This window comes from Cibotium barometz, chromosome 12, assembly GCF_041138505.1.
Source record: "Cibotium barometz isolate CiBa-2024 chromosome 12, ASM4113850v1, whole genome shotgun sequence".
Classification (NCBI taxonomy): Eukaryota; Viridiplantae; Streptophyta; class Polypodiopsida; order Cyatheales; family Cibotiaceae; genus Cibotium; species Cibotium barometz.
Genome location: NC_141057.1, coordinates 24,297,876 through 24,369,964, shown reverse-complemented (window position 1 = coordinate 24,369,964; position 72,089 = coordinate 24,297,876). Strand labels below are relative to the sequence as shown.

At 42.3% G+C, this 72,089-nt stretch overlaps 1 protein-coding gene across 1 annotated transcript; it reads left to right on the top strand.

The window, feature by feature from the left end:
• The first annotated feature begins 14,678 nt into the window (after nucleotides 1–14,678).
• Nucleotides 14,679–70,758, top strand: LOC147633202 (subtilisin-like protease SBT2.5). Its single transcript, XM_086806232.1, has 10 exons — nucleotides 14,679–15,085; nucleotides 15,257–15,413; nucleotides 55,519–55,919; nucleotides 56,162–56,257; nucleotides 56,339–56,408; nucleotides 56,781–57,063; nucleotides 58,976–59,307; nucleotides 59,424–59,667; nucleotides 69,324–69,590; nucleotides 70,257–70,758. The coding sequence occupies exons 1-10, from the start codon at nucleotides 14,931–14,933 to the stop codon at nucleotides 70,697–70,699; spliced, it is 2,448 nt and encodes an 815-aa protein (XP_086662358.1). The 5' UTR covers nucleotides 14,679–14,930; the 3' UTR covers nucleotides 70,700–70,758.
• The last annotated feature ends 1,331 nt before the right edge of the window (nucleotides 70,759–72,089 follow it).

The window sequence follows — 72,089 nt, the reverse complement described above, 5'->3', positions numbered from 1 at the left end:
TCACATGATTAAGCTTGGACGTTCATAATGTATTTATTGACAATCCAAGGTATTATCACATGATGGTAATTATGCCTTTCTTTTCGATCGACTGATGTTATGTATATGGATTTTGTTCATCCTGCCATGGTTTTATTTTGTGATGCTCATTATGATGATTTCTTTATATTCGTTGATGACGTTTCCATGGACTTTATCCATGATGTCATGGTTTTGGCTTGCTATCCTTTTGGTGTACGTCTGCTTGATATTACTTACATATCTGATGTTGGATCTTACTTTTTGAATGGTTACTCCTTCTCTAAATATCAATTCGTAGCCCTGTGCGTAGCAAAAATCCTGCATACCAAACCAAAGGTGTGCATTAGTTTGTTTGAAATAGGTTGGTTCTAATTTGTGCCCATGAAATGCTTGTGGTAAATTCAATGATCCTGACTTTAGAATCGTTACAGTTTCTTGCTCGTGGTCATCTCGGTGATGATCTGATTGTTTTATCTCATGACTTCAGAATCATTACAGTTACTTGGTCATGGTCATCTTGGTGATGATCTCATTATCCTTTTATCTCGGCGGTGATGTTGATCTCTCGTTTGATTGTTCTCACAAGGAAGTTGTGTATTTGTTCTTTCTATGGCTTCGAGGAAGTTTGTCTTGTGTGTAAAGAGGACTTTATTGATGCTTAGCATGCTGTTACTACTCGAGAGGCTTTGTAAGCATGCAACTATTTCTCGAGAGCCTTTGCAAGAAATAGTTAAAGGTGCCATGTGTTCTACCTTTGCTTGTTATATTACAACCAGCCTCACGGACTTGACAATTATTATTTTAAGCATGCAAGCCTCGGTGATTCTGACAGGTTTGGTGAGTTTGTAATTTTGGTGCCTTGGTATGATGCCATGGTGGTGATGGTTACACATTTTATTGATATATGTATATGTGTTCATTACATTGATGTAATTCACTTACTACAATCCATGATGCCATGGTGTTGTTCCATGACGATGGTTACATGTTTCGTCAATGATGGTTGACTACGTTTCCATGGATTGTATCCATGATGCCATGGTGTTGTTCCATGATGATGGTTACATGTTTCGTCAATGATGGTTGACTACGTTTCCAATGATGATGGTTACATGTTTCGTCAATAATGGTTGACTACGTTTCCATGGATTGTATCCATGATGCCATGGTGTTGTTCCATGATGATGGTTATATGTTTCGTTGATGTTGGTCATTCCAAGCTATATGTTTTGTTGATGTTGGTCATTCCAAGCTACATTTTTCGTTGATGTTGGTCATTCCAAGCTACATGTTTCGTTGATGTTGGTTCACTTGGCTAATCTATATTGGTTAATTATGTTTCCATGGATTTTATCCATGATGCCATGGTGTTGTTCCATGATGATGGTTACACGTTTCGTGAATGATGGTTGACTACGTTTCCATGGATTGTATCCATGATGCCATGGTGTTGTTCCATGATGATGGTTACATGTTTCGTCAATGATGGTTGACTACGTTTCCATGGATTGTATCCATGATGCCATGGTGTTGTTCCATGATGATGGTTACATGTTTCGTAGATGATGATTGATTACGTTTCCATGGATGCACCGTGCCTTGGCTTTGGCTCATCAGATTGACTAGGTTTATTTAAGTCTATCAATGTCTTTTGTGGTCGACAATGCAACCATGCAGGTCTAAATGGCTATAATGGTGGTCAAGTCTTGGAATTCAATCTATGGCAACTAACAAGAAATTCCGTCGAGCATATTTCCCGAGAGGTTTGATTTCTCGTTCCGTCAGCTTATGAGGTTTATGTTCACGTCATGTCATCTTGACTACATGATAGAGGTTTGATTTCTTGTCCCGTCACCTTACGAGGTTGGTTTACGTTCACGTCATGTCATCCCCTGACTACATGTCAGAGGTTTGATTTCTCTTCCTGTCAGAGGTTTGATTTCTCGTCCTATCAGCTTATGAGCTTTATGTTCACATCATGTCATCCTGGCTACATGCTGCTTGTGGATGTCAAAGGTTTGATTTCTTGTTCCGTCATCTTATGAGGTTTACTATCCTGATTGTGAATGTCACACGTTTGATTTCTCGGCCTATCATCTTATGAGGTTTACTTTCAAGTACGTCATGTCAGAGGTTTGCTTTTTCATCCTGTCAGAGGTGTCTATATCCTAATTATTGTTTCATGTCAGAGGTTCGCTTTTTCATCCTGTCTGGTTATCCTACCTATGGACGTAAGAGGTTTGATTTCTCGTCTTGTCATCTTATGAGGTTTACTTTCATATCATGCCATCTTGGAGGTTTGATCCAAGTTATAGTTGTCTCATTATCTTGACTCATAATATTGGAGGTTTGATCTTATGTCATAGATTTTTCCCATGGCAAAGATATGATTCTAGCTTTCCATGATATCCTTACTAACTAGAATGAGTGTCATTTTCTATTTTAGTGACAGGTCAATCTTCCAAGTCAACTTCTCCAAGTAACCAGATTCCCTTACCAAATCTAGTTCATTTGCCATTGATTGGATGATCTTCCACAAGTTGACATTGCCATGCATATCCTTGCGGATGGACTATATTCCTAAGCAACCATATAATAGATACCTTTATGTCTATTTCTTTATGTACATCTTTTCGTGTACATCTCATATTTCTATAACAAAATTATGGTTTTCCATTTGTTATGGAGACTTCTTCCATATTACAGGGTTTATGGATCAGGATTGTATTTGGATATTGCTGAGCTTCAATATAGAGAAGAGACTACAAAAATATTATTTGGCATCGTCACCCCACGAAGATAGACTCGCACCCAACCTACATGAATGGATCAAGACAACATGAAAATGGATGACCTTCAAAGCCTTCGTTTGGCTATTGTACACATAAGAGTGATGAAGTATATATGGGAGTGATGTAGCTCCTTCATGGCTATTGTATATATGGGAGTGATGTAGCTCCTTCATGGATATTGTATATATGGGAGTGATGTAGCTCCTTCGTAGCCTTCATGGCTATTGTATATATGGGAGTGATGTAGCTCCTTTGAATAATACTTTGTAACTATAAAATAATTTAATATAGCGGTAGGTGTATATAGAGCTGTGGGTTTTTCCCTTGAGCCCCCAAGGGTTTTTTCATCCACAGTTAGAGACCCTTCTTTGAGCGGGGGGTGTTGGCTATATATAGAATGTCTCTATATATATAGCCCTAGGATCTCCTCTATATATACTCATCTATTGTGTGTATTCCACACACCTTTGGGGATGCATATGACGTGTCTCTCTCTCTCTCTCACGTTGGTTCAACATTCCACACACCTTTGGGGATGCATATGACGTGTCTCTCTCTCTCTCTCACGTTGGTTCAACAGCCCCTAACTCAATAGACTTTAGATGCTCATTCACAATTTCTTTTCTTCAACAATTTCAATCAAAACAACATATCCACCCTAACTAAAACACCATATTACAAAACTGTATCATCCACTTACAAACAAATTCAAACCCAAGCACTTTGTCTTTTGCATATAGATAAAACCAAACCAGTCTCAACAACCATGAAACCTTGGGCTCAAATAAGAGAAAACAAACATAAAAATTGAGAGATCCTCCATAGATTCAAACCTCTTTGATGAATTTTGCAGCCACCTCTGCAGATCTTCTTCCTTAAACACAAACCTATAGTTGAGTAAAATCCTGGGTAGCACCAAGTTCCAATGTAATCAGACATCCTAGGGCTTCCCTCAACAACCCTCAACTGATCTACTGACTCACAAGCACCCCCTCTCTTTGGTCTTAAACCCAAACCTACTTGCTTTGTTTCCCTCTTGCTTTCACCAAAACGCCTCCACTCTATCATGTCCTTCCTCTCTAATGGGTTCTCCCAAAGCTTTTCTACTCTTGTGACCTTCAGCCAAAGACCCCTTTCATATTTAAACAAACACACTGCTTTTCCTACCTTCCCCCCTATTTTCTTCAAACTTCCCATGCGCATCTTTTTCATCATCTAGATCTTCTGAATCTCCCCATATCTTCATGCATAGTTTCCCTTTCTAGCTGTTACACAACCTTTCTATTTATCCTTTTCATAACGTTATGTTGACTATACACTATGTTTTAGACTAGCATATGTGCATCATATCTTCCTGTAGCCTGTCTTTTCCTCCTCTAATCTTGTCCATGTCCTGACTTAATTGGTCTCAAAAAACCACATATTTTTCCCAACCCCATTGTGAAACACTTTCCAGTGTTTCATCCTGTCTCCTTTTCTCTACATGACTCTGATGTGGTATGGCTTCAACCTCAAGCCATTCACTCTGATTGGGTGCATCCTACCATCAAGATCCTTTAACTAGTATCTTCCATTAGAAGACATTTCATGCATAACATAAGGACCTTACCACTTCACTCTAAAGTTGGTCTAGAAAGTGGTATCAAGATCACTATTATATCTCAACACAAGCATACCTTTTTCCAAATCCTTGTTGTTGCCCAGCTTCTCATTGAATTTTTCAGTCTTTTCATACCACTTGCTGGATCCATCCCTATCCAAAAGAAGAGAATGCAGGCTGGTCCATCTCTTTCTCTCTTGTTCCTTCTATGCTAAATCATGCTACAAGATAAAATCAAGTAAAGGGAGCATGATATTGATAGGCAACAAACACTCATTCACCATAGACCAGATGATAGGGAGTGAATCCTATAGCACTCTTTTCTGAAACCCTGTATGCCCATAAAGCCCTATCCAAATACATATCCCAATCCCTTGGATGTTCTTCCACAAGGTTGAATAATAACTTCTCCAAGAAACCATTAAAACTCTCCACAAGCCCATTGAGTGTGGGATGATAATGAGTACTAATCCTATGCTTCATGTTCAACATCTTGGCAAGATTCTTCATCACATCAGTCATGTCATAAACTCTCTTCCTTGATCGGTAACTAGATTTGAAGGGATTCCAAAACAACAAGAAATCATCTCATAAAGGAACTTACACACCTATTTTGTTGTAGCACTGTTAGTTGCCTTCACTTCTTGCCACCTAGTTAGATAATCTGCACCCAGTATTTGTCTCTTGTGTGGTGATGCTCTTTCTACTCTATCTCTTGTTGTTATTTATTTTCATGCACAATTTAGTTAATTTGAATTCAATTGTATGGTTATAACCTTAAAGTATTTGTGAGTTTTGATTATTTCTTCAAGAGTATTTCAAGATCTTATGTCAGTGTGGTATCAAAGCTTAGGATACTTTGATTTGGAGAATAGGGAGAAACTCACTAAAACCCAAAGGGTAAAGTAGTGAAAGAGTGAAGAACCCATGGACAAAAGCATGGGAATTCTCTAAGCCCTTTGATGGAAATTGCAATCAAGGGATAGGGTTGAATGTCACCAAACCACCTCTGTGAAACAAAAACCACTCTTCTTCTTCACAAAACCACCTTCAAGAATATTAATCCTCTCTCTAATCCATCTATATGGATGGAATTGTCAAGAGAAGGAGATTAAAACCCTATTCTCAAAATTGTTCAGCAAATCGGTGAGCTCAAACTCCATAATTGACAGTGGAGAATTTCTCACCTATAGGGAAATTGAGGTAAAGACCAAGTCTGTCAAGGATTTCGAGAAGCAAATTGTACCTAGTCCTAACTTGCATTGAGGAGTTGCCGGACATCGATGGTGTATTATTTTTTGATGGAGATTCTAAGAAAAATGTCAGCAAAGCAGGAACAAGATTTGTTTTTGTGGATGAACAAGGGAAAGAGCTATGGTATGGATGTCAAGAAATAGAGGTAAAGAGCAACAATGAGGCTAAATATTTCAGCCTATGTTTGGGTCTTGATGAATTCAAAAGAAGAGAAGTGAAAAGGTTGATCATCAAAGGTGATGCCATGATAAGGAAAGAACAACGCACTTGGAAGGTCAACAAAGATGAGATGAAAGTCTAGCTGTTGAAGGTAAGAAGGCTTCTTAACAATTTTCAAGCTTTTCAAATATGAAAAGATGACAACAAGAGGATCAATGAATTGGCAAAACAAGTCTTTACCAAAGATGTGCATGATATAAAGTTCCAGGAGCTTTTGTATCAAGGTAGAGAGTCATTTCATGAGAAAGAGCAAGTTCTTCTTATAGGTTTTGCAAGAAAGAACTTGGATGCTTCAAAGAGGACAGCAATTGTCAAGAGAGCCATGAGGTATGTTCTAATTGGTGATTACCTTTATCACAAAGGGACTGATGGTGTTGTGCGAAGAGTTTTATGTCATGATGAGATTCAACATTTCTTAAAGGATTGTCACATGAGGAGGGATGTGGAGGCCATTATGGATTTAACATCACAAAGAGGAAGGCTTTGACAGCCAATCTTATGTGGCCAAGCATGAACTGGGATATTAATGATTGGCATAGGATTTGTCATGAGTACCAGGCATTCCAAAAACAGGTGTTGATTTGAGAGCCTATGCATCATATCTTGAGTTATGGAGCTTTTGAAAAGTGGGGTATGGATGTTATAGGACCTCTTCCAAGGACCAAAAACAAGAAACACTATATTATCTACAATTCTCCCCCCTTAATCAAAACTCACAAATACTTTAAGTTTATAACCATACAATTGAATTCAAATTAACTATATTGTGCATGAAATTAAATAACAACAAGAGATAGAGTAGAAAGAACATCACCACACAAGAGACAAACACTGGGTGCAATCTCCCCCCTTAAGCATGTATCTCCACTTCCACGACTTGAGTATTGAAATAGCCCAAGGAGCTAATAATAGTTGTGCATACAATTTTGGGCTTGCTTTTCCACTTTTGGGTTTTGCTCTATATACTAATAATTATATCAAGGTTTCTAAGGTTTCTACATATCAAAACCTTTGCCCAATGATAAATACTAATGGGCCTTTACACATTAAATAATGGGCCTTTGCCCAATGATAAATACTAATGGGCCTTTACACATTAAATAATCTTCTGCACACTCGCACATAAAATAACTTAGCCACATGAAAGGCTATACATGATTAATGAAATTCTAATACATGGTTGGAAAATAATATCGATCTTCTCACTACTACTCAATCCACCAATTCATATGACACCTCAATTGCTACCCTCATATAGTGTAACACCTCAATTAGTACCCTCACACATCTCATGTCATACGACACCTCAATTGGTATGCTCGTATAGTGCGGCATCTAAATCGATACCCTCGTACATCTTGGTACCTATAATCATGAACACAATCCACATTAGTTAAACAATTAAATGAACACATCAATTAATCCCAACGTCGTCATGAGAATATAGGCAACCATAATATCAAATTACACGTACCAATAGGCATGGCACAGACGGGCATCCTTAATATAAAATAAGAAATATAAATCCCAATAAAGAAGAGTAATTCTCATAACAAATGATCTCCCACATGCATACTAGTTTCATTTTGTCGAGATTTGTCTTATTGCAAAAACACCACAACCAACTCATCAAATGTAATACACTTTATATCATATGAGCCAAAATATGGATGCAAAACCCTGGTTGCAAAAAGGAACCATGGTGAACCTTTTTAAGTTTTTGTCAAAAACCCTTCCTATGACATGCCATTGGAAAAATCATAAAGAGTAGATTCTAAATGCACATTCTCCGACAACTTTTGAGTTCGTATGCTTGAGACACACCAAAAAGTAGATTGAAAGAAAATTCCCAAAGGCTTGCGATTTTTCCAAATTCTTCAATATGGTAATTTGGAATAAATTTTATAAATCTATGAGAACAATAGAAACCAATGAAAATTTTCCAGATAGGCCTTATCAAGACATGCAAGTTGCTCTCTGAGATCTTTGATCCTTATGAGAAACATAACCATTAAGTCCCCCTCATTCATATGCTTAAACTCACTGCTTGTATAAGTAGGCTACCCATGTCTCGATATGCTTGAACTCACTGCTTGTGTAAGTAGGCTACTCATGTCTCGATATGCTTGAACTCACTGCTTGTATAAGTAGGCTACCCATGTCTCGATATGCACCTATTAAAGCGTAGCAAGCACATCTAAAGCCTACTTGGGAGTTTTACATGACTGAATATGAGGAATAATGCTCCTTTTTAGAAAGTGCCACCAATGCATGTGTACCTGTCATCCCACTTGGCTTGTTGCATTATGGGAGGTAGAGACACGTATGGCACAACTACTCAGTATCCAATGTACTTGTACTATCGTGAACTGGAGAGATAGGGGATGCCTCAATAATAATAAAAACATTCCAAAACCATTTGAAAAGAAATACATGATGCATCATGTGGAGTATAGAAATTTTACTCGTCTCGCAGCACATCGAATGAAAAAGTCAATAACTCAATGATGAAGATGCTAATGAGGCTCATGCTTATGAGCTCAAGGATGTAATGTCAATGATGACAAAGAAGAGACAATGACAACACTATCTATACACCAAATATTTTCTACTATAGTGCAAAAAACCTAAAATCAACCAAAGAGTTTGAATTGACACTCCCATGTATATATGTTGTGGGTGGGAACCTTATGTATCATGCAAATTAGCCCTGAAATGCACTTGAGAAGTCCTAGAAAATGTAAAAATATGGTTAACATAGTTAGTAATACACTTTAGGGTATACATTCTCCACCTAAGAGAAGGTATATCTTATCCCAAAATACAATTAGTTAACATAATTTAACAACACACTATAGGGTATACCTTCTCCACCTAAGAAAGAATAGATTGATTTGAGACAACTAGAAGAGTATCTCGGAGGAGGTGAGGGGGTGAGTGCAAAGAGAACCTGCTCTAATACCAATTATTGGAGTGGAGACAAAGGTAGCAACACACACACAAATGTAGTAAGCAAGAAGAGATAGAGAGACGCACAACCCTCAAAGTAGATTGATGATGAGCCCCAAGACAGACTTGGGGATCTGCTGACGGGGAAAGATGTGAACAAAAAATGATAACTTTATTTTAAGAATAAAAATATGATGCAAACTTGTGGGAGAATCTTGCAAGGCCCACAATGTGATGGAAAAGCTAGCCATGGATACATGGGAAACGAGAAGCGTGATGGAGAAGCTGGCGGCAGGAGATGGCTTTTGGCGGTTAATCTCCTTGTGTGGCTTGTCAATCATTTAATGACTACTTTATCTCATGTAATAACAAATATGGGCTTGATACTAATTAGAATAATTAGTAGAATGATTGAGGAAGTTCTACTAATTAGAATAATTAGTAGAATGATTGAGGAAGTTCACGAGTATGAGTGGAGTGAATCATTGTAAATACCAGTGTATGAGTTATAAATACCTTGGTATGGGGATAGAGTGGTTTGAGAGGGAAATATTATTGGATTGTATTGGGAAGATAGAAATGAGTCATGTATTTAGGGTGGGCCAAGTGTCTACATGGACTCAATAAGATACTTAAGTAATATGGAAACCACATGACAAGCACATGAAGGGCATGTGGAGGAGTGTGGGATCAAGAGGAATCCTTCTAGAAATCCTAAGTGGAATATCCATGGAGGATGTTGACATGTGGAAAAGAGAGGGTCCCTATAGGAGGCTGCATGTGAGAGGACTCTTTACTTTTTCAATTTTAAAAGATTCATGAGCATATTTAGATGGGACACTTGTCAAAATATACCCAAAAGGACAATTGATGGTGACCCATATCCTTATGTCACCAGGGGTGAAGGCATTTACTAGCTAGAAATGTAACAGGGTAAGAGCTCTATAAAAGAGGCCTCTCTCCTCCCTCTCAAGCACCTCATTTTTTCTCCTTGTGACTATGCCATAGCCTTGTATCCAGATTCTTCTATGCTTTTACATCTTCCCTTGAGCATTAGGCTCTCCTACTCTTGTAGTCCTCTCTAGTTGCAAGTCTTTGTTTTTGCTTCATGAATCAAGCTTTTGGTTCCTTTCTCTATCTTTTGCCTCTTTGCTTGAAAGCTTAGTGTGTCCACATGAGTAGCTTGCTTCTAGATCTGTTATAAGAGGATCCTCTACTCCGTTGGGTGACCTCAACCCACCATGCATCTTGGAAGTTACTTCTCTAGTGAGGGAAATCGTTGCCTCTCTTCATAGCTGCAGAGGCGGGTATAGGCAATTTTAGTACTGTTCACTAAAACAGTCATAACTTTGTGTCCCTTCTCTGTTTTTTATGAAACTTATATCAAAATCATCATTTTTTCAAGATCTATCCACCATTGATGTTTTCAGTTATCTATTCTAAGCAGCACATAAAAAGTTATGGTGGTCTGATGAGAGAAGCCTGTGTATTTGGGACAGTTTTGACACCTCTCACTAAAACAATCATAACTTTGTGCTCGCTTCTCTGTTTTTAATGAAACTTAAAAAAAAAATCAAGCTCTATTCATTGATGTTTTCAATGCTTTGTTTTATTGAGTAGCGCTGAAAAAGTTATGGCTATCTAATCAGAGTAGACTGTGTATTTGGAACAGTTTTGACACTTTTTCACTAAAACAATCATAACTTTGTGCTCGCTTCTCCGATTTTCATGAAACTTATATAAAAATCTTTGTTTTTTTCAAGCTCTATCCATTTATTGTTTTGGGACTTTGTTTGGAGACTTTGTTTTAAGTACCACATAAAAAGTTATAGCTGTATGATCAAAGCAGAGTTTTCACTTTGGGAAGTTTTATTGGTTTCTTTCTCTTTTTTTTTGAAAATGATGCTGCCCAAACTTTCCGATCCATCCAAATCAGCCGTATCAATATACCCCTTTCACTTCAATTCACATCGTATATTGAGACGAAAGATTTTCTTCCATCAAAGACTTGCCCTCACTTTTGGAGCTGATCGCTTGGCTCAAATTAATGCTTCCCTAGAGCCTTTCCTATTTCCTCTTCTAGACTACAATCTCACATTCAATGTCTATGTATTTATTTTGATCTACGGAGATAGAGGGTGAGAGTTTGTTCATGTTGCTTTCTTTGGCACTTGATCGCCTCCCCTTCTTCAACCTTTGGGTTTGAGACCTCGATGTGTGTGATCAAGGATGAAATAAGTCCTGCACTTTGTTCATAGAAGCCAATACCTTTTTCTTTGGCATGGTCATTGGTGTAGTCCCTTGAAATGGAACTTGTTTGGGGCCCTACTTTTACTATGGATCATAATAAATAAATATGTTCGAAAGTTACTCGACTCATCGGGTCCACCCATCCATAGGATGGCACCATCAAGGCATAAATCCACCCACTTTTCCATGCACTCAATTAATTTTTATTATCTAAATTAAATCCTACCACACTGTGAAATACATAAAAATAGATTCCTTAATTAAAGAAGTTCTAGAATGTTCTCTAAAACTACTTTTAGTGCAGAAAATTGAAAGCAACAATATTTACGTTGTGTGGTAGTTGGGTGATGGCCTCTACAACAACACCATCACACAAACAAGAGGAATGTAAGATTCCTCCTCAGCCTGAATAATGAATAAGCTTTTACCTCAATCCCCTATAGTCATTTCCTATTTCAAAATGCAAGAAAATAATGTTTTTCCTTGTTTTTACCTAGAGAGAAGAAAAATTCTAGAGAGAGGTAATTCATTATAGAGATATTTTTTGATATAAAAATTCTCCTAATATCTAAAATATATTTCCTTGAAAATAGAAGTTCAAAATAAATTCTCCAATGTGCATTAGGAATCAATTAAAAATGATATAAGGGACCTTAACCTAAGGTCTAGATTTTCAAAAATTTATAGATTATGGTCCAATTAAGGTTCTCATGGGCCAATAGGATTAATCCAATTGTTGGGATGAGACAAAGAATAAAAGAAAATACCCAAAAATGAGTACACATAAGATGAAGAGTTGACTAAGTACAAGGTTTATTAGTTAAAAATTAAGAGATATTACTAAAAAATGAGATATTTTAGAGAAATGATTAATTTTTAACACCTTGGTAAGGAGAGGGCGACCTTTGAGGTAGGTCCCTTTTTCACATGTGTAATAGGGTTTTTTAATTCAAAAATTTGTGTTATTTTTATCTCTCCTCTCTCCTGGATCAAACTAGATCAAAAAGGGAGCCAAACTGGTCCAAATCTTGTCTAAATTGAGTCAAATTGAAGCTGGAAAATTCTAGAACTCAGTTGGACTTAGTTAGTGGCCTCCCTCGCCTATAAATAGACCCTCATTCCTTTGTATGCTCATCTTTGAGCTATACCATGCCAGTATTACATTAAAATAATCACATTTTCTATTATCCCTCTACTTTTGGGGAGCTTGGAGCTTCTCTCTCTCTTCAACAACTCTTGGAGTTCTCTTCTCCTCTTTGTTAAAATGCAAGCAAAGTGATGAGCTATGGTGGATCAAATGCAAGAGTCAACATCATTAACAAAGTGATTAGATGATGATTAAGACAAGATTAGTGAGCAATTAACTGATATCTTAATGTAGGCATGGATACTCAAAAACTAGAAAATTCTCATTAGGCCAATGCCTCTATTTATAGAGTTTATATCCACAAGATGCCAAGCATCTAATCCCACCGATCTCCCCTTGATTCACTCCACCTCTTTTGCTTGATTCTCTCCACCTCTTCACTTTTTCCAAAATATCTCCACACATCCTAAATCTTCAACATCATTAATAAAATGATTAGACGATGATTAAGACAAGATTAGTGAGCAATTAACTGACAACTTTATGCAGGCATGGATACTCAAAAACCAGTAAATTCTCATTAGGCCAATGCCTCAATTTTTAGAGTTTACATCCACAAGATGCCAAGCATCTAATCCCACTAATCTCTCCTTGATTCACTCCACCTCTTTTACTTTGATCTCTCTACCTCTTCACTTTTCCCAGAATATCTCCACACATCCTAAATCTTCTCATGCTACCCTTTATTCTCTCTCCCAGTAGATTCCACTCACCTTTTCACTCTGCTACTCACTCATTTACAAACTCTTTTTTACAGCCTCTTGCTAAGGGCTTATACCCGCACACACCCATTCACTTGTATATTTCAACACTCTTGCTAACCAATTGATTGGTTGGGGGCTTCTCTACTAGAGAAAGAATCAAGCCAATCCTAGAGGTAAGAATGGATTTTTATGATTTTTAGTTAATTTCCTCAAATAACTTCTCTTCTCAACCCCTCTCAAGCTTGAGAAGTTTTCTAGATGGTTGTTTTAATTCAAATCAAGCTTTCCCTAAGAATCTTAATGTTTAATTAAGAGAAAATTAATCATTATGCTTATTTAGAATACTTTCTTATGTATATCTCTCTCTCAAAAAAATAGTCATCTCTATGGCTAATTCTTTAGCAAAAGAATGCTTCTCATTGATAAGTTAGTAGTTAAAAACTACTTTAATTGATTCTAAATGAGAAATAGATTATCCTATCAAATTACGAAAAGAGGAATAATGGAATTAGCTTAATCTAGTGGGATAATTATAATTAAGTTTATGATTATGGTTAAAATTATGATTTAAATTCATAGTTTAGATTTAAGCTTAAAAGTAGATCTTCTATCATATTTTCATTACAAGGTTTTATTATTTTAGGAAAATTAAAAATTAGCCCTAAGGTGTTCAGCCTGTTCACTTTTTAAATTGGACAACACTTTACACACATAGTCATGGCACAATGGCATTTACCTTATTACAAGTTCCAACATTAGTAACAGCACTATATTTTTAGTTCTAAAATATGCTTTGATGATGTTGATTATTTGTAACATTCATCGAACATGAAAATCATTGTTTTGTAACAAAATAATTGAGCAAGAAAAATTTAAAAACTATTTTGTTGTCTTTTAATAATCTCGTCTTGTCTTAACCACTTGAAATACGTACCAAAGAAAACTTAACTTTTTCTTGCCTATATATTGTAGCAATGATGTTGGTTTATTAAATTTTGGATACTATTTTGAAATCTAGTCCTGTAGATAGAGAGAATCATAACACCAAAGAGATAAGGATTTAGATCCCTTATGCCTAAGTTGTATCAGTTCTTTTGCTTGCTTCTAATATAACTTTCTTCCTATGAGTCAGATGCCTAGGGGGCCATATTTTCTTGCATGAACAATGGGTTGTTTTTTATACTTCCATATATACTTTATTGGAGTTTTCTTGTTTGTGGATGGTCGGGATGGTTCATCTTCTCTCTCATAAAATTTAGAATTTTGAGTTGTAATGGTTATTAACTTGTTACTAAAACATTGCATTTACAATAATCGTTTTTTATGGGTTCTTGATAGTGAAGTATTTTTAAGCGACCAAAAGATAAATGCAAGAATTTTCTTAGGAGGCTCTATTGAGGACCTCCTAGGCCCCCTAATGGTTTCTATTAGGTTTGTGCCTAAGGATTGATTGGCACACGGTCTTCCTCAAACCCATCAACCAAGAACCTCAAACCCATCAACCAAGAACAGTGTTAAGAAATATCAGTTTCAACAATATAGGATAGAATTAACGACTCGCCTACTGAATCATCTCGGGCTCTGGCGCTATTATCTGCATAGTTTATTCCGTTATTTAACATGTCGATAGCTTCTAGGCTCATTGATTTAACAATAATGTGAACGACGACACCCAAAAAACCATAGTTATCATCGCTTTCCATATCGTTAGTTTTTCAAACGGCACGGATGATTCAGTAGGACAGCTGCTGCGCCTTCAGTCGATCTTTAATTTGTGCATGCGAGACACTTTCTGTTCTTCTAAGGACAAAACTTTAATTAGTGCTGTCCATAAGCTAGCCCTGAGGTCCTCTCATGATATCACATGAATTGATGGTGCTCCACACTGTGTTGGCAGAGGATAGCTTAATTAATAGTCAGGGTTGAGGTTTGAATCATTGTTAGTTAATTAAGCTAGACCCAATAGTAGCTGGTTTGGCTATTAGTTAGCGAAAATGGGGCGCACGCTCATGGTGTTAATCATGCTAGAGCTAGTAGGGATAATCATGTGCCGATCAGAACTTTACATAGTGGTAATGGAAGATGAGCCTGTTGTGACCAAATTCGCCGCCGCTGATGGGGGAGACAGAAAGATGGTGGAGAAGTTCCGGTAAAATCGACTATGCACGAGCTTGATAATCTTGCAGTTTAAATGCAGCAGGGTAGCTTAATTAGGGTTAGAGTAGGTTAATTGAGATGGATGGAAGAGTTTTCAAATCCTGTTTAGATATACAGAAATAGGTTATAATTCATTTTCTTTGTTTTTTACGATATATTGCAGTGGGCTGGAAGCGCAACGTTATGTGGAGTACTTGACGGAGAAACACGACTCACTGCTTGCACGAACTAATTCGGAGACGACCGGGAGCTCTATTGAGAAGCTATACTCCTACACGCATGTCCTAAACGGCTTCGCTGTGAAGCTCGCCTCTGAACAGGTGTGGAAGCAATAGCATATCATCGCTTGAATGGCAGATCGATATTTTTTTTTAATTGATTTTTTTTTAAAAGTTTCGATTTCCTCTCATAGGACTTAGTCATGAATTTTCGAAGCTCCTCCATGAGTTTTGTCAAGTTTTAGTTATAATAAGCTTAAAGTTTGAAAACAAATGTTAGGTTTCAAAATTTACAAATTACCCTCTTGAATCCATGGTGAAAAGGATTGATGTGAAAGCCTTTCATGGGATGCCCCAACTGGCATCCGACTCACAGGGCTACCATTCCCCTTGGGTCTTGTGTTGCTCTTGTTGGATTTTGCACCTTCATCTAGGACATTGTCAATGTTTAGATTGCTGAACGTCAAGCTCTGATACCAATGTCACATACATAGAAGCTTTGTGTCATCCTTCAGCCCTAAACACCTTTCATAGGAACACATAGATGCAAAACGCAAAGAAGAGATGAAGAGTGAGAGAGATAGCCCTATTTTCAATATATTCATATAGTACAAAAGGGTGCATGTTCCTGGTAGCCATAGGCATGCCCTAAAAAGGTAGTCTTGGACTCCAAAAGTCCTAATCTATGATCCAATCCCAAAAGGAATGAGATGAATCAAACAATTCTTTGTTGAGCCTTTATATAGGTCTAGGGACTCCAATTCATGCTAGGGCCAACTACTCTCGACCCAGCATCTATGGACATAAGATCCATAGATGCTACAGAATGAGCCTAGTGTGGTCTTTGCACCTGGTCGACCAAGTCTTGATCCAAAAGAACCCTTCCTGGTGTCTTTCAATGCCTTGCTCGTGCCTTAAATCTTCTATTCTTCTATTTATTTGCTACCTTCTTGAGGTCAGCCGCCCTAGGATAAGCATGTCCATGTGCAGGCACATGACATTCTACTATCTACATGATGACATAAGCCCAAAAGACGAAATAGATGATTTCTACAAATGAAGCCTAAAGCTTATATAGGCCTGAATATGCTGGTCTTAAAAACTATCGGTCTGTTTATACGTCCATAACTTTATAAATTAAGCATTAAAGTTTCACACATGTGACCTTGATATTGTTCATGCCAATAGTGCCCATGATGTTGGAGACCATCATAAGACCATATCCTAGCCTTGCTAATGTCCTAAATGTTGTCTAACCCAAGGAATATGCTGAATATTATGAGATTTATACCATGGCAACACAGTCATGCATGTGACATCACAGGGCAAATACTTTGTCATCCTTCCGTCCTCCCTCGACTCCTAACTTTGACTTACTACTCTGACTGAACACCATCCACTTCTAGACTTCACCTTCAAGTCTTGATGAAGAAATGTGTATCTCTTCCATTGTTGTCCCCATTTATGGTCTCCCTTCAAGTCTTGATCCAAAGGGACCCTTCTTGGTGTCTTCTAGTGCCCCACTCATGACCTAATTATTCTATGTATCTGCTATCTTTCAAAGATTAGCCCTAGGATAAACATGTCCATGTGCATGCACATGACATCTTGATGCTATTCTACTACCTACATGATGACCTAAGCCCAAAAGAGGGAATAGATGATTTCTAAAAATGAAGCCTAAAGGCTTGAATATGCTTGGTCGGCTAGATGTAGGGGCTATCAGCATGTTTACATGTCCATGACCTGATAAATTGAGCATCAAATGTTCACACGTGTGACCTTGGTATTATTCATGTTGCGGACAATGCCCATGATGTTGCCGATTGCTCATCATACCATATCCTAGCCTTGTTAATGCCCTAAATGTTGTCTAAACTAAGGAATATGTTGAATATGCTATAAGACCATGTCTTAGCCTTGTTAATTCTGTAAATGTTATCTAAACCAAGGAATATGCTGAATATCCTAAGATTTATGCCATGGAAGGAGCACATGTGTGCATATGACATTCCTCCTGGTAAACTTAATGACGGGACAGATACTCTGTCATCCTTTTGTCCTCCGTGGACTTTTGACTTTGACTTACTACTCTAACCAAATACTATCCACTTATAAACTCCAGTTTAAGTCTTGATGAAAGAACTGAGCAACTCTTCCACAATTGTCCCCATGCTTGCTATCCCTTTCCCTTAACACAACAAGTAGCGAGTCACCTATATTAGGAATTGATCATGGCTATTTGCTAGGCTGAGAGAGCTAATTGATATACTAGTTTTGAGTATATACTCCCAGAGAATGTTTTCCTCTAGAATCACCTATTTCTAGCCTGCTGCATCTACTACCTTGGTTGCATTCTCTTGATGGATTTGTACACGTTTTTAGGACAATGTGCTTAGTGATGGTGGCTAAGCCTAATGATCTGACACCAATGCTCCATTCATGGAAGCCTTCTTCTTTCATCCCTAAACACCTCTCATAGGAACACATAGATGCAAAATGCAAAGAAGAGATGTAGAAAAGAGAAAGAGATAGCTGTATTTTTTGTATATTCATATAGTATAAAAAGGGTACATGTTCTTGGTAGCCATAGGCATGTTAAAAAAGTAGTCTTGCACTTTAAAAGTCATATTCTATTATCCAATCCCAAAAGGAATGACATGAATCAAACAATTCTCGGATGAGAGTTTATGTAGGCCTTGAGACACTAATATATGATGGCTGATTGTTGTTGATGTCAGTTAGCATCTATGGAAATAAAATTCATAAATTCTACCAGCCAACCAACAGTGCTCCTCACACCTAGGTGACGAAGTCTTATCCAAAAGGAACCTTCCTAGTGTCTTCTAGTGTCCTAATAATGCCCTAAATCTTATGTTTATCTGTTGCCTTTCAAAGATTAGACTTGGGAGGATGAGCACATCCATGTGCATGCACATGGCATCTGCTTATGCTCAACTCAAGGATGAGATTCCTAGTTTTGACCTTGCATGACTATCATCATCCCCTGTCTCCACTTGACATCTACTTTTGCTAAACTTGATGATGATGACCATGGATGATTGGTATTATCCCTTGTCTCCTATAGCTACATCCTTCCCTTATTGGGAACTTTTTCATCACTAAAAACCTTGCCCTATCTCCAATTCCACTCCAAATCAGATGAGATTTGTGCATCTATTCCACTTTATCCCCTTAGAGCCTTCATGCCTTGTCCTTGAACACTTTCTTTGGTATTCTTTTCCTGAGTATTAAGTGTGGCATCCTCACTCCACCCCTTACATGCCTTTTTTGGTATGATCCAAGTGGCATCTGACTCACAAGGCTACCATTCCCCTGGGGTCTCGTGGAACACCACCAACCAACCACTTGGGAACTTCTTCCATGTCTTGTGTTTGTTGGATTGTTTGCCTTCGTCTAGGACACCATAAGTGTTTAGCATTACTGAACCTAAAGCTCTGATACCAATGTTACATACACACAAGCTCTGTGTCTTCTTTCATCCCTAAACACCATTCATAGCAACACATAGATGCAAATTGCAAATAAGAGATGGAGAGAAGAGAGAGATATAACTGTATTCTCAGTTTATTCATATAGCACAAAAAGGGTACATGTTCTTCGTAGCCATAAGCATGCTATGAAAAGGTAGTCTTGGGCTTAAAAAGTTCTAATCTATGATCCAATCCAAAAAAGAATAAGATGAATCAAACAATTCTTGGTTCAGCCTTTCTATAGGCCTAGGGACACCAATATATTTTGATCGCCTACTACTATCGGTCTAGCATCTATCCCTAGCCACAGTAGTCCTCACACCTGGCCAACCAAGTCTTGCTTTAAAGGGATCCTTCTTGGTGTCTTTCAGTGCCCTACTCATTCCCTAGATCTTCTATTTATCTGTTAGCTTTCAGAGATTAGCCCTATGATAAGCATGCCCATGTTCATGAACATGACATCCTGATGCACTTCTACTACATACATGATGACCTAAGACCAAAAGAGGGAATAGATCATTTCTACAATTGAAGCCTAAAGCTTATATAGGCTTGAATATGCTGGTCGGGTAGATGTAGGGGCTATCAACCTTTTTATATGTCCATGACCTGATAAATTCAACATTAAATGTTCACATTTGGGACCTTAATACTGTTCATGCTGCCATAGTGACTGCATGATGCTACTGAATGCTCACGTAAGACCATATCATAGTCTCGCTAATACGCTAAATGTTATCTAAACCAAGGAATATGCTGAGATTTATGCCATGGCAGTATGGGCATGCATGTGACATCCCCTCCTACTAAACTTGATGACGGGGCAAGTACTCTATCCTCCTTTCATCCTCCCTGGAATACTCACTTTGACTTACTACTCTAATTGAACACCGTCCACTTTAAAACTCCACTTTAAGTCTTGATGAAGAACCGAGCATCTCTTCCATTGTTGTCCCTATTCCTATTATCCCTTTCCCTTAATGTAGCCGATGGTGGGTCACCTATGCTGGAACTTGTCATGCCTGTTTGCTAGGCTTTTGGAACTGATATGAGAGAAAAATAATGTACTAGTTTTGAGTACATACTCCCAGAGAATGCTTTCCTCCAACATTGCCTTGCAAACCACTCCATCTGCTACCTTGGTTGCATTTTGTTGATGCATTTGTATATCTTCTTCGGGCAATGTGCTTAGTGCTGGCTGAGCCTAATGCTCTAATACCAATGTTACATGCACAAAATCCTTCTTTGTTTAGCCCTAAACACCTTTCATATGAACACATAGATACAAAATGCAAAGAAGAGATGGAGAGAAGATAGAGAGATAGTTGTATTTTTAGTATATTCATATAGTACAAAAAGGGTAAATGTTCTTGGTAGCCATAGGAATGCCTTGAAAAGGTAGTCTTGGACTCTAAAAGTCCTAATTGTAAAACGCAAAGAAGATATGCAGAGAAGAGAGAGAGATAGCTGTACTGTTAGTATATTCATAGAGTACAAAAAGGCTACATGTTCTGGTAGCAATATGCATGCATGCCTTGAAAAGGTAGTCTTGGAATTTAAAAGTCCTACTCTATGATCTAGATGCATCAAATAATTATTAGCTAAGTCCATATATAGGCTTTGGGACACCAATATAGTTGAAAGGAATGGATGGGCATCATGGAAAGAAAAACAAGATAAGGTTACATGGAGAGAGGGAGAGCCAAGTAGCAAAAAATTATGAACTGCTTAAGCTAAAATAAGACTTACAAAGTGCCTTTCTCCTCTCACACAAGATGAGAGAGAGCTTCTAGGCTAGGGTTTGATACACACAAACCTTATCTCAACATGAGATGGTTTGCTACACACACACACACACACACCTTATCTCAACATGGGCATACAACAATTTCAACACCCCCCCCCTTAATTCTAATGATGGGACATGGCCACATGGGACATGGGAAGGCCTTGGACATACTCATACACCAAAAACAAGGGGAAAAGCCTTTAGAACATAGGCTTGTGCAAGAATTGGCTTGTGAGTTACAATGTGTGCTTATTACAAAACTCCTTTATCATAGGATTCCCTCATTAGGAATAGAGGTATTGGATACAAAGTTCTCTGCCTCTTGTTTAGAAGCACCTTGAAGTAGTGTTCCCTTTCTCTCCACACTTTCTACATTTAAGCTTATGGGGATACCTTTTGAAACATTGATCGGCTATATGCCCTTTTTGTTACAATAAGAGAATTTAAGGTTATGCTTCATGACAAGAGCCTCATTTTATATAGTAGGAGAATTCAATGTAGATCCTCCATTCTTCACACGTAGTCATTAATATTCTTCAAGGAGAGCCTCCTCTATGCATTCGAAGGTAGGGCTGGGAAGGTGCTTTATGGTGGTGATGGGAGAACTCATCGAGCATTTCCTTAAGAAGAACCGCCATGGTATCCTCCTTTTCGATTCTTGCATCAATGCTTGCAAGTTGTCCCATTATCCTCTTCATGTTACTTATGAAGCCTCAAAGGGACTCTCCACACTTCATTTTAAGGCCAAAAAAATTCACCTTGAGAGAGATACGGGAGTGCTTGCCCTATGCTCCATACAACTTGCCATCTCATCCCATATTTCCTTAGTGGTCTTCGTGTCGGCCACATGATGGATGGGATTTTTGTCCATATTTAGAGCTATAATGGACTAAGTTCATTCATCATCTTCCACAACTTTGAATCATTAAAATCCACCACGTTCGTGCCTTTCACCAAAGGGCCACAAACCCTTTCCCATGAGAGTATACCACACTTGGACTTGCCAAGTGTGAAACCCTTGTCCATTTTGAACTTGTCAATGACATATGTGTCTTTTGACATGATGATGATGGGGAGGTAGGAGAGGTCTTACTACTTTCCTTATAGAATAGCAAGAGCACTGTCTAGATTCTTTACAAACTAGATGCCTCAATACGAAAGAAGAAAAGCAAGCTTAATGATTGTAAACACTATAAAGAAATTGCATATGAACACACTCTATTTGGGGATATGTTACACCATTTGAAAAAATGAGGCTAATGGTTGACCCTTAGATGGTGGTGGAGCTCGGGAGGGTCACTATATGTAAATCCTCTATATCACGTGCGTTCAAGGCCTATTTATACGAGTGACCCCCCCCGAGTGGTGGAGGTGGCATGTAGCATGCAAAGGCGTGTGTCCTTAGCTAGGCGGAGGATAGCCTTACAATCATCACGAGAGCTGTGTTGGAGAGAGGAGGCGACAGTTGGGAGGTGGAGATGATGACATTGACGAGAAAGGGCAGTGTGGATAAAGCAAGGAGACATCAATATGCTACACAAAAGTGGACGATCCTGCAATTGAAGTTTAAGGCTTGTTTAATACTTCTAACAAGTATTATAAGCCTTATATTAAGGCTTTAGCTACCTACTTCCACGTGGAGAACGAGTGCTGGAACCCAGTGTGATGCGTGGTGTGCAATAAAACTTTGCCCTGAATGCCCTGGCAAGTGTACAGGCTGAGTGGTTTTGTTGTCAGCTGGTTTATGCACATTTTTTTTGGGAGAAACTACTGGAGATCTGGAAGTTTATTGCAACATATGGTGAGCGGGTGCTTACTAAATCCATGGCACCGAGACTGAATGGCAACTCATGATTGGTAAGATAATATTGCTGATGACGAGGCTGTGGGCAGAGCTCTCACATTTCTTTAGAAAAAGTTATGGGCTGGGTGTGATAACCCGAAGTACAAGGAAAAGAAGAGAGGAGTAGCATGGCTAACCATCATTTTAATGTTCAAAAAAAATTAATTAAAATGTAATACAAGTGGCCAATAAAACCAATGGCCACTTGGAAGCTTTTTTGAGCCGCCACCTCGACGTCTAGAAGGGAGGAGAGAACGTGAGGATGGCCGCTTCGGAGAAAAGGGTCGCCAAGTAAGAGACGAGAGGACCTTGTAAAAAAGTCGGGAGAGGGAAGACAAAAGGAGGATGTGCGGTGGAGTTGCTGCAGAGGCCAACGTTGGTGAGGCTACCGTGTGTACGCACTGGAGTGATCGAAAAGTGGCGATTGCTGAGGAGCTGCAGATATCTTGTGGTAGCTCTGTAGGTGTGGCCGCCTTGCTGTTTGTTGAGGGGCTCTTTGGGCACAGCTGAAAGACAAGTGGTGAAGCGCAGTGTGGAGAGTAAAGACGTGAAGGATGCCTGGTAGAGCAGAGGCTGGCGACGGCTGGACAAAGAGCTGCATAGAGGGTGGCTTTGGTGCGTGGAGTGCAGCTGCTATGTAGCGACGGGGGTCTTCTCAGGTGAGAGCGCATGTCAAGGGTGTGGCAGGCAAAGACAGCCGATGGTGAGTACCCGCCTTACAGAGGCGCTGTGGTTCCAGAGGAAGTTGAGGCCTCGTTGATGAGGGTGATTACCTAGTCATGGTAAAAGAGCTCTGGTGAGCTGCAGATAGAAACAAAGGGTGAGTATAGTCGCCGTGTACAGAGGGAGGAGTGAAAGCAGGTTATTGCCACCTTGGGTCCAAGAGGGGGTCGCCCCTGGTGATTCAGCGAAGAACCGAAGGTGAGGAGCCGCCTTGTACATGAGGAGTGGGCTAGTGATAGCATAGGAGAGGCAGTGATTGGCGAGAGTGGAAGGAATATTGTGAAAGGTGGTGAGGCTGGTTTGGTTGCAGAAGTGGGCAACAGCTGAAGACTGGTTGCCTTGTGAAAAAGGCGGATCGAGTGATCGGGTGAAGGCAGAGAAGCTGCCAAAGGGTTGACAGTCGCAAGGAAAGCTGCTTGGGGTGCTACCTCAGAGGTGACTAGTGTTGGTGCAGCTTTCTACTGGGAGAGGGCTATTTTGTTCGAGGCCTCTTTTGTGAGACCAAGATAAGCTTGGGCAGTGTGTGTGTGAGTTGTTTGCTGTGAGTGTGTGATAAAAGGAGAGTGTGAGGAAGAGTGGGTTGAAGTTTGTCAATTAATAAAATCTATGGTGATGGATCACCCCTTGTAAATGGACAAACAGGGTTTGTGTTGATGATATGTGAGTGGCTTAGCCTTGCTGACAGATAAAAGGCTTTTATAATGAGATATGTGTGCTGTTAAAACTGCCTTTCTTTGGGTATCTCTGGGTGGTAGAGAGAGAGAGAGAGATTTTTTCTTTCCAGCTAGAGAAGCTGGTGATGCCCTTTGTGCTTGTGAGTGTTTTGAAGGTGGTGAGTCGGTGAGCTATAGTGGCCTTCTTGTGTTCCTGAGCTGCCTCACATCTTTCTTGTGCCCCCACTGAGGAGTTGCTCAGGCATTGTTTTCAGTTTATCAGGGTGTGTGTCCTAGGAGTTGAGAGTTTTAGGTAAGGAGTTTTCTTGGATCTGAGGTGAAGTTTGGGGGTTAAAATGATATCTTATCCAGAGTTTTATGGTAGTCCTAATGAGGATGTGGCAGACTTCTTGGAAAGAATGGAGGTTGCATGCATAAGCAACCATATTAATGAGTCGGTACAGGTGTTGCGACTACTACTTGAAAGGGGATGCAAGGACGTGGTACAGGACTTATGAGGAGTCATTGAGGGTTGCTGTTCCACATCTTGATAAAGAAGGTAGAAGACCACGACAAGGTTTGGCATGAGGTGCAAGCTCTGACACAAGGTGAGTTTGAATCATTAGATGATTATATGAAGAAATTTTCTTTGCTATGGGAGACTCTATGCAGGGCTTTAGGGGAAGACCGGGTACCCCCTGACATGATGAAGAAAAACAAGTTTGTAGCCGGGCTTAAGAGGAGTATTCGCTGGGAAGTGGAATTGAAGAAGCCCAGGTCTTATGAGGATGCGGTAGAAATTGCTAAATCAAAAGACTGGAAGCTGCAGCGGATGAATCAGCTGGGGATGATTCTAGTTGTAGCACAGCCTGAGATTCGTAGAGTGGAGGCTACACCCATGAATGCAGTGATAGAGAGGATGAAGCCCACTGAAGCCCAAGCTATGCAGATGGTACCACAAGCTAGTCAAGGAGTACATATGGTTCCTGCAGGTTCTGATGAGGGATTGCGACATGATATGAAACAGATGGTTGATCTTATGAAGAATTTGAGCTTAAATTTAATGGGAAGTACAGGTGGTGGACGTGGTAGAGGCCGAGGCAATATTCCTGAAGGGGGAGATGGACAAGCAGGGTATGGACGTGGTCGCAGTAGGGGCCGTCGTTTCATCCCTACATGCTGGAACTGTGGTGAGCTTGGTCATCTGAGTACAGATTGTGATAAGCCTCAGCGTATGGGTGGTGATATGTACCCACTACCTTCACAGTTACCTGACAGGTCAAATGATTATGGTATTGATATCAGGGATCAAGCAGGCCCCAGTGGAATCACAACTGAAGAGAAGGGGAAGGCAAAGGTCATGAATGTTGTTACTCTAGAGAATGTTCAGGTGAGAGAAGAAGGGGATGTGATGCCAGCGCACAACAGATGAAAGAGAAGGAAAAGGGGTGGCTGGACCCAGCCGTAAGAAGGGGAAGCAGCAGGAAGGAGAAGATGTGAAAGCCAAAAGGAAACGGAAGCCTCATAGAAGGTTCCAGGTGTAAGACTTCCCACTGGGATGGGCAAACCAGCTATGACTTGAATCCGATTTGGTGAACAGGAAGGCCAACATCACCTTTGGGCAGTTGGTGGAGATGGTGCCAAAATTGACAAGGCAATGGAAGGGACTTGTGAATCCAATAGAAAAGGAGTCAGAGAAGAGGTAGTCAAAGTACTATCTTTAGAAAAGCTTCCAGATATTTGCCCTATTGTGGAGGTGTGGAGTAAAGGTAGGAATCTTGGTCAGGCCTATATAGATGGAGGAGCTCAAATCTGTGTAATTACCCAATCATGTGTGGAGCAGCAGGCTTGAGGGTGTCTGGGGTTTCTGGTTTTCGAATCAGGATGGCTAATCATCAAAAGGTAAAATATCTTGGTATGATAAAGGAATTGGAAATTGAAGCTTTTAATGTCAAAGCTACTGTAGATTTTCATGTGATGTCTGCGAGTCTTGGTGCTTTTCCAATTATTCTTTGACGACCCTGGTTGCGAGTGGTGGGTGCAGTATAGGACTGGAGGTATGGGACCATTTCTTTGCATAATAAGCAAGGTAATAAAAAATCTTTTGAGATGCATAGTAGGAGATCTTTGAATGATGTGTGGGAGAGGCCACAGGATTCAAGTGAAGAGGAAACTACCACCACTACTTCTGAATCAGAGATGGATTCATCGACCACTGCTTCTAGTGGAGAAGAGGCAGATGTGGCTTTCCTAATATCAGAGCAACAAGGTAATGAAGATAAAGAAGTGCATGAAGTGGGTACTGAGGGAGAAGATACTATGGGGTCGTATGAAGTGATCGAGGAATTACTGCAGCCAAAGATAGAAGTGAAGAGCTGATTGAAGGAATGCTGAGTCCGGATCTCTCGAGTGGAGAAAAGGTTAGATATGTTAATATGCTGTCTCATTTTCCAGAATTGTTCATTACTTCTTATAGGGAGATTCGAGGATTTAAAGGGCAAGACTTGAGGATTGAATTGAAAGAAGGTGTAAAAACAGTTAGGCAGAAGCTTCGCAGGATGGGACGAGAACAAATGCAGGCCCTGAGAGAGGAAGTTGATAAGCTGTTGAGTGTAGGTTTTATTACACCAGTGGATACAGCTGAGTGGGTAAGTCCTACAGTGGTGAGTCCAAAGAAGGATGGCAGGTGGCGTATATGTGTGGATTTCAAGCCTTTGAATGCTGCTACAAAGAAGGATTCTTACCCCCTACCTTTTTTGGACGAGATCTTGGATATTGTAGCTGGATATGAAAGGTATAGTGTTTGTGATGGGTATTTTGGTTATTTCCAGTTGAAGATTGCAGAAGAAGATCAGCGCAAAATGACTTTCATTACACCGTGGGGGTGTTTCTGCTACAAAGTTCTTCCTTTTGGATTGATGAATGGACCAGCCTACTATCAGAGAAGGGCAAATTGGGTATTATCTCCTTTTTTGAACAAGTTTGTCAAAGATTTTATTGATGATTTTTGTATATACAGCTCCAGGCAAGAGCATTGTGATAAGCTGGCTACAGTTTTTCAGCGTTATGATGAGTGTGGTGGTCAATTAAATCCAAAAAAGTGTTTTTTAGCTCAACCGAGGGTGAAGCTCTTGGGCCATGTTATTTCGGAGAATGGTATTGATCCGGATCCTGATAAAGTCAAGTCTCTTCTTCTTCTTCCTACACTGAAGAATACAAGGCAACTGGCTACTTTTGTGCAAAAGGTGAAGTATATGGCTCGATTCATTTCTCTGTCTTCACAGTTGTTATATCCTTTGCAGGAAGCAGCAAAGCATGATCCTTTGCATTGGACGGAGGAGTGTGAGGTTGTTTTCCAAAAAGTGAAAGAGGTGTTGGGAGTTATTCCTACAATGCAGGCACCTAACTGGGAACATGTATTTTATGTCAATCCTTCAGTAGGTGAAGATGCTATTGGAGCTATGTTGTTACAAAAGGGGAAAGAATCACATTATATGCAACCAGTCTACTGTGCTAGCAGGGTAAAACTTGCTAGAGAAAGGTTGTTATCAGAGGTGGAACTTGTTATGGTTAGTGTACTTTATGCATGTAGGCAGTTCTGCCATTACTTGTTGCCTTGCCCCTTTGTGTTTTTGACGAGCTACACTTTTTTGCCTCAGTCGATAAATGGCACAAATTTATCTAAAGCTATGATGAAGTGGGTGATTGAGTTGCAGGAATTTACTTTCTCATTCTTGGTGGAGGAGAGAGTACCAGGGCTACCTTAGCTGATCTACTAACATATAAGGAGAGTCCTCTTCTTATAAAGGAGGAGACCATCAAGAAGCCAGTTGAGGATGCGGCTGAATTGGTGAATGCACACTTATTATATTTTGATGGTTCTTACAGGAAAAGCCATGATGCAGCCTCAGGAGGTTTGGTGCTTTATGATCCACAAGGTTGCCTTGTTTTTAAGAAGGGTGTTAAGGTGGATGCACATAGCAATAATGAAGCAGAGTATCTGACTCTAGAAGTTGGATTGCAAATATGTTTAAAGCATGGTGTACACAGGATTCACATTGGCCGAGGAGATGCATTGCTTGTGGTAAAACAGGTATTGGGAGTTTGGAAGTCAAAGAATATGTTACTCAAAGAAATGTGTTTCAAGATTAAAGGTCTGTTGAAGGAATTTGAAGCTTGGAGTCTTAAGCATGTGGATCAAGGCCATAATGAGGAGACTCATGAAGCAGCCCAGGGAATGATTGGTGAAGTTTTTGTTCTTAAAGCTCATGCATCATTTTATTGTGGCAGGGAGAATTTACAGGATGTTGAAGAGTTTTTGTTGACAAGGATGATTCCTAATGGTATTGAAAGATCAAAAAAATATGGTTTCATTAGGAAAGCTGCAAGGTATGTGATGGTGGTTGGTGATGCTTTGTATTTGAAGGGAATTGATTTGATAATGCGACGGGTACCTTGGAAGGAAGAAATCTACAAAATTCTTAAGGAAAACCATGAAGGAGCATGCGGTGGACATTTTGCCTCAAAGATTACCTTGCATAAGGTATTGCAGGAAGGTTATGTATGGCGGCCAAGTGTACATAAGGATGTTAATCATTGGTGCAGGTCATGCAAACAATGCCAAGCTCATAGTAGACGGATATTAAAGCCTGAGATGAGGAAGAAAATTCTTGCTTATGATGTTTTTGAAAAATGGGGAATTGATGTTGTGGGACCATTGCCTATTACTAGCCGAGGGAAGTGCTACATCTTGACTGCAGTTGATTACCTTTCTAGATGGGCATAAGCAAAGGCAGTGAAACAAATTACTGCTAAGGAGGTAGCAAAGTTTGTATATCAAGATATCTGTTGTAAGTTTGGTGTGCCATTGGAATTGCTTTCTGATCAGGGTCTACGTTTCAGAGCACATCTTATGGACTATTTGTGTACAAAGATGAAAATCAGTTGCAGTTTTACCACACCTTACTATCCACAGTGTAATGGCCTGAATGAGCGTTTCAATGGTGAATTGATCAAGATTTTATCTAAAGTGACAGAGCAACAAGGCAAGAATTGGGATCTGGAGTTGCCTGCTGCCTTGTGGGCATACATGACAGCAATTAAGACTGGTACGGGTTTCACTCCATTTTATCTGGTTTATGGAAAAGAAGCCTTATTGCCTATTGAGGTGGAGATACCAGCTGTGAAAATGTTGGAAAAGCTTTTGGAAGAGCCTAAAGATGCCCTTAAAGAGCGGCTATTATATTTACAAGAAGCACAGCTGAACACGGATAATGCTTTGAAGCATTATGAAGATATGCAGGCAAGGACGCTGGAGAAGCTCAACAAGAAGATTAAAAGTAAAGGAATTATGAAGGATGATTTGGTATTACGTTATAATAGCAGGCTGGATAATGCCTTTCATAAAAAGTTCCAAATTCAATGGGAAGTACCTTTCTTGGTGATGCAAGGATTTGCAAATGGTACCTATCAATTGGCAGATTTAGATGGGACTTTACATGCTTCCAGGGTAAATGGATACAGGTTCAAGAAGTATTATGCACGTTTGATGGTGATTGTGCAGGATGCAGCGTCTGAAGATGTGATTTCAGATGAAGGGCAGTTTTTGGATATGGATTTAAGTCTTGAAATGCTTTTTACTACTGATCATGAATGATTCAGTAGGCTGGGGGTTGGGCAAAGTATGACAGCCATTTTTCTGTAAAGATTTTTTGAGTCCGTGTACATATGGGATGCGTGGTGTGCAATAAAACATTGCCCTGAATGCCCTGGCAAGTGTACAGGCTGAGTGGTTTTGTTGTGAGCTGGTTTATGCACGTTTTTTTGGGAGAAGATGCTGGAGATCTGGAAGTTTATTGCAACATATGGTGAGCGGGTGCTTACTAAATGCATGGCACCGAGACTGAATGGCAACTCATGATTGGTAAGATAATATTGCTGATGACGAGGCTGTGGGCAGCTCTCGCATTTATTTAGAAAAAGTTATGGGCTGGGTGTGATAACCCAAAGTACAAGGAAAAGAAGAGAGGAGTAGTATGGCTAACCATCATTTTAATGTTCAAAAAAATAATAATTAAAATGTAATACAAGTGGCCAATAAAACCACTGGCCACTTGGAAGCTTTTTTGAGCCGCCACCTTGACATCTAGAAGGGAGGAGAGAACGTGAGGATGGCCGCTTCGGAGAAAAGGGTCGCCGAGTAAGAGACGGGAGGACCTTGTATAAAAAAGTCGGGAGAGGGAAGACAAAAGGAGGACGTGCGGTGGAGTTGCTGCAGAGGCCAACGTTGGTGAAGCTGCCGTGTGTACGCACTGGAGTGATCGAAAAGTGGCGATTGCTGAGGAGCTGCAGATATCTTGTGGCAGCTCTGTAGGTGTGGCCGCCCTGCTGTTTGTTGAGGGGCTCTCTGGGGCGCAGCTGAAAGACAAGTGGTGAAGCGCAGTGTGGAGAGTAAAGACATGAAGGATGCCTGGTAGAGCAGAGGCTGGCGACGGGTGGACAAAGAGCTGCATAGAGGGCGGCTTTGGTGCGTGGAGTGCAGCTGCTATGTAGCGACAGGGGGCTTCTCAGGTGAGAGCGCACGTCAAGGGTGTGACAGGCGAAGACAGCCGATGGTGAGTACCCGCCTTACAGAGGCGCTGTGGTTCCAGAGGAAGTTGAGGCCTCGTTGATGAGGGTGATCGCCTAGTCATGGTAAAAGAGTTCTGGTGAGCTGCAGATAGAAACAAAGGGCGAGTATAGTCGCCGTGTACAGAGGGAGGAGTGAAAGCAGGTTATTGCCGCCTTGGGTCCAGGAGGGGGTCACCCCTGGTGATTCAGCGAAGAACCGAAGGTGAGGAGCCGCCTTGTACATGAGGAGCGGGCTGGTGATAGCATAGGAGAGGCAGTGATGATTGGCGAGAGTGGAAGGAATATTGTGAAAGGTGGTGAGGCTGGTTTGGTTGCAGAAGTCGGCACAATAGCTGAAGAGTGGCTGCCTTGTGAAAAAGGCGGATCGAGTGATCGGGCGAAGGCAGAGAAGCTGCCAAAGGGTTGACAGTCGCAAGGAAAGCTGCTTGGGGTGCTGCCTCAGAGGTGACTAGTGTTGGTGCAGCTGCTGGCTTTCTACTGGGAGAGGGCTGTTTTGTTCGAGGCCTCTGGTGTGAGACCAAGAGAAGCTTGGGTAGTGTGTGTGTGAGTTGTTTGTTGTGAGTGTGTGATGAAAGGAGAGTGTGAGGAAGAGTGGGTTGAAGTTTGTCAATTAATAAAATCTATGGTGATGGATCACCCCTTGTAAATGGACAAACAGGGTTTGTGTTGATGATATGTGAGTGGCTTAGCCTTGCTGACAGATAAAAGGCTTTTATAATGAGATATGTGAGCTGTTAAAACTTCCTTTCTTTGGGTATCTCTGGGTGGTGGAGAGAGAGAGAGAGATTTTTTCTTTCCAGCTAGAGAAGCTGGTGGTGCCCTTTGTGCTTGTGAGTGTTCCGAAGGTGGTGAGTCGGCGAGCTATAGTGGCCTTCTTGTGTTCTTGAGCTCATCCATTAAGGTCTCCATCTAGGGTGACCATTAGGGAAATTATGAACTCATTTTGAAGCCCTCTAAGGAGTTTCATGCTCTTTCTCTCTCTAAAAAATGGGTCCATGTTGAACCCTATCAATCTTATGTCAGAACCCCTCCATGTGACATATCATTGAGAAGCTTATGATGAGTAGATCAATCAAGTAGTAATGCTCAAGATACACCACAAACAAGATTTAAGATGCCAAAATGTAATGTTACATGCCACATCATCACTTTTAAAACCACTTTTTGGGAAGCTTCACTATCCTATGTTAGAACCCCATCATGTTATATACCATTAGAAAGATCTTGAAGTGTACATTCTAAATTTACCAACTCCAAAAAATTTAGAAATGATGTGCTCAAATTTCACCGTGGCCCCATTTTTTAGAGAGAGAGAGAGAGAGAGAGAGAGAGAGAGAGAGAGAGAGCATGAAACTCCTTAGAGGGCCCAAAATGAGCTCATACTTTCCCTAATGCAAAGTAGTGTACTCCCATGGCTCGGTGCAACCCAGATGCCATCTGCCACCACCACCGGCTTGCATCTAGTCCCTTGCACGATTTAGAGTCTCGATGCCATCCCCCCTCCCCCCAAAATCTGGTGTCATCCCCCCACCCTGAAGCCATGCCCTCCAGTGGTAGCATGCCAAGGTTAGCCACAAGGCCTTTTAGGGATGGAGATTCATGTCTTAGGCTTGTGACCTATTACTAGTGAGGTCCCATTCAAGCTACAATGTGAGCAAGTGTGTGTCTTGTACTAATATAGTTCAGGTCTCTCGACGTCCCTAGACGAAAACTAGGCAATGGTCACCTTGACGAGGTGTGGTCCTAACAGGGATGCACCTGTGATCGCCGATCGGTCTGATACATTGGTGTTGGCAGTCACCCTGTGCCTCACCCCAGATCGGTTGACCACCACCCCTCTCCCCCACCAAGAGTCGGTGCCATCCCCTCCCACCCCTCATGCTATGCTCCCTACCCTGTTCCCCCACTATTGCCATTAGCATGTCCCTCACACCCCTCCCATAGTGGCCCCCCTCCATGATTTTTTGAGTGGCAATGCAAGAGAGGAAGAGAAAAACTTTACGCTTCATTTATAGAAATCATCTATTCCCTCTTTTTGGGCTTAGGTCATCGTGTAGGTAGTAGCCACCTTTTGGGTAGGCCAAATTCCTCATAAAGTTGTAAAGTCATACATCTTTTTGTAACATAGTAATATACCAAATACCAACAACCAATTCTCTCTCTCTCTTCTTAGTCTAATAATTTTATTAAGCATCTACAAGTGTTCCATAATCAGGCTTAGGGCTAGATCATTAGAAGAGGACTTTCGTGCATGTAACATTGGTATCAGAGCATTAGGCTTGGCCACTAAGAACATTGTCCCAAGAAGGTGTACATATCCATCAGGAGAATGTAGCCATGGTAGCAGATGAGTGGTTTGCAAACTGGTGAAGCTAGAGGAAAGCATTCTTTGGGAGTATGTATAACTCAGAAATAGTACATCAGTCAGCTCTTCAATTAGTTCCAAAGGCCTAGAAATAGGCATGATTAGTTCTGGTAGGTGACCTACCATGTTAAGGGAAAGGGATGGCAAGCATGGGGACAACAGTAGAAGAGATGCCTAGTTCTTTATCAAGAGTTGAAGTGAAGTGTAGAATTGGATGGTGTTCAATCATAGTAGTAAGTTAAAGTCAATAGTCTAGGGAGGATTGAAGGATGATAGAGTATCCAACTCATCATCAAGTTTCATAGGAGGGGATGTCATATGCATGCATGCACACCCATGTCATGGTAGAAATCTCAACATATTCCTTGGTTTAGACAACATTTAGGGCATTACAAGGCTAGGATATGTTTTTATGAGCAGTCGACAGCATCATGGACACTGTTAGCATGAACAATATGAAGCTCACACATGTGAACTGAACAATATGAACAGCATGAATAGTATGAAGCTCACACATGTGAACTGAATTTATCAAGTCAGGGACATATAAACAAGCTGACAACCCGACCAGCATATTCAAGCCTACATAAATTTTAGGCTTAATTTTTAGAAATCATGTATTCCCTCTTTTGGGCTTAGGTCATCATGTAGGTAGTAGAAGTGCATCAAGATGTCATGTGCATACACATGGACATGCTTATCCCAAGGCTTAGGTCATCATGTAGGTAGTAGAAGTGCATCAAGATGTCATGTGCATACACATGGACATGTTCATGTGCATACACATGGACATGCTTATCCCAGGGCTAATCTTTGAAAGGCAATAGATAAATAGAAGATTCAGGCCAAGTACAGCACTCGAAAGCACTAAGAAAGGTCCCTTTGGATCAAGACTTGGTCAACCAAGTGTGAGGACACCTCTAGGCTGGTCAGCAAGATTTTATGTCCATAGATGATGGGCCAAAAGTAGTCGCCCAGCACATATTGGCATCCCTATGCCTATATAAAGGCTCAACCAATAATTTAATGTTGAATTTTTTATGTCATGGACATATAAATGGGCCGACAGCCCCTACATCTGGTTGACCAACATATTCAAGCCTATATCAAGGTCACATATGTGAACATTTAATGCTAAATCTATTAGGTGGTCTTGGATATATAAAGAGACCGACAGCCTCTACATCTAGTCGACCAACATACCCAAGCCTCTATAAGCTTTAGGATTCATTTGTAGAAATCATATATTCCCTCTTTTGGGATTAGGTCATCATGTAGGTAGTAGAAGTGCATCAAGATGTCATATGCATGCACATGGACATGCTTATCCCCCAGGGTTGATCTCTAAAAGGTAGCACATAAATAGAAGATTTAGGGTATGAGCATGGAAATTGAAGAAACCAAGAAGGGCCAATTTGGATCAAGCCTTGGCCAGGTGTGAGGACCACTCTGGGCTAGTTGTCAGTAGCATATATCATTTATGGATTTTATGTCCATGATAGATGTTGGGCTGACAGGTAGTCGGCCAGCATTATCGGTGTCCCTAGGCCTATATAAAGGCTCAACAAACAATTGTTTGATTCATCTCATTCCTTTTTGGATTGGATCAGATATTAGGACTTTTGGAGTTGAAGACTACCTTTTCAGGGCATGCCAATGGCTGCAAGAACATGTACCGTTTTGTACTATATGAATATACAAAAAATATAGCTATCTCTCTCTCTTCTCTCCACAAAGAAAGTGTTTAGGGATAGCGCAACAAGGGCTAGGGGGCAAAGTGGAACAGATGCATAGATCTTCATCTTATTTGGAGTGGAATTGGAGAAATAGGGCAAGGCTTTCAGTGAGAAGGTTGTAAAAGTAAGGGAAGGATTACGGGCATGGGAGACCGTATGTGGAGAGGTAGGGGATGATGATAGTAATCTAGGTCCATAAGTTGGAATCTTGTCATCAAGTTTAGCAAAAGTGGTTGTCATGTGCATGCACATGACATCCACAATCAAAAGTTGGAATCCCATCATCAAATTTAGCAGAAATGGATGTCATGTGCAAGCACATGGACTTGGTCATCACATAGGTAGTAGAAGTGCATCAAGATGTCATGTGAATGCACATGGACATGCTTATCCTAGGGTAATCTCTCAAAGGTAGCTAATAAATAGAAGATTTAGGGAATAAGTAGGGCACTAGGAGGCACCAGAAATGGTCCCTTTGGATAAAGACTTGGTCGACGAGGGGTGAGCACCACACTAGCTAGTCTATAGTACTTATGGATTTCATGTGCATGGATGTTAGGCCGGTAGTCGACTAGCATATATTGGTTTCCCTATGCCTACATAAATGCTCAACCAAGAGTTCTTTGATTCATCTCATTCCTTTTGGGATTGGACCAAAGATTAGGACTTTTGGAGTCCAAGATTGCCTTTTCAGGGCATGCCTATGGGTACAAAGACCATGTGACCTATGCCTATGCCTATGCCTTTTGGGATTGGACAAAAGATTAGGACTTTTGGAGTCCAAGATTGCCTTTTCAGGGCATGCCTATGCCTATGGCTACAGAAGACCATGTACCCTTTTGTACTATATGAATATTCTACAAATCTAGCTATTTCTCACTCTTCTCTCCATCTCTTCTTTGTGTTTTGCATCTATGTGTTTCTATGAAAGGTGTTTAGGGCTCAAATAACACACAATGATTATGTACATGTGACATTCGTATCAGATCTTCAGGTTTAGTAATGCTAAACACTCATGGTGTCCTAGATGAAGGTGCAACGGTAGCCTTATGAGTCGAATGCCACTTGGAGTATACTAGGAAAGACTTTCAAGAAAATTATTTCAAGGGATCATCTAAGGGGTGGAGTGAGGATGCCAAACTTAATATTGAGGAAAAAAGACCAAAGAAAATGTTTAGGGATAGGCTGCAGGTGACTTGGTAAAACAGAGCTTAAGCATTCAATGTTTGGTCAAATCTTCTGTTTCTTGGCTTTATCCTCTACTAGACTAACTGCTATTGATGGACTTAAAAGGGGTTGAGCTCATTTGAACTCTAAGGCCCCATATCTGGACTCCCCGCATACTCTATTTTCTGCACACAAAACAGAGGATTATTTTGCTAGTCAGTGATTAATCAATACTAATCACTGTATTTTGGTGCAATTGAGGGTTCAAATCAACCTTTGGGTATCTGATACAGATCTGTATAACTTCAGATTGCAATTCAGAGATGGTTTGATACTCCAACCATTCAGTACAGATTTGTTACCCTTGGCTTAATGTAATTTTTGGTGAATTTATGCTGATAAACCTGTGTTGTAATCATCAGTTAAACACCAGATTGAGTTGTAAAAGGGTAGACACTGCCCTTGAATCTTGAAATTGGATCGAGGTAAGACCCCCTTCACATCATCATAAGCACGGCACAAGAGAAAGCCAAATTTAATGGGGAGCAGTTTTCTACAAGGCAAACAAAAACCATGTATCTACTCATGAGGAAAAGTCTGTGGGGGCTAGTTGAGGGAAGAGATGAATGCCCAGAGGTGAGTGGGAAATTGAGTGGAAGAGCAGGAATGAGAAAGCATTAGGACTTATCGCACTCAGTCTAAATGATGAAATCATTCATCACATCACAGGGATACAATGGGCAAAAGATGCATGAGATGAACTCAATAAATTATTTGGCACTCAAGCAAAAATCTCAAAGATAAATCTGTTAATGCAATTATACAAAGTGGATATGCAGGAAAGTGAACCTTTAATCACACACTTGAATAAATATAAAAGCATTAAGTAACAACTCGCAGCCATTGGCAAGAAGGTAGAAGATGATGAGGCACTAGTAGTGCTTTTGAAGAGTGTGGATAAAGGTGAATATGAAAACATTGCAGCAACATTAAAGAATGTACTTGAATTGAAGCTGCACGAGATAGAAGGAGCTCTACTAGAGCAAGAGACCAAGGTCAAAGAGACTATGAGTTTAGGGACTCGAGGCACTAGTGGTGCACTACCAATTAAGAGGGAAACTTGGTATAGGGTCCAAGTGTGCTAGGATTATTCACTTGAGGGGAGGTGTTGAAATATACAAGTGAATAGGGTGTGTGTGCGGGAACAAGCCCTTAGCAAGAGGCTATAAAAGAGAATCATGAAGGGCTAGGGGACAAAGTGGAATAGATGCACAGATTCTCATCTGATTTGGAGTGGAATAGAAGACATGGGAATGTTTTTAGTGAAAAGGTTTCTAGGAAGGGAAGGATGATAGGTATGGGAGACCATATGTGGAGACAAGGAATGATGATAGTCATCTAGGGCTTGGGGGGTGCACTTCTAAAAAATCATATGTATCACATGCGTTCAAGGGGCATTTAAAAAACCCCTTAACTAAAAATTTTTCCCCAATAAAACCACTCCTCTAACGGATTTTTTTTTTTGAAGTTGAATTAAAATACCCCTCTTGTTATTGTAACCCTGCTAAAATTTTTCCAAAATTTGAATTAAAATACCCCTGCTCTTGATCACTGGTGGTACACTAAATTTTTTTGAGGTGAACCCCCGAGATCTAGGGTTAGGAGATCTAGGGTTAGAAGTTGGAATCTCATCATCAAGTTTAGCCGAAGCGAATGTCATGTGCATGCACATGGACATGCTCATCCCAATGTTAATGTCTAAAAGAAAGAAGATAAAGAGAAGATTTAGGGCATGAGCAGTGCAATGGAAGACTCCAGGAAGGGTCCCTTTGGATCAAGACTGGCCGGGTGTGAGGACCACTCTCGCAGCTAGTCGGTGGCATTTATGAATTCTATGTCCATAGCTGCTAGCCCTGCTAGTAGCAACAACAGCCAACCACCGTATATTGGTATATCCAAAGGCCTGTATAAAGGCTCAACCAAGAATTATTTGATTCATCTCATTTCTTTTGGGATTGGATCATAGATTAGGACTTTTAGAGTCCAAGACTACCTTTTCAAGGTATGTGTATGGCTTCCAAGAACATGTACCCTTTTTATACTATAGTTTAAGGCTTAAAGAAGAAGTATTGTGTGCTTGCAACATTTGTATTAGAGCACCAGGCCTAGCTTCTAAGCACATTATCCCAAGAAGGTGTATAGATCCATTAGTAAAATGGAGCTAGGGTAGCAAATGGAGCCAGGGTAAGAGCCAAGGTAACAAATGGAACCAGGGTAGAAAATGGAACCAGGGTAGCAAATGGAGCTAGGGTAGCAAGCTCAACCACTAAGCACATCATCTCAAGAAGGTGTACAAATCCATCAGTAGAATGGAGCCAGGGTAGCAAATGGAGTGGTCTGCCAATACGCAATGTTACAGGAAAGCATTCTTTGTGACTGTGTACTCAGAACTAGTGCATCATTTAGCTCTCAAAGGCCTAGCAATAGGCATGATCACTTCTAGTAGGTGACCCTCTACAACCATTGTGTGTAAAGGAAAAGGGATAGTAGTAGTTATGGGGACAACAATGGAAGAGATGCTCAGTTGTTCATTAATACTTGAAGTGGAGTTTAGAAATGGATGGTGTTTATTCAAATTTATAAGTGAAAGTAAATAGTCCATGGAGGACGGAAGGATGATAGAGAAGGGGTGTTGAAATATGGCCCATCATGTCATGCATGGAGCACATATATGTGGGAGCAAGGTAGGTGAGGTTAGGATGTCATGAAATTAAAATGGATGAAGAATAAGGTTATTCGAGAATGTGAACATATGAATATAAATGAGATTCAATTGTCAAAAAGTAGGCACATGGAAAGTGCAAGGGTGCACAAGGCATGTGGGCATTTATGAACACATTGATGGCACAAGGGTGCATGGAGCATGTGGATGAGAGCTTGATGAGATCTATAAATGGATGTAATAAATGAATTCTCGGTATGCTCTCATGGCCAAGGGTTTGTGGCCCTTTGGTGAAAGGCAAGAAGGTGGTAGTGTTTGATGATTCCAAAGTTGTGGAAGATGATGAACGAGCTCAGTCCATTATAACTCTAAATATGGACAAAAATCTCATCCATCACGTGGCCAACATGAAGACCGCTAAGGAAATGTGGGATAAGATGGCAAAGTTGTATGGAACAAAGGGCAAGCACTCGTGTATCTCTTTTAAGGTGAAATTTTTCGGCCTTGAAATAAATAATGGAGAGTCCGTTGGAGGCTTCATAAGAAACATGGAGAGAATAATGGAACAATTTAAAAGCATTGATGTAAGAATCGAAGAGGAGGATACTGTGGCTGTTCTTCTCAAGGAAATGCCCAATGAGTTCTCCAACCAGGAAACCACCCTAAAGCACCTTCCCAACCCTACCTTCCAAGGCATTGAGGTGGCTTTCCTTGAAGAAGATCAATGACTACATGTGAAGAATGGAGGTTCTACATCTACTTCTCCTACTACATCAAATGAGGCTCTTGTCATGAAGCAAAGGGGCTCCTATGATAAAGGAGTGTTGTAAATAAGCACACATTGCAACTCACAAGCCAATTATTGTACAAGCCTATGTTATAAAGCATTTTCCCCTTGTTTTTGGTGTATGAGTATGTCCAAGGCCTTCCCATGTCCCATGGTTAGCATTAAGGGGGGGTATTGAAATTGTTGTATGCTCATGTTGAGATAAGGTGTGTGTGTGTGTGTGTGTGTAGCAAACCATCTCATGTTGAGATAAGGTTAGTGTGTATCAAACCCTATCCTAGAAGCTATAAAGGGATCAACTCTCTCGCATATTGTGTGAGCGGAGAAAGGCACTTTGTAAGTCTTATTTTAGCTTAAGAAATTCATAAGATTTTTGCTACTTGGCCCTCCCTCTCTCCACATAACCTTATCTTGTTTGTATTTTTGTGATTCTCATCCATGCTTTTCAACTTGGTATCACAGCCAATCATATCAAGGCGTCTCTTCTCCAAGTGCAACTCACAGACTCAAAACATCTTTACAGAAAAATGCCTGACAAATACTAAAGAAATCTTATATATGAAAGTTGCAAAGTTCTTTATGGCTAGTTTATGCACAACCATTATAGTTTATGCACAACCATTATAGTTTTTCTATGGTTTTAGCTATATCAACCATTTCTATCTGGGATTATTCCAAAAAAGGTTGAAAAGGGGGGCTAGATCAAGTAAAGAATCCCAGCTTAGGTAATCATTAATGCTAGTGGCATAATGGATGACATGACTAGATTCAAAAATCAAACATTTTACCTTTTTGGATCATTACAATCCAATTATTGCCATGGCCCACATTGTATACCTTCACAAAATCAATATAGCAACCCCTAATTATCGCACTTACAACTTGACAAACTCTTTACTATTTTACTTATCTATGGTCCACATTGTATACCATCACAAAATCAATATAGCAACCTCTAATTATCGCACTTACAACTTGACAAACTCTTTACTATTTTACTTATCTATGGTCCACATTGTATACCATCACAAAATCCACTATATTGTGTAGAAATGATTTCAATCCAAGTTTTCCACTAACTTTGCAAGCCTAAAATAATTCTCTAGTTCCATATTACCCTTCCCATTCTTGGAAATTGTATTGCTAGAAATTGTTCATTAAAGGGGCAATGTCTGTCTTTGAGTTGCATCTATGAGTCATTGAGGGGGAGCGTACACCTTTGATTATTGTGTGGCTCATTAGTTCAAATTTTAGGTGTAAATGAGTGATTGTAAAGGTGAAAGGGTAGAAGAAGACTGTGGAAGGTGGAAGAATCCAAGTGTTATAACTATCATTGAAACACTTTTGGGCCACATTTTTGGGTTGATTTGGACCACTTGTTTGTGTGATGTCTGGAGCTCTTGAAATTTAGTACTTGGCACTTTGATTGAGTAAATGATTTCTAAATCATTGTGTATTAGCATTGATTAGTGTGACTTTATTAAGCTCTTCTTGAGCAGTGTGAATTTCTTAAGCTCTTCTTTAGCAGTGTGAATTTCTTAAGCTCTTCTTCAGCAGTGTGAATTTCTAAATATTACAATTATGATTTTTACTATTTATTTTGATCCACCATAAATTTGTGGGATGTAAAGTACGCCTTCTTTCCTCCCTTCCACAACCCCCACCACGCAAACACAAACAGACACATGCATCCACACGTGCATATACATGCACACACACAAACTCACTTGCTTAAGTCACTTTGTGATCTCTCTCTCTCTCTCATGGCTAGTGGGTTGATCACTTTGTACATGCATGACTTACATAGTGCATGGGTCCTATTATTTGGGTAGCTACCTAGGCTTCTTCCTTTCATGTTAAAAATATATCACCCATAGATCACTTGCATTAATTTTGGTCTCATTGACCCAAGTTAACTCTTATCTTGATGTTTAAATCTCTCTCTCTCTCCCACACACACACACACACAAAGAGGGAAAAAATAGAGTATTTGAAGTTGACTTGGAATTTTTAAATCTTATCTATGACAAACCAACTTCATTTATTGAAATTTTAAAACTATATACACTAGAACATATGGTAACAAATAATAACTAATAATATATTTGGGTAAATCAGTAAAAATGAGTGCATCCTTAAGAAAAATATTATAATAATTAATTAAAGCATTTAAATGACTTTATATTTTGGTAAATGGCCATTGAGGAATATTATATAAGTTAAAAATAAGAGCCACTTGAAGCATGGCAGAAGGAAGGAGCATTACTTAATAATAACTAACAATAAGAGCCATTAGAAGCATGGCTATAATTAAGCATCATTACTTAGAAATGCTCTTAGTGTTGTTAATCACTTGTATTTTCATATTAGGACTTGTTTGGGGTCTTCTTGGGCCCTTTTATTTGGACACTTAGTGAAATGCTTAAAATGCTAATCAAGCTTTGACCAAGCTAGTGGCCTAGGCCTGAAAATGCATTTTTCCTTTTCTACAAAAAAGAAAATAGGCCAAAAGGTAATCTAATCATTAGATCTTCTGTCCTTGGGAAGGAATATGGACGTAACTGCCTTTTTGTCTTGTAGTGAAGTACCTTTCACAAAGAATGTTTGAAAATTTTCGTCACTTTGTTCCCTCCCTTTTTGGAGGTGCTACAGATCCCACTCTCTCTCTACACTCTCTCTCTAAAACGCGTTTAGGGTGTTTTACTTGGGTAAGGGCTTCTTTTTCTCTCTCTAGGAGTCATGGCCTGTAGATCTGGACCTCCTACTCCATCATCCTCTCCACCAGCTCTCATGGAAGAGCTCACCATCCCCTCTTGTGAAGGTACAGATCTACACATCCTTGCAAGCTGTGAAGCTCTCCATCTCCATCACTAGCAAGCTCTCCATATCTATCATCCTCTCCACCAGCTCTCATGGAAGAGCTCACCATCCCCTCCTGTGAAGGTACAGATCTACACATCCTTGCAAGCTGAAGCTCTCCATCTCCATCACTAGCAAGCTCTCCATATCTATCTCCTCAAGGCCTCCATTTCTCTATATCCATCTGCATCTCCTCCACCTCCATCTCCATCACCATCTCCATCTTCATCTCCTCCATCACCATCCACATTTCCATCCTCCACCTCCATCCTCCATCTCCATCATCTCCATCACCATCCACATTTCCATCTCTGTATCCATCATCTACATCTCCATCTCCATTTGCTAGGTACAATGGCTCTACGGGACATCACCAACAAGCAATCAAAGTTTCACTTGCACATGGACGAGTATGCCACAATGCGAAGTAATCGAACGAAGGGATGTATTCCTGCTGAGGTGCTACGACTTCAAGGTGCAAAAGCCATTGATCTTTGGACTGATGGAAGCATTTATCCCCTTGATCCACAGACTGGTGCACCTCCCCCTTTTCGTAATATCACGCAGGTCGTACGCTTCTTGGGTGATGGTTATAATGGTTTCTTAGGGTACTGTCAGAGGCTCTATTCTTTGTACTTGCAGGAACTCTCAAATCAAAATCACCTCAGGAAGCTTCTAAAATTATGCAAGGCAGAAAAGAAAGAATGTGCGTCAACTTTCATGGCCACAAAGAAACATATGCTGGCTCGAGTCAAGGATCTAGAGAAGGAGGATGCAGAGCAGAAGATGAAGCTTGATAAAGGTGTGGAAAGGAGGGATCGAGCTATAGAGAACTATCTCCGTCTTTGAAACTCAACTCGGAACCTTCGCCGACGTGTCGATCATTTCACTCACCTCCCCGTGGGATATAATGCAAGGCAGCGAAAGCGCAAGCCTCTGAGTCTTCTTTCCAAAGATGGGGGGGCTCGCAAGCGACGTGTGCGTCAAACAAGGTAATCACAGCTTCAAAACTAGCATTACATTCCTTTTTCATATAGTTATGTCATTGACTCTGAACTATGTGATGTCCAGGGAATGTGCTAAAGCAATATTAGGTTGTTCCAATACTGAGGAGTCTATCCTTGAGCACATTATTCCAGAGCAGAAAGTAATCAATATGATAACCAATCCAGTAAATAGTACGTTGCGTGACAGGATTCAAAAGTATTTTCTCAAGGAATTCGAGCAGATTGTCAGTCCCGTTGACATGCTCACTGTGTGCGACACAGCAGGTATCAGTGATAAGGGATACAGGGCTTTGTATACTTGCATCATAGCACGTCTACGAGGCAAAGGAATGACACGATCTATACTTCCAACACCATACAGTATAGTTATGGCAAGGAAGTCAGCAAACAACAATATTGCCGACTTGCTAGGCGGCTCTACAGATGGGTGGATGGTAGCATGCCAATGTCAAATTCAAAAGATTTTGCTTACAACAAGTTTAACAATGTTTACGTCGAGGTGGAGGCGCTTCAACGAGCTATGATTCAGTTTTATGATATGACATTAGAGGAGACGGATGGAAAGGCTATATTTGTCCTCAAATTGGATGAATGTCAGGTTGTAAAGGGCCAAAGGGTGGAACGTACAAGTCTGACACTCATGAGCAAGGCATTGAAGCGAAAGAGCTTAGACGGCGAAGATGAAACAGGTGATGCAGAGAATAACTTGCACACAAAGGGACGCAAGCAAGATTACTTTGGAGTGCAGTCTGAGAAGAACATATGGTGGCAGGCGGCATGGACCCTTCCGCACGAGGACCATGACAGTCTGAGGTGGTACTTCACCCGTACAGGTATTCAAGGAGTGATACACAGGCAATCAAATGGTGAAGTCTTGCATGTGCCTGGCACTGGTCACTTTGAAATAGAGTGGCACCTTGGTGGTGATCTCAAGACCCTCAAATGCATGTTGGGAACTAAAAGCGGTGCTAACACTTTGTTTCCATGCATCTTTTGTTGTCATCCAAGGATGCCAAGTGTCGCAGTGGGGAAGGCCAAACAAGCAACCAAGGTGAAAGGTCGTAAGCAGGCAAGTGCAAAGGGCTCAAATCAATTACAAAAAGGGAAGGGTATGCACGTCTGGCTCAATGGAATTATGAGCTGCAATCAAAGCAAGGCACCATCTCGCGCAGAGGAGGATGCTACTTGGAACCTATTCTTTCAATTCCACTGTCGCGAGTACATGTGTGTACCTTGCATGCAAGACTTAGAATTCTGGACAAATTGTTGATGCTCCACATCAATTATGCTTGGAACATGGAGCCAGAGTCACGGCGAGAACAGGGCATCAAAGAGCTTGAAGTTGTTTTATCATCCGTGGGGCTTCACGCAGGTGCTGTCACCCTCTCTAAGGATCGCAAAAACCCATCAAGTACACAAGATAACCCTAATAAGATATGTATGGGTGGTGCAAAAGTAAGACACCTGCTCTCAAACTATGGTGAGGCTCAAAGCCATACACATTTTGAATTATGGAAGCAGATTTGTGATGTAAGAACCTATCGAGGCAATGAGGCGACACTAGGATTGAAGCATGCACATGTGTGGGAAGCTTGTGATGAGATGATGAGGCTTCTTGAGCACCCGTATCTTGATGAAGCAGAGATAGCTACATTCAAGACTTCGATTGACAGATTCACAGAAGAAATGATCGATGCTTGAGGGGAAACTCATATAACACACTACATGCATATTCTCTACGCGCACAGTTCCTTCTTTCTAGATGAATATGGGTCTCTTGCACTCTGGAGTAATCAAGGCATGGAACGATCACATTACCAAGCCAAGGCGGCCTATTTTAAGAACACGGGTCATGGCGGTGGCAAGGTTCGCAGCAATGCGTTTCAGGAAATGTTCAATTGGTTTTACCGTGCACTTACTGGGAGAAAGGCCCAAAAGCGAGCCGAAAATTTGTCTTTGAGGCGCAAAATCATGAAGGTGTTAGGTGCAAGGCAAAAGAGAAGGGTGCAATGCATCAATGGCACGTGAAAGAGCGAGGCAATGGCACAGTGGTCAACTAAGAAATGGCCGCGTGTGGTTACCCACCCAATAATTCTTGTTCGCCACTTTTTGGCGCGTTCATTTTGTAAATTGACTTTTTTGTAATTTTGACCCCCTATAAATATCAGTGAGTTTTATAGTCATTTTTAAAAGTCTTGACTTGTGAGCTCTCTCTCTTCCTCTCCCCTTGACTCTCTCTCGCGCACTCTCTCTCTCTCTCTCTCTCTCGCTCATGCACTAATATCTCACGCACATGGAGCCCCCAAATGATCCTCCCTCCAATACGCAGGATGACATTTTCAAAGACCTTGGGCCCTTACCGGTGGCACATAGAACTGCAATCCCAAACATTTACCCACAAGCCCAAATGGATCTGGAAGCTGAGCGTGTGAGGCTTGAGCGAGAGGCCCAAGAAGCCCAAGAATGCCAAGAAGCGAAGAGATTACACAAAGAAGCAGAGGACATGGAGGCAGCTGAGAGAGCAAGAAAAGAAGCCGAAGAGACCGTCAGAACACAGGAGGACGAGGCAGCAAAAAAAGCACAGGAGGATGAGGCTGCCAAGAAGGAGGAAGAAGACGAGGCAGTTAGGAAGGCGGAGGCAGATAAGAAGGCTGTAGAAGAAGCTCAGGCCGCCGCAAGCAACAAGAGAAGATTAGCATTCTTTGCTGCGGAGGAGGATTGGCTTAACAGAAAAGCTCACGGATTTGTTGCTGACCTGCGAATGGCCGAATACGAAGATGACACAATTTTGGAAGCGGCTATACAAAGTCTTCGAGCAGAATATACAAAGAGGAGAAATGAAGACACAGTAGAAAGGGAGCACCTGCCGAGCAATAGGATTGTCAATGCAATGCTAGACAGAGTCTTGGCTCGTGCACTTGGTAAAGGAAAGAGAAAACTCTCAGCTGAGGAAGTAGAAAATAAGAGACAGAAGAACGAGAAGCCAGGGCAGCAAACACACGGAGGCTTTGTGAGGAAAAAGAAAGGAAAGATGAAGAGGAGCGAGTAAGGAAGGAGGCAGAGCAGAGAGCAGCTCAGAAGACTCCATCTGCAAAGGCAAAGAAAACTCCAACACCTGCAAAGGCTAAGAAGGGAAAAACCATTCCTAAACGCACAGAACCCCCTTCCGATAACTTCCAAGAGCAGCGACAGAAGTTTAAAAATGACACGCCAGCTTGGACTCGCCACGCGCAAGCACCACCGCCCCCAACAACGCAGAAGAAGCAAAGGTGGAGACCAGGGATAGTTGCCCTTAGAGAAATTCGCAAATATCAAAAGATCTGCACACCAATTATTCCAAAGGCACCTTTTGGACGTCTCGTCAAAGAGATTATCCACGACCAGCGCGCCGGGATGTCAATCGTGTGCAAGCGACGGCCCTAGGCGCTCTGCAACAAGGTGCCGAGGATATTTTGGTTTCACTTTTCCAAGACGCGGTTTTGTGCATGGTGCATGCAAAACGTGTCACTTTGAAGCCATCTGATCTTCATCTAGCTAGGCGTATCGGTGGAGAGGAAGCTCTCTTTCACTAGATAGGGGAAGCCTTTGTAATGCAACAAACCGTGTTTTGTAATCTCAATTTGATTAATGAAAAACCATGTCTATTTTAAAAAAAGTTATTTTCTATTGCAAGTGATTGTTGTCTTGTCAAGGTAATTGTAGTCTTTTGCATGTAATTGTTGTCGCTATGTACATTCGACCTCATGTGAACGCTCGTCTGCCACCGCCCGTCCGACTTTGGCTCGACTCGAGACGACGGGCCGATTTCTCCTGCATATGGCCCCAAAAGGGTAGATCAGCTATGCGGGGTGCGCCGGGGCCGAGGGGGGGGCCGGTGGTCGCGCCGTGGAACCTGTGTGCCACGGAGCGACTTTTGCCTGTTTGACCAGGCAAAACAGGCAAAAGTCGTGCCGTTGGAACCTGTGTGCCACGGAGCGACTTTTGCCTGTTTGACCAAGTCAAACAGGCAAAAGTCGCTTCGTGGCACACAGGTTCCACGGCGCGACCACCGGCCTCCCCCTCGGCCCCGGCGCACCCCGCACAGCTGATCTACCCTTTTGGGGCCATACGCAGGAGAAATCGGCCCGTCGAGTCGAGCCAAAGTCAGACGGGCGGTGGCAGACGAGCGTTCACAAAAATTGATTGAAACATCATGACAGGACACGACAACAACATATAAACACATCAAGAAGATAAAACTTAAAATCAGCTCGAAAAACATCTTGATGTCATTAATTGTTTGATTTTCATAGAAGGCAAATGAGTACATTGGATCTAGCCAACTCGCTTGATGAGCTTGGTGAAAGCCTCATGGGTGAGAGTCTTTACTGATGGTTTGTCACCAATGCGTTCGGCTATCTCTTTGGCATCAGTGATGCCTTGTCCAAGGCTAAGGCCACAAAATCCTAGGAAAGACCCTGCACTTTTATCACCAAAGCTATAGATAGCTGCTTCCCTATTTACAAGAATACATTTATGGGCATTTTGGGCTATAGGGGCTTCAGACAGGATGGCGCTTAGGGCTCTGCACTTCAAAAATTCAGCTTGCGCATCATTTGAAAAGTCGTCGTGAATTACGCGAAGCATCTCGGCATTGAAGCTCGGGATGTAGTGCCATAGCGCAGCATCTTTCCCCTCCACCTCCTTTCGTGCTCCACCCTTTCGGCTTGCGAACCAGTCCATTTCTCTTGCGGTCTACAAAGTAGATAGAAGAATGAGTTGACTTCAAAAAATTACAAATTAAGAAGGAAAGAAATTGGGTGTACTACCTCAGTGGCATCATCATGATCCGCAAGGTCTGCATCACTAATATTGATGCTCCCGAGGCTGACGGAATCCGAAATGGCAAGCGGCTTGTGAGGGGCAAAGCTAGTTTCTCGCACACTCTCGTAGAAATCCTTGCATTGGGATATTTGTACAAGAGTCTCTGCCACAAGGGACTCTATTGAGGCATGATTTTCCGGGAGCGCAAGCACCTTTGTGACATCTGCGAAACTAAAGTCAATGCGGATGTCATCATCTTTGGATGGCTGTTGTGTGTCTCGCATGCCCGCGTACATAGCAATGACTGAGAGAGTTTCATCCTGGTGCAGCCCAAGGACATGGGCGATGTTATCCAAAAATAAGAACTCTACACCTTCTACTATGATGGGGTGTAGAGTTCGCACTTCGAGCTCTGGAACTTCATCCATGACATCGTCCCCTTCGATGTCCCCTTTCACAGCCTCAGCTTGCGGCTCTTCCGCCAGAGTCACAAGTGCAAGAGATGCTTCTTGCACTGGGGTGACAATCTCCTCCTTTGGGTCAGCTTCCTTGATCAAGAGATAAGGTGTGGCTTTCTTTGGAGGAGTGGCCTTCCTCTTTCCCTTGCTTTTCTCTGTTCCCTCCAAGATTAGGAGGGCAAGAGTCATGTCCCACCTCAAAAAACTTGTGCCGATGTTGTCCATTCCAAGACCTACCAGGTTATCTTCTTCCTCCTCCCTTAGATATGTGCTACTAAGGCCTTTGAGGAATCTTGCAAGCCTGAACCTGAAATTTTTGTCCACTTTGTAGGTATGCTTGATAAGATCCACAGGCACCCAAGTTCCCTCCTCGTCTTCAAAGTTGACACAATATTCAGCCATGTATGTGTCCATGTAGCTAGTGAACGCCCCAAACACATCATTATGGAGTTCGGCGGTGCCTTCCATGTCAATAGATGTCTGAAAGATGGGTGTAAGCTTCTCGATCAAGTGACCGAGGTCAAGCTTGTGCAATTGAGATAGGAGAGCTTGGGCGGGGGTGGCCATGCTTGAGTAACGAAGAAGGCGAGGGGACCGCAAAGATGCCGAGAGTGAGGAGATGAACTCAAAGTGGCCAAAAGTGACATAAAGAGGTCTTTAAAACTTTTTTTATGTTTAAAAACTCACTTAAAACCTCCAAAAAAATAAAAACACGCGACAAAACTTAAAAGTGCACAAAATTGAACGCAAATTGCGAGTAGCCAAAATTGTTTTGAATTAATCTCTCAAAATCTGTTACATAGCTTGCTTGATATGGATACATCTGGGGAAGGGAATGCTTTTACAAAAGTAAGATGCCTCTTTCCTCTTACGTAGAGGTGTGTTATCAATCACAAATGAAAAGTCACCTTTAAGTGCAAACCTAAGGCCTAAGTACTCCCTTAGGTTCGCCATATTCCAATCAGCATTTACTACGATATCCCACACATCAGCTTGCGTGCTAACATGTACATCAAGCTATTCTGCATCGTTGATGTCCGAATTGAGTGCTTGCCATTCGCCTCCAGTCAGCTTCCAACGTCTGTAAGGAAAGATAATAGAGAGTTGTTGCTTTCCAAGCTGGTACCGAACGACCATCTTCTCCGACACCACCATGCACTTTATCTTGTCACCCTGATGTTGAATAACCTTCAAATCCCACGAAGGTGGCAAAAAGGCACTCATTACTGTGCCTCCCTTTGCAATCCACATTGTAGGAGTCCGGTGAACATCAGCCTCCTTGAACAAAAACACAAACAAATGTAAAGGCATGAAGAACGTGAGAGTCGGACGATGTGATCCATAGGTGCACTTCATTGCATTGCACACATCAATCTCAATCCGACGTCTGGTTAGTGCAACCAAAGTATTGTCGGGCTTTGGCCAATCATGGTCCGTGAGACTTGGTGTAGGGAGCCTCCGTAGAGTCCCAGAACCATCTCTTGACGTGGGTACAATATACTCTGCATGAAAGAAGAAAACTGAGCGCTCTAAAAGCTCTGATACCGAACAACCAGTATATAGTAGCTTGCCGATTTCAAAGTGGTGCGCCTCAAAGGTTCCAGAAAGGGCCTCTAAAGGCTCCCATTCCACAAATGTCGACGAAAAGATGTCTGCACAGAACATTACAAGAACACACTTGAAAAAATCAAGCTTCCGTAACATGAAATGATATTAGCATGTCTCAGTGCAGTCCATAAAACAAGAAGCACAAAAAAAATTTCCAATTTGCAGGAAAGCGTTTGTGATTGGCATTGTCAACACGGAGTTGCGATGCCTTGTAGACATGTTGGATCATCACCTGCTTGCTTCCGTCAGCCCCCTGCTTGAGATCCACTATGCGACCCTTCCAATGGTGTGACTTTAACCCTATGTATCTGCGAGAGACTTTGTGGGCTCCCCTTGTGCTTGGACGCATCGTCACCCACATTCCTTTTGCAAAGGTGCTTGTAACCCACAAGCCAGTGTCGTCTTGTTCGTTGCTGCTGCTGCCAAAGGACTCCACCCTTGAACGAGGTCGGCGACTCATTGTGCTTGGCTAACCGACTAAGCTAAATGCTATGAAGTTGTAGGTGTGTGAGAAGATCTCTGCAACCTAATGCTAGCAGAGCATATAAGCTGGCAAGAGGAGTCAAGAATGTGTATAAGCTAGTAAGAGGAGAGTGAAGAATGTGTGCAAGCAAGAGAGGATGGACTTGATGGGGAAAAAAGGACTGTTTTCCAAGCTTTCCATAGCCAAGAAGATCTCTGCAACCTAATGCAAGCAGAGCATATAAGCTGGCAAGAGGAGTCAAGAATGTGTATAACCTAGCAAGAGGAGAGTGAAGAATGTGTGCAAGCAAGAGAGGATGGACTTGATGGGGGAAAAAGTGGACTGTTTTCCAAGCTTTCCATAGCCAAGAAGGCACAGAAAGATAGATCTAACTTTAGGAGGGAAGGGGAAGGCAGAATGGGGAGGGAGGAGGCCAAAAAAGATTCTTTTAGTTAGAGAGAGACTCAAAACCGAATTGCTAGTTTTAGAGAGAGGAAGAGGGAGTGGGGAGAGGGAAAAGTAGCTTTAAATGAGGGATAATGATGGGGGGGCGTTTTTGGCCCTAGCCCACTTTTTGAGGTGGGGTCATTTATGCCAGTTTGAGCTGTCTTTATTAAAAAAAGGTGGGAAATTTGATTTTATTGAAAGATTTTGCATTTTCAGCCCAATTTCTTTTAAAAAAAAACGTATGATTCAAGTTTGACCCCTACATATTAGGGGCAGGGAAACCCAACATTTTTCTCCACATGGCCTTCTCCCATTGCACCATTCCTTAATGACTGTCATTAGGCTTGGGGCAAATTAAAGGGCCCAAGAAGACCCCAAACAAGTCCTAATGATAATATCCTTTGAATATGTATTAATATTCTCATTTATGGCTTCATTACTTCATTATGTTCTTCTTCACCTTGAGAAAAGGTAAGATTATATACACTCTTATTTGAATTTGGTTTCTCCGCCCACTTTCTTTTCATTCCTTTTTATTGGATTTTGGAGCTCTATCTTGTTACTTTTCATTAAAGGTGGGTTTTTTTTGCTAATTTACTTGTAGGCTCTAATTGGTGGATTGTTTTTTGTTTTGAAACTAGAAAACACCTTATATGTATATATTTTTGTAACTCCATAATGAAAGAAAAACCATTTCAATTGCACACTTGTGTTACCTTACAAAACATTAAGTGGGACCACTTGGGCCTATTTGACAATAGGTGGGGATTGGTTGATCTTGGATAAAAATTGCTTATCCAATCCTCTCGGTTCACTTTTTAGTATATCTTATAAGGACCTCAAATCCACTTTAGGATCATGACCCAATAAGGTTGGTAGAAGTAGAAATGGTTCTAATGGATGATGATCATGCAAGGGGTGAAGTGAGGATGCCATACTTAATACTCAAGAAAAGAAGACCAAAGAAAGTGCTCAGGGATAGGGCATGAAGGGCTAGGGGACAAAGTGGAATAGATACACAAATATTTATCTTATTTGGAGTGGAATTGCAGACAAGGAAAGGTTTACAGTTAAAAGTTTGCCAAGAAAGGAAGGATGATAGTTATGGGAAACCATATGTGGGGACAAGGGATGATGACAATCATCTATGGTCAAAAGTTGGAATCTCGTCCTCACGTTTAGTAGAAGTGAATGTCATGTGCATGCACATGGACATGCTCATCCTAGGGCTAATCTCTAAAAGGGAGCATACAATTAGAAGATTTAGAGCATGAGGAGGGCACTAGAAGACACTAGGAAGGGTCCCTGTGGATCAAGACTTCGTCAGCCAAGTGTGAGGACCACTCTGGGCTAGTCAGCAGTATTTGTGAATTTTATGTCCATAGATGCTAGCCGATAGCAGTAGCTCAGGCAATCAGTAGCCAGCATACATTGGTGTTCCAAGGCCTATATAAAGGCTTATCCAAGAATTATTTAATTCATCTCATTCCTTTTAGGATTTGATCATAGATTAGGACTTTTAGAGTCCAAGACTACCTTTTCAAGGCATGCCTATGGTTACCAAGAACATGTACCCTTTTTGTAGTAGTACATGAATATACGTATTAGATCATTAGGCTCAACCACTAAGCACATGTCCCAAGAAGGTGTACATATCCATCAACAAAATGCAGCCAGGGTAGAAGATTGTGTGGTATGAACAACAGGCGAAGCTAGAGGAAAGCTTTTTTTCTGAACATGTACTCAGAACTAGTACATCAGTTAGCTCTTAGATCAGGTCCAAAGGCCTAGAATTAGGCATGATCAGTTCTTCCGGTAGGTCACCCATTAGCACCACTGTGTTAAGGGAAAGGGATAGCATGCATGGAAACAATAGTGGAAGAGATTCTTAGTTCTTAATCAAGAAATGCAGTGGAGTTTAGAAGTGGACATTGTTGAGCCAAAGTAGTGTCCATGGAGGATGGAAGGATGACATAGTATCCACCCCATCATGAAGTCTAGCTATGGGGATGTCGCATGCATGCCCATGCCATGGCATAAATCTCAGCATATTGAGCATATTCCATGGTTTAGACATCAATTAGCGCATTAGCAAGTTTAGGATATGGTCTTATGAGTAGTCCGCAACATCACAGGCACTATGAGCATTAGCATGAATAGTATCAAGGTCACACATCTGAACATTCAATGCTAAATTTATTAGGTCATGGTTATACAAACATGCCAATAGCCCCTACATCTAGCTGACTAGCATATTTGGGCGTATATAAGCTTTAGGCTTCATTTATTATAGAAATCACCTCTTCCCTCTTTTGGGCTTAGGTCATCATCTAGGTAGTAGAAGTGCATCAGGATCTCGTGTGCATGCACATGGACATGCTTATCCTAGGGCTAATCTCTCAAAGGCAGTAGATAAATAGAAGATTTAGGGCAGGAGAGGAGCATGGCACTGGAAGACACTAGGAAGGGTCCCTTTTGATCAAGAATTGGCTGATGAGCACCATTCAAGGCTGGTCAAAAGCAGTTATAGATTATATGTTCATAGATGCTAGGCCAACAGTAGTCAACAAGCACATATTGTCGTCCCTATGCCTATATAAAGGCTCAACCAAGAATTGTTTGATTCATCTCATTATTTTTTGGATTGGATCATAGATTATGAATTTTGGAGTCTGAGACTACCTTTTCATCACACCATGCCTATGTGGCTCTGCCAAGAATATGTACCCTTTTTGTACTATATGAATATATTGAAAATGCAGCTATCTCTTTCTCTTTCTCTTCTTTGCATTTTTCATCTATGTACCCTTTTTGTACTATATGAATATATTGAAAATGCAGCTATCTCTTTCTCTTCTTTGCATTTTTCATCTATGTGTTCCTATGAAAGGTGTTTAGGGCTAAAAATAAGACATGGAGCTTCCATGCATGTAAGATTGGTATAAGAGTTTCATGTTCAACAACAATGGTAAACATTGTTGGTCTCCTGGATGAAGGTGCATAGTCCAAGGTGAGTAACACAAGACATGGAAGAAGTTCCCAAGAGGTTGGTTGGTGTTGTTCCACAAGACCCAATAGGAATGGCAATCCTATGAGTCAGATGCCTCTTGGGACATACCATGAAAGGCTTTTAGGAAAATGGTTCCAAATAATAATGATCATCCAAGTGGTGGAGTGAGGATGCAAGACTTAATACTCAAGAAGAGAAGACCAAAAAAAGTGTTCACGAACACGGTATGATGGGCTAGGGGAAAAAGTGGAACAGATGCACAGATCTTCATCTTATTTGGAGTGGAATTGGAGACATGGCAAGGTTTTTAGTGAAAAGGTTACCATGAAGGAAAGGATGACAGATATGGGAGACCATATGTGGAGACAAGGGATGATAAGAGTCATCTAGGGTCAAAGGTTGGAATCCCATCATCAAGCTTAGCACAAGTGAATGTCATGTGCATGCACATGGACATGCTCATCCTAGGGCTAATCTCTAAAGGGAAACAGATAAACAAAAGATTAACGGCATGAGGAGGACACTAGAAGATTCCAAGAAGGTTTCCTTTAGATCAAGCCTTGGTTGGCCAAGTGTGGGGACCACTCTGGGCTCGTCGACACACAGCAGTCTCATTAATTTTATGTCCATAGATGCTAGCCGTCGATAGTAGCAACAGTAGACAATTAGCATATATTGGTGTCCCAACGCCTATATAAAGGCTTAACCAAGAATTATTTGATGCATCTCATTTCTTTTGGGATTGGATCATAGATTAGGACTTTTAGAGTCCAAGACAACCTTTTCAAGGCATGCCTATGGTGGCTACAAAGAGCATGTATCCTTTTTGTAATATACTAAAAAACACAGGTATTTCTCTCTCTTCTCTCCATCTCTTCTTTGTGTTTTCCATCTATGGTCATAAGCTTTAGCTCATATATATGCATAAGCTTATGCTTGTGCATAAACATACATACCCTCATATGCACATACATACATATGTATATTATAAACATAAAAAGCAATACAAAATCAATCATAGCCTCATAAAAGCACACACATACATAAGCTTATATATGTGCATGCATAAAAAGCAACACATGTACTTTGATATGCATGAAAAAAAAAATTAAATCAATAAATTTACTGGAAAGAAAACTTACGATCACTTAGGTGGAAGCTTCTTTTTTCATTACTCCTCCACAACCACCGCTTTGCCTTTATCACATGTTGGAGGTGCATCTTGAACTATTTCTAATTCCCGAATGGTCAAGGGAGCTTCCCTTGTGATTGGCCTCTCTCTCATCATATCAATTGATGCTTGGATGCATAGAATTCAATGAATCTGTCAATGTGTCTTCATCAAATCCTAAGTCTTGCAAGATTTGAGAACAAGCAAGAGTTACTTTCTTGGGTCCATGTGAGAAAGAGATCCTTGTTAAAAATCAATGTTCCCTCTTTGACCCATGGTTAAAAGAAATTCAACCAAGGTTCACTCAAAGATGGTAAAAATGATTCAGATAAGGTTCGCTCAAAGATGTATTCCAGATGGGGCCGACCAAAATGAAATAATGTTCTTCTTTACCAAAGTATTTGTTGTGGTCCTATAATTTTTGTTATGGAAATTTGATAGACTGATTGTAAGAGGCTGGTGCACACTGCAGAGGGAATCAATAAAATGGGCATCTGGAGTCCGGCATGTTTACAAGAGCCGGAGGGCAAAGCTTGATACAACGCACACGCCGGAATTTCTAGGCTTGCCGACAGGGGCATGGTCGACGGTAGGAGGGGAGGAGAATGCGGGGGAGGGAGTGGTGATCGGAGTCGTGGATACCGGCATTGACGCCTCGCATCCCAGCTTCCAGAACAATGATCCATCCAAGCCATACAATACAACGCTACCGCACTTCCACGGCCAGTGTGATGTCGGGCCCATGTTCCCCACGGGGTCCTGCAACGGAAAGCTCATTGCAGCTCGCTTCTTCAACAAGGCCGCCAAAGCCTCTGGAAGCTTCAATGCCTCACAGGACGTGGAGTCGCCTTTTGATCAGGACGGCCATGGAACGTAAGTGCTTTCTACCAAAGAAATACTTGCATGCTCGCAGAGACACAGAGACAGAGAGAGAGAGAGAGACAGAGAGAGAGAGAGAGAGAGAACAGCCGACTGTATTCAATGGAAACAACAGTTATAATAAATGCGCGTCGAGAGAGAGAGAGAGAGAGAGAGAGAGAGAGAGAGAGAGAGATCCCTATTCAATGGAAACAATGCATGAATTGAAACTTGAATTTACCAGCTTTGTGTCACAGGCACACTGCATCTACTGCAGGAGGAAATCACGGCATCCCAGTTATCGTGAATGGTGTGAATTTTGGAAATGCGAGTGGTATGGCTCCACGTGCACGGTGAGTATAACCATCATGATTTGATAAAACGAATGTCTGCAGGAAAATTTGTATATCTAACACAGCTTTAGGTCACCACAGTATTGCAGCCTATCGTTGTCTTTACTCGAACTCGGCAGAGGAAGCTGATGTAGTGGCAGCTATTGAGCAGGTAACATAGCAATTCTCTCTCACGATCTTGCCCCATAACTCTACAAAAGGACCAGGAGGCCTGCCTAGTGTTTACAACAAATTATCATAATCATCACTATAAAAATCTCAAAAACATTATATCTTACTTAAATCCCACTATGTTTTGTTAGTTTGACTAGTAGGATTGCCTTTATATCTCAGTTTAAATTATATCTTCTAAGATACATAATTATCTTTCTGTTTTTGTCTCATTAAATGTACACCTAAAGGCATAGCCCCTCTCTCTCTCTCTCTCTCTCTGAAACTTGTATTCGAATATGATGAATAAATATTGCATTCTTTTTTCTTTCAAATGTGGTTGATGTTGTTGGTTGGGGGGAGGTATATGCAGGCTGTTGAAGATGGGGTGGATGTCATAAGCATTTCTCTTAACTTTGATCCACCAACAGACAACATCACTTCTTTCTTATCAGCATTCAATGTGGCCTTGCTGCATGCTGCAAGAGCTGGTGTTTTCACGGCCAACTCAGCAGGAAACAATGGGCCACGTGCAAGCTCAATGAGATCCAATGCACCCTGGACCATGACTGTGGGTGCAAGCACCACTGATCGAACATATCCACAAGGCATCACCTTGGGAAATAATGTGACCGTAACGGCGCGAACTTTATCATGTAAGTACATGTATGATGCCACATGACAGCTTTGATGATAAGTTTGTGAACTCATTATAAGATGGGTTCTCATTATTTTATGGACAGGGGGATTTACAATGCTCGAAAAAAACTATATATATATATATATATATATAGTTGAAAAACTTCCATTTCACAAAACTGAAGGTTTGAATGTCTATCAATTTTAAAAGTATTGTTACTAAAACCTCTTAAAAAACACCACTTTGTATATCTTCAGTCTCAAAAATTTGAGGTTATTTGAAAGGTGTAATTACACCTTAACTAGGTATTTTTCTAGCTCTGAAGGGAAATGAAAGGGCAAAGATAGAGGAGATGAAATGTAGAAAGATGAGATAAGTATTTTAATATCATACACTTCAATTCATATGACGCCACAAAAGTGGAGGGAATGGGATTTAAACTAAGAATCTCTCACTTAGGAGCCTAATTCTTATATTTTCACTATTATTGCATACACTACAACTCTTACAATGACATGGAAGTTTAGGAAATGGGGTTTAAACCAAGAATTTCTTACTCAGGAGCCTAGTATTGCAACCGATACACAAACACTCGATAGTGAAAGAAAGGTTGCAGGCTCCTGGAGCTAGTGACCAAGTGAAAATAAGGATTGACTTTTCTCGCCCTTCAACTTTTAAGGCCCAAGATCCTTCAATAAAGCCATTGATGATGGTGATATCCTATATAAGGTATTAGGAGATTTATCCTTATTATGCTGTAACGGACGAGCTTAGAAGAGCATACATAATGTAATCCTATGAGCATATATAACTCTCTCTATCATTGTCATGGGGAGGTCATGGGTCGATAGAAAACAAATATGGAGCATTGAATTGGGACTCCTTTCTTTTCAAGAATATATATCTCCTTGATTCGCATGGCACCATCATCGATTGAATTCTATAAAAGCTAATGTGGCTGCAATTCTTGCAGTAACCTCCTGTCAATTTCACAAGTAGGAATATGATGTGTTGACCAAGCTCTTATTTTTTTTGGTTGTCTCTATCAAGATTGGAATGGATGCCTCCCTAAGATAATGATGGTTGGGAAAGGTAGGGCCCCAACAAAAAATTTTGCACATTTTCCCAAGCGTAATGGTCGTGGGTCGGTCGAGGCTGTATCCGAGGCGTTCAATCGCCTTGCATTAAATTAGGAAAATGCTCTAGGATGCTGACATGTCACATCATGGAATTTTTGGCATTCTAGTTACTGAGCTATCTTTATATGGCTGAGCACTAGGTCGTCGTCCCTCCTACTTGTTGATGTGCTTACAAGGCCTCAACTGTAATGGGTCGGCCTTTCCCAAGGGAAGAGGGGCCACCAGCTATAGCGATGGCTCCCAATCTTCCTCCTAGGAAAGGCGTCTCGATGGCCTTTCCATACTACAAAAATGTTGGGGAATTAGGGCTTGATAAAAGCTTCTTTTTTTTACCGGTCAAAATAAGGACATGCTTATAAACTAACAAATTGTGCCGGTATTTGAACTAAAAACTAGTAAATTTGAATCTTTTTTTTAAGGGCTTGATATATTTCTAGGGGAGTTTTTCAAATTTCAGGCAGTAAAAATAAATTGGAATGCTGTTTTTGTGTAGCCTAGGGGAATTGTTTCCCACAATCTTTCCCTGATTCAGAATAATAATAAATTGATTTTTGAGTTAGATGTAGTGGTTCCATATTCCAAGATTCTACTAATTAGAAGTTCACATTTTTGCTTGTATTAAATCATATGGAAGAGACAAGCACATCAACGACTAAAGAATTTAATTTCTTTGTATGAAATTTTTCAATTGACTTTCTTTAATAACTTTGTTATTTTCCTTGAGTTTGAGGGTCATTCTTTTTTCACTGGTTAGAGGAAAGGTTACTGATTTCCCTTGGTGTACTTCAGTCGGAACTCCGGCGGAGATCATGTACCCAATTATTGGTGCAGAGAGTGCTTTAATTGGAGAGCGATACTCACAAGATATCGATTTTCCTTGTAAGGATTCTGGATATTACAACAAGACTTTAATCCAGGGAAACATTATCCTCTGTGTTTTCTCAAATTATGATCAGGACTTCATCATGAACAACTCAATTTTACTGCAAGTGGAGAAAACTGCAAAAGATCTTGGCGCGGTGGGATTCGTTCTGGATATCAGCAATGTATCGGATGGCGGCATGGAGCTTTTCATTGTGGAAACACCTGCTGTTGTGCTCGACTTTACTGAAGACGTGCAGGCAAGACAACCTTAATTAGAAAAGCAAGCAAAAAGCTCATTAGTTTACGTTAAACTGATGCACAATAAGCCTTCTTCTTTGATCAAAATCATTTGTGTTTGCCATCGCTGCTGCAGGCATTTTACAGTTATTACAATTTTACTGTAAACCCAGTTGGAAGAATTGAGGGGAACGTGGATGGGGAGTTCACTTTAAGGGCGCCTATGGTTACCAGTTTCTCGGCGCGAGGTCCTGCTTATGCAAATTTTGTCAGCGAGCAACCCATCAATTTGTTGAAACCTAACATTATCGCTCCAGGGGATTCCATATGGGCTGCTTATAGTTTAGCGGCTCCAGTCGAACAAGCACCAGAATACGCCGGTAAATTAATATCTTTGCCTAAATAACATCTCATTCTTTCTATTATGAATCCGAATTAATTATCGATCTACAAATATAGCCATTTACTATCATCAATTATCTTAAATTGCGACGAGAGAGACAGAGATGTGATTACTAAAAATTACATGCAACAAGCACCGGAACATGTAGGTAAATTAATATATCTCCATCTAATAGATCCAACAATTTTGATTATAAATGCAAATTATCAACCTACAAATTAAGCCATTTCCTATCACCAATCATCTTACATTTTATAGACTGCAATTCCACTAGCTGTAAAGCTATTTCTTTTCCGTTTTTTAAAACTTCGTTTTTGAGAGAGAGAACACACAAAAGAGATTAAAATGTGCGGATTATGTGTCTCTGTGTGAACTAATGTACGTATTAACCCTAGTGAATGAGAAATTATGTATGTACATGTGAACTTTACATATTATTTGGGTATGTGTATGCACGTGTGGGTATGCATATGTGCATCAACATGTGAACGTGTTTGATTATGTGCATGTATGTACTTTTATTTGTGTGCAAGAGATCATTTGATTTTGTGCATGTGTGTACTTGTGTTTGTGTGCGAGAGATCATTATATAAATTTCTGGCAATATGCTCTTTCTATATGACCATCTTATATAAAATTTAGGTGATCTTCTCTTGCTATATTTAATCACCTAGTTACTCCACCTTTAATAATGATAACTCTTCTCATCGTCCCTTCAAAGTGCCCCATATGAAGTCTTGGCCGTGTTTATTAAGACCATTCTCATACCTTTCATTTCTCCCAACACCGTCTAAGTCCAAATAATTACTTTATGCACTTTATAGGTGACTCATAAACTAGGATCTCCAACCATGATGATACTATGCAGTTTTCTAATGAAGTTTGTATAAATTACACAAAAGTAAAGGTAATGCTTAGGCTTCAAAAGAAACATAAGATTGGGAAACACTTGGGGTCTTCAACCGTGATGATCCTATGCAGTTTTCTAATAAAGTTCATATAAACAACAAATATAATGCTTAGACTTGAAAAGAAACATAAGCTTGGCAAACGCTATACATTACAAAACAACAAATATAATGCTTAGACTTGAAAAGAAACATACGCTTGGCAAACACTGGGGTTGGGGACGATAGCCACGTAAATAAGGTGGCCAAACCCTTTTGCCTCCCAGACATAGGCTCAATCAATACTGGACCACCCCTCCCCCTCACTCCACAAAGCAATGATTAAAATGTGTGTGATGTGCTCGTCGCGAGAGAGAGAGAGAGAGAGAGAGAGAGAGAGAGAGAGAGAGAGAACATTTATAGTATGCATTATAATGATTAAGTGATAATGAAGAGAGCACACTATGACGGATAGCCCGCTCGCTGAAGCTCCCGCCCCCCCCAGCTCTGCGCACCTTCGCCCCCCCCCCTTTGCCGCTGCGCCCCCTCTCTCCTGCCTCGCTGCTGCGACGCCCCCCCCTTTTTTCGCCTGTTTCGCCCCCTCCCCTCTGCGCCTTTGCGCCTGCCCCCCCCGCTGCTGCCTGCTCGCTATCCCCCCCCCGCTTCCGCCTGTTCCCCCCCCCCCGCTGCCGCCCTTTTCGCCATCCCCCCCGCTTCCTCCTGCTCGCCATCCCCCCCCCGCTTCCGCCTGCTGGCCCCCCCGCCGCCTCGCTCTCACCTCGCCCGCCTCCACTCAGCAGCGCCCCCCCCCCCTCTCCTTCTCGCGTTCGCCGCCCCCCCCCTTCCCTCCTCTGTCGCGCTGCCTATCCCCCCTTGGGGGTTTGTGGTGTTTTTTTCCTCTTCGTCATCCGTCTTCCGCTTCTTGGTGTGCAGCCCGCTTCTTGCTGGGGTTTTTCGCTTTCGCCTCGCCTTCGCTTGAGCTTCAGACTCTGATGGAGACTCCTCCCGCCTCGCCTCAGAGGGACTCTTCCGCAGCCCCCTCGCCCGCCCCCGAGGTCATCCCCATCAGGCTTTCTCTTTCGCCGGAAGAGGAAGCGAGCCTCACCGCAGAGGTGGAACGCCTTCAGGCTCACTCCACCATCTGCCGTATAGTCGGCACTCGCCCCAGCAGAGGGGAGATCAGGGATCTACTTCAGGCTCGCCTTCTTGCAGATGTGGGCAAGATCCTTGATGTACAGCTCTTGGGCCGGGGACATTATCAGATCGAGTTCGAGGCCGCCCAGAGCGTTGCCAAGGTCCTTGCCATGAGTCCTCTGGATATCAGGGGTGCTCGGGCTTTCTTCAGGCCTTGGCAGCATGGATTTGACCCAGCTGCGGCAGAGCAGGGAGAGCGCCTCTTCCATATTACAGTTTGTTTCCCTGGTCTCCGCCGGGAGTATCTTCCGCTCCTCTCCAGGCTCGGAGCATTGGTGGGCTCGGTTCTTGAGACGGGCCCCTCAGCAGCTTCAGTGGTGGCCAGAGCAGCTGGGCTACCTTCGGTCAGAGTGTTGGTATCTGACATCTCCTCCCTTCCTAAGGTCATTCAGCTACCTAGGATAGGGGGGGGGTGGATAGATCAGAGAGTGGAGTTCTCGGGGCTCCCGAACCAGTGCTTCATTTGCAGGCAGGTCGGTCATTTGGCCAAGGCCTGCCCTCGCAGGAGACCTCGGCCCTCACCACAGCAGCAGGCCACGGATGGCCCGCCCACAGATTCGGCTCGGCAGGCTGCCTCAGGGACACCTGCTCAGGCCACAGAGACCTCGGAGTGGCAGCCTGGACAGGGGCGCCGTCGAGGGAGACAGCCACAGCAGCACGCCCAGGTACCGCTGCAGCAGCAGCAACAGTCTCAGCCTCACTGGGTTCCCGTGAGGAACAGATTTGCTCCCCTTCAGGAGGAGACCCCTGCAGCGACCGAGGACCAGGAGATGCCAGCTCCCCCTCCTTCACCTCCCCCACACCCATCCCCTCCCACCGCCTCGCTTCCACCTTCGCCTCCTCCCGTCCCCGCTCCGGCCTCGGCAGCGGCTCCCTCTCCTCCTCCCTCGCCTCCCCCTCCTCCCCCTCCGCCCGCCTCGCCTTCCCGGGAGGTTCTGGCAGCTCCCTGGCGCTCACCTGCAGTCCGGAGGGCGCTGAGCACTGACCTCGCTCGAGCATCTCAGAGGAGACCTATGCCGATTAGGGCCTCACGGATTTCATCTATCCGCAGTCGGCTGAGTCGTCTCGGCATTCGACAGCGCTCGGCGGCGTTTGATTATACCTTCACACGGCTTTTTGGAGCAGAGGGCCCCCATGAGCCAGCACCCATCCGAGTGCATGTAGTGATACCCCCGGCCCGCGGGGAGGAGGCACTAGACTCAGCGGTGGCCTTCTCGTTCCCTCTATGTGGACCTTGTGATCGGGAGTGGACTCTAGAGCTCGCTCTCAGCACGTTGAAGACTCAGGCAGTTGAGTTTTCTCATCACATGAGCGACTTGGAGGTTACAGATGTGCTAGGCCGACTTTGGGAGTTGGCTCATTTTGTCTTGGATCCCGAGGGAGTGGATACATCCGGGATTCGGCATTTGGTCGTGCGCATAGTTGCAGATTTGGCACGCGACCCAGGATATGTGAGTATTCACGAGGTTACTATGTCCGAGCAGGAGGCAGTCGTCATGGGTCACAGCCACTGGCGCCTGATCCGGGATACTTGCAGTACTCCGGGTGGGCAGACTCGCAGCCGTTCGGATGGGGACTACTCTCCATCCAAGCCGCTTGCGAAGGCCTGCCGCACGGCTGAGACAGCCTCCACCTCAGTAGGACATCCATGAGGATCATCTCATGGAATGTACAGGGCCTTGGCGGAGCACACTTTGTACGCTATCGAGGCTGCTTGAGGCAGGAGCTACAGAGATGCCTGGTTGGTGGCAGCATTGACATTCTGATGATGCAGGAGCATCACTTGGGAGAGAGCAGGATCCGGAGATATGGTTCGGTGATGCCTGGTAGATGGGATACTTTCTGGTCTGCAGGGTTTGGTCCTTTGGGAGGACAGGGAGGAGTATGCATGGTTATTGCAGATGCATGGCGGCAGGCCATTGTGGATCGAGGGATCATTGTGCCTGGTAGAGCACAGTATGTCATTCTGAGGATGCATGATGAGCTATTGGGTGTGCTCAACATCTATGCGCCCAATCATGCTAGTGCCAGAGCAGAGTTCTGGACTCAGGTTACAGATGCATTGCCAGAGGCCGCACATTGGTGTGTTGGGGGAGACTTCAACATGCTTGAGGACCCGGCAGATAGGGTGGGAGGCAGTCATGTAACAGTGCACGGCACGGAGCTTGCAGCTTGGGACCGGTTTTGTATGACATTGAGGATCACTGATGCATGGCAGCATGGGGCTTTCTCCCGGTCTCAGGACAGTCTTAGTTTCTCTCGGTCGGATCGCCGGCAGGGAGGGACTAATCTATCTCGGATTGATCGCTTTTATGTGGGCGATTGGTTGGGGGAGCGAGGGGGCTCCGTCGGCATTCTTGCTGGCACCTCATTTTCAGATCATGCGCCAGTTATACTGACTTTGGAGGAGGGGACACGGGAGCCCAGCTTGCAGTTGAGGATCCCAGAGAGGGTACTTGCAGACCCCAGTCTCGCTGAGGACATTGAGAGGATCTGGCATGATAGTCAGTGCTCTGACCAGGATGCAGCGGGCCAGTGCGCCCAGGGACTCATTGATCTTAGCTCTTTTCTACACGCTGCAGCTTTGACACGACTGGGAGAGATTCGCGAGCGGGAGCAACGGCTGAGACGCAGCCTTGCTTCGCTACAGCGCCTTCAGGAGCAGCAGCCTGCATGTGAGTGGGTGGCGTCCCAGCTGAGCCAGGCACGCCAGGAGGTTAGAGAGGCAGAGGAGCAGAGACATGAGTTTTACTATCGTCGTCAGGCCTCTCAGTGGACGCAGCTTGGTGATAGAGTGACTGGGGAGTTTTTTGAGATCACTGGACCACGTCATGCGCGAGCAGGGGTTCGCCAGCTTGGTAGACCGGATGGCTCGATAGCTACTGAGCTCGGGGAGATCAGAGCCATTGCCACTGCTTTTTATCGTGACTTGCTTTCAGCGGAGCCAGCCACTGAGGATCGAGATGTATGCAGACAGACAGTGTGGGCCCATGTGCAGAGGAGGGTCACAGACCATATGCGCACAGTTCTAGGTGCGCCTCTGTCAGAGATTGAGCTTGCCGAGGCCTTGAGGGTCCTGCCGCGACATAGTTGCCCAGGGGAGGACGGACTGACGCCGGCCTTTTTTATGCGCTATTGGGACCTTCTGGGGCCAGGCCTCCGCAGGGGCTTTCAGCATGTTTTGGATACTGGGGTGATGCCACAGAGCTTTTCAGAGGGCTTGATCTATCTTATCCCCAAGGGGGAGGGAGTATCGGATGACATTCGGCATTGGAGGCCTATTACGATCCTCAATACTGTATACAAGGTCTTGGCAAAGGCCTTGAGTTTGAGGATCCAGCCCTTCCTGGGGGAGTTGATTCATGCTACTCAGACAGGATTTGTCAAGGAGCGCAGTATCCTTGACAACATCTTTACTTTTTGGGAGGCGACGGCCCGAGCTAGGTTTCTTGGCGAGGACTTGGTCGTGATGCTTCTCGATTTTGAGAAGGCATACGATAGAGTTGATTGGGGATTCTTAGAGGGCACTATGCTGCGCCTGGGCTTTGAGCCAGGATGGATCAGAGGGGTGGCAGCTCTGTATTCCACAGCTCGCAGCCAGGTGCTGATTGCAGGAGGTCGGGGGCCGAGTTTTGAGCTGACCAGATCAGTCCGTCAGGGGTGTCCTCTCGCCCCTTTCCTTTTTCTCTTCTTTGCGGAGGCTATGAGTATGTATTTGACGGCAGAGGAGGTTGGTTTGAGAGGACTTCAGCTCCCAGTCCGGGGGGAGGATTTGCTTGATGCAGAGTTTGCAGACGACACGGGCTTATTTTTGCATGGCCAAGAGGCCAATCTTATTCGGGCAGAGCAGTCGCTTCAGGTTTTTAGTGCAGCTTCGGGAGCATTGATCAATTGGCGCAAGACAGTGGCCTTTTGGATCAGTAGTGCTCCCACTCCGGCATGGAGTCCGGACCCCGGTTTTAGATGGATTCCTTCCGGCACAGCAGTGCGGTATTTGGGATGCCAGATTGGCCTCGATTTGTCACCTGAGCAGCAGATTGCCCCGCTTCTTCTGAGCATTCGGAAGAAGCTATTGTATTGGAGTACAGCTCGACTATCCTTGGCTGGGAGGGTGGTGGTGGCAAATCAGGTGCTGTTAGCGACTATGTGGTACATTACGTCTTGCTGGATTTTCTCGAGCTCTTGCATCAGCCAGGTACAGAGGCTGATCAGGAACTTTCTGTGGTCTGGGCGGGACGGTCAGCCAGCCCGGGCAAAGGTTGCATGGGCAGTTATTACACTTCCGCTGGCTCAGGGCGGTTTGGGCATTATAGATCCAGTCGATCAGAGTAGAGCCTTATTGGGGAAGCTTATTGTTCGGGGGTTGCTTCCAGGCGCTGAGCCTTGGAAAGAGCTCCTCTTGCAGCGACTGCAGGCCCGGGCGCCTCTTGCAGGGGGTACTTGGGCACCAGAGATTCGCTGGATATTCATAGAGATGAGGAGGACAGGCCTCAGTAGAGGATGGGAGGACAGATTTGCTTTGAGTATCCTGCGAGCTTGGGAGCTACTGAGACCGGGGCTCTCTCAGCGGCCTCCGTCTTGTGTTGAGGAGCGGGCCAGGCAGCCGCTCATCTGGAGCCCAGCGGTTCGTACAGAGCAGGGTCATATGCTGGGTTCTCGGCCTCGTCTAGCCTGGGGACCTTTAGCGGCAGGCCCAGCTCGTAGTTTTGGAGACTGGCAGGCTTTCTGCAGTCTACCAGAGGAGACCCAGGTGGAGAGGCTGAGTCACTTCAGAGGGGGGTTGATTATGAGGGATGATATTCGGGAGGCACTTACAGAGGAGTGGTTCACACCTCTCGAGCCAGTGGCCCCACGGTGGATGGGTGCCTTCACACAGTTGGAGATCCTGATTGCTGTCAGAGCTAGCACTGAGGATGGCAGATGCCTCTATTATGAGATTCAGGATGAGGGCCGACTCCAGAGAGTGGAGGTGGAGTCGCCTTTGGTTGCAGAGTGCACCTTTCAGAGGATTCGGGTAGTGGCTGCCGCTTCTCGGAAGTGGCATATTGACCCCGACCCTGCTGACGTGCTCCCGGATTGGCGCATATGGGCATATGCAGCGCGCCCCTTGGCCCGGCTGCAGTGGGACCCCGGAGAGTACGAGTGGCATGATCCTTATGCATCCCTTGAGGCCACAGAGATCACATTTTTCCAGTATACTGTTCGGCTGGGACGGCATATCTTGACGGCGAGGAGGACGGTTTCTCCAGCGGCATCGGGGCATTGGCGATTGCAGGGACTATCACAGGAGTTCCTGGAGGATTTCTGGGCTCGGCTCTGGGCTAGTCGACACGCCCGCAGGATCTCGGCTTTTCAGTGGCTGGTCGCCCACAGGGGCTCAGCAGTTGGCACTTGGCTTGTTTACAGCGGTCTCACGGCGGCCTGCGTCCGATGCGGCCACCCTATGGAGACACAGAGACATTGCCTTTGGGACTGCCCTCAGGCTCAGCAGATTTGGCTGCGGATGCTGCGTATTCTGGCCCCCCTCTCTCCAGAGGGTATGTTTACGTGGGGTGCCGCTGCTTGGTCGACTTCGTCAGGGCCTGCTATGGGCTATGAGATGGAGCAGGGCAGTCAGGCCATCAGCTTTATTAGGGGCCAGCCTCGCCTGGTTCCGGCACCGGATTACTCGTCCGCCAGCTGGACACAGGAGAGGGATTTACGATGGGAGCTCCTCAGCAGCCTCACCATCTGGTTCACCTGGAGGGCCCGGTGCTTCACGGCCTTTGAGGGGAGATTGGAGCCACCAGCAGAGACTGTTCGAGGGATTTGGCAGGAGTTGATCCACACCCTGCGAGGACAGTACGACCGCATCCGGGGAGACTCGGATGAGGCGATCTTACGGCGCCAGGCCTTTCATACCACTTGGCGCTGCGGCCCGTTCTACACCCTACACACGGGATCCCCCCGTTGGCACTACAGGCCACCTGTTTGGCTCTTCCCCCCCCCCATTGTATGATTTAGCCGTTCAGTCCTTTAGACTGATGTTTGTATTTTGCAGCACCTAGGGAGAGTCTCCCGGGCTGCCATGATGTATTCACTGCTCTTCTCTCTGTTAGGAGCAGGAGAGATCTCTTTTGTAGCCCTACGGGCGTTTTTTACATAACTAATGAAAGGATCTTTTCTTGGAAAAAAAAAAAAAAAAAAAAAAAAAAGAGAGCACACTATGTTCTTCACTATGAGACTTTCTTTAATGAGCCTCGAGGAGAGTACCAAGTAGCCTTCTAATTTGGATTCAAACCAAGAGTATTTTTTTGTTTTCATCGAACAAAGAGCTTTGATAATGCACTATACCAAATGGATTCTCGCACATTAACTTCCCCTTTTTCTCTCTTGTAATTTTATTCCAAGGATGTCATTGTCATCAAAACATATTGATTTATGCCTCCCTTCTTATGCATATACATGCATGCCGATCATAAAACAAGGTTTGTAGAAGATCTATCATCAAGAAGGTAGTTCTCCAATCGGCCACTAAGTTTGTTCTCCTATAGGCCCCTAGTGGCCTCAAGAGACGGTCCTATAGCCATTTTTCCTCACCCAACATGATGGCCATCGAAGCCCAATATGTGCACAGAACTTCTACCACCACTTATAACCACCATTCACCAACACAACATGAAATTTGGCCTTGGCGCTTGGCCCTTAGGCAATAAAATCCAAGCTATAGGCACTTCAAAATTGGTAGTAAAGCACTAGACTCTCAATCTCCTCAATTTTTGGGGTTTACCAAATAGAAACACGGTTATCTCACTCTAATTAAATCCTCAATAATGGGTAAAAATTTAGCTTGTACAAAAAACAAAATCCATTTCTTATCATTAGACTCTCAATCTCCTTAATTTTTGCGGTATTACCAAAACAAACCAAAAAAAAAAACTCACTCGACTTAAATATTCTCAATAATGGCAAAAGCAACTTTAGCTTGTATGATAGACCCCCTCTCTCTTAAATTTATGAATAATGGCTCTTGCCCATCAATTGGATGATAAGGTGAGACAAAGTATTCCCATCTTTGTTATACATCTTTGTATGGTTGTGAAAAATTTAAATTACAATTTTTCGTTGTCAAAACTATCATATGGCATTATGTGCATGTCACAACCATAACTTATTATTTTCATCTTTATGGTGTCATGACTCATGATAGCACCAATGTGTCGATAGCATGAATCATGGCCACACCAATGTGTGGGTGGCATGACCACCTTGTGGGTGTTACAAAACAAGTCACGACAATTATCAATTTTTTAAAAATCTTTTTTGTTGTTGGACAATGAGAGCCAATGACACTAAAATGACCATGTGGATGACGCCACTTATCATAATCACCATTTTATGACACTACATGTGTATGTTAGAACAATCATGCCCATTCTAACTAGGATTTAAACCACAACTTCCAAATTGAGATGTTTGATTTGAAAGGACTAGGCTAATAATGCCTTGAATAGATTACCTATCATTAAATGTCTTAATCTTCTTATTCTTATCTTTTTGTTGTTGTATACAGGTGCTAGATTTGCTTGTTTATCAGGAACAAGTATGGCAGCTCCCCATGTAGCTGGAGTAGCCGCTCTCATTAAACAAATGAACCCAATGTGGAGCCCTGCAGCCATTGCCTCTGCACTATCTACTACAGCAACTACAAAGGATAACATGAGAATGCCCATCACTAATCAAGGATCTACAAAGCACCCACATGGAACCCCATTTGACTATGGATCTGGATTCCTCAATGCCAAAACTTCTCTTGACCCTGGATTTGTTTTTGAAGCAGGTTTTATTCTATGCTTAAGCATGATTAAATAATAATAATATCTACCTTATTTTGCATATATAAAATAAACTATAGCACATGACTTCACATCTAGATTCCTCAATGCCAAAAATTCGCTTGATCTTGGATTTGTTTTTGGTGTAGGTTATTGCATGCTGAAGTGAGTTTTTGAAAATAATTTGCAAATATCTACCTTGCTTTGCATATATAAAATGAACTATAGCACATCTCTCATGGCACAAGTTATTAAGAATAAACTAATTCAAAAAAGTAAAATTATGGACACAAGTTATTCAAAAAATAAATTATCCACTTTGGTTTTCAAAGTCATATAACTATGTAAACCACCTATAACAAGTAAAAGAAGTTAGATTGGGCTTTTAAAATAAGAATGTGAGATCATTTTAAATTCAATGTTTGTGTGGACAAAAATTAACAATAACTTATTATTAAAATTTCCCTTTCATTGTTGTGTCAATCAATCTTCTTCTCATGGGTTTAGTTCCTAATGGGATTTGAAAAGTTTTATTTCTTTAGATTTTACAAAAGAAATCTCATCTTCATTTACTTTATTAAAGGATGGATTAGATGTAGAATTTTAATTTTGTTATTCCTTATAAAGGAACCTTATTTCATTTATTCTTTTTAATGATGACGTGGATGTAGGATTTGAAGACTACATCAACTTTGCATGCTCTGTACCAGGAGTTAGTGAGGATGAGGTCTATAGAGCAATAGGGATAAGGTGCCATGACCCCATAAGCAATGTATCTGATTTAAACATGCCATCACTAACCATCGCACTCTTAACTCGGAGCCTTCAATTGACAAGGAAGATTACAAGTGTAGCTAAAACTATGGAAACATACAATGCTAATGTGAAACATCACCATCACAATCCTCTTATTGAAGTGAGTGTTTCACCAGAAACTTTTAATCTCCAACCTGGATCATCCCTAAACCTTAACTTCAATCTCTCCATACCTACATTGTCTACTAGTAGCTCACTTCACCACCAAAAATTTCAATTTGGTGAGATTGCTTTTCATGGAGACCAAGGCCACTCTCCTAGAATCCCATTTGCCATCTCTTCTACTCTCCACACCTAATCTCCCGTACTGCTTGATTAAGCATTGAGCATGAATCTTCAAAAACTCTACCTTATATTTCATGTGTGATCAATTCATGTAGAGATAATGTGTTATCTTAAATTAAGGAATTGAACCTAAATGTGTTATCTTAAATTAAGGAATTTTTGGGTCATTGATTATGTGAAAATTTTAAGATAACGCTATATGCATAATAAACTCAATATTCTCAAATTCAAACCATTGAATCTCTTACATATTCACCCGAACAAGTGTTTTTAATCCATAGGTTGCATTGTTTGAATGGGGTACCAATGTGGTCCATTTAACTAAATCATTTGTGTAAGGGTTCCAACAATGCTATATCTTGATGTTTCCCTTATCCCCTTTCCTAGTTACCTCCTCACCTTATAACCACTCTCCTTGATCTAGCATGGCTCTGTGTGTGTGTGTGTGTGTGTGTGTGTGACATCGGCAAACTTCATGATGGAGGCTCCTAAGGAAGTGGAGTCAGATCATATTTTCTGTGAGGAGAGAGAGAGAGAGAGAGAGAGAGAGAGAGAGAGAGAGAGAGAGAGAGAGAGAGAAACCCACAACCCAATGTAACTTGCCCCAATAGAGTAAAGCCACCTCTGAGCCACTGATGATATAGGCCATGTGGTAGATGTATGTGTGAGCACGAGCACTTGTAGTAGCCTTGGACATATAGAGAGAGAGAAAGAGAGAGAGAGAGAGAGAGAGAGCGAGCGAGAGAGAGAGAGAGAGAGAGAGAGAGAGAGAGAGAGAGAGAAGAGAGTGTGTGTCAAGGACTATAAGTTTAGGGACTCGAGGCACTAGTCATGGTAAGAGGGAAACTTGGTATAGGGTCCAGGTGCGCTAGGATTATTCACTTGAGGGGAGGTGTTGAAATATAAATGTGAATAGGGTGTGTGCGGGAGCAAGCCCATAGCAAAAGGCTATAAAAGAGAATCTGTAAATGTGAGAGAAGCTATGAAAAGGTGAGAAGTATCTACTAGGAGAGAATAAAGGGTAGAATGAGAAGATTTAGAAGGTGTGGAGATATTCTGGGAAGAGATGGAGAGAACCTAATGAGAATTTGGTGTTTTTTGATTATCCATGCGTACACTAAGCTACTAGTTAATTGCTCACTAATCACATCTTAATTATCCATGCCTACATTAAGCTATTAGTTAATTGCTCACTAACCACATCTTAATTAGTTAATTGCTCACTAATCACATCATCTAATCTCTTTTCTAATGATGTTGATTCTAGCATTTGATCCACCATAGCTCATCACATTGCTGCAAATTTAACATGGTATCAGAGCCTAGCCTAGAATCCATCAAATTTATGAGCCCATTATCTTGCTAATCACCTAGCTAATCAACATTAGTAGATAATCAAGTTT

Excerpts from the sequence above, each read along its gene's own strand:
- LOC147633202 (XM_086806232.1), top strand. The coding sequence starts at position 14,931 with ATGGGGCGCACGCTCATGGTGTTAATCATGCTAGAGCTAGTAGGGATA. Across the intron at positions 55,920-56,161 it reads GATCAGGACGGCCATGGAAC|GCACACTGCATCTACTGCAG; the intron begins GTAAGTGCTTTC and ends TTTGTGTCACAG. Across the intron at positions 59,668-69,323 it reads ACAAGCACCAGAATACGCCG|GTGCTAGATTTGCTTGTTTA; the intron begins GTAAATTAATAT and ends TGTTGTATACAG.